We start from the raw sequence: 72089 nt of genomic DNA on the forward strand, positions 1-72089 counted from the left end.
AACCCCTACTAAATTTTCCCACTTCGGTCTTTGCTATGGATATGTGCGTCACTAAGCGCAGAACACAGCGGTCGCAAGTCTCACTACAAATTGCTTAGAATTGGCTAGTACATGCACTGCAGAAAGTACAGCCACCAGCAGATCAACCAGAAATCAAATATATAGAACGCTACTGTATGCGTAAGTAAGCTCTTTGTATTCTCCTATGGCTATTTTCTAGCCAAGTATCAAAGCACACTACTATGCCAGATGAGATGACACTGAGTTAGTGCCTAATTGAAATCCAACCCCTACTAAATTTTCCCACTTCGGTCTTTGCTATGGATATGTGCGTCACTAAGCGCAGAACACAGCGGTCGCAAGTCTCACTACAAATTGCTCAGAATTGGCTAGTACATGCACTGCAGAAAGTACAGCCACCAGCAGATCAACCAGAAATCAAATATATAGAACGCTACTGTATGCGTAAGTAAGCTCTTTGTATTCTCCTATGGCTATTTTCTAGCCAAGTATCAAAGCACACTACTATGCCAGATGAGATGACACTGAGTTAGTGCCTAATTGAAATCCAACCCCTACTAAATTTTCCCACTTCGGTCTTTGCTATGGATATGTGCGTCACTAAGCGCAGAACACAGCGGTCGCAAGTCTCACTACAAATTGCTCAGAATTGGCTAGTACATGCACTGCAGAAAGTACAGCCACCAGCAGATCAACCAGAAATCAAATATATAGAACGCTACTGTATGCGTAAGTAAGCTCTTTGTATTCTCCTATGGCTATTTTCTAGCCAAGTATCAAAGCACACTACTATGCCAGATGAGATGACACTGAGTTAGTGCCTAATTGAAATCCAACCCCTACTAAATTTTCCCACTTCGGTCTTTGCTATGGATATGTGCGTCACTAAGCGCAGAACACAGCGGTCGCAAGTCTCACTACAAATTGCTCAGAATTGGCTAGTACATGCACTGCAGAAAGTACAGCCACCAGCAGATCAACCAGAAATCAAATATATAGAACGCTACTGTATGCGTAAGTAAGCTCTTTGTATTCTCCTATGGCTATTTTCTAGCCAAGTATCAAAGCACACTACTATGCCAGATGAGATGACACTGAGTTAGTGCCTAATTGAAATCCAACCCCTACTAAATTTTCCCACTTCGGTCTTTGCTATGGATATGTGCGTCACTAAGCGCAGAACACAGCGGTCGCAAGTCTCACTACAAATTGCTCAGAATTGGCTAGTACATGCACTGCAGAAAGTACAGCCACCAGCAGATCAACCAGAAATCAAATATATAGAACGCTACTGTATGCGTAAGTAAGCTCTTTGTATTCTCCTATGGCTATTTTCTAGCCAAGTATCAAAGCACACTACTATGCCAGATGAGATGACACTGAGTTAGTGCCTAATTGAAATCCAACCCCTACTAAATTTTCCCACTTCGGTCTTTGCTATGGATATGTGCGTCACTAAGCGCAGAACACAGCGGTCGCAAGTCTCACTACAAATTGCTCAGAATTGGCTAGTACATGCACTGCAGAAAGTACAGCCACCAGCAGATCAACCAGAAATCAAATATATAGAACGCTACTGTATGCGTAAGTAAGCTCTTTGTATTCTCCTATGGCTATTTTCTAGCCAAGTATCAAAGCACACTACTATGCCAGATGAGATGACACTGAGTTAGTGCCTAATTGAAATCCAACCCCTACTAAATTTTCCCACTTCGGTCTTTGCTATGGATATGTGCGTCACTAAGCGCAGAACACAGCGGTCGCAAGTCTCACTACAAATTGCTCAGAATTGGCTAGTACATGCACTGCAGAAAGTACAGCCACCAGCAGATCAACCAGAAATCAAATATATAGAACGCTACTGTATGCGTAAGTAAGCTCTTTGTATTCTCCTATGGCTATTTTCTAGCCAAGTATCAAAGCACACTACTATGCCAGATGAGATGACACTGAGTTAGTGCCTAATTGAAATCCAACCCCTACTAAATTTTCCCACTTCGGTCTTTGCTATGGATATGTGCGTCACTAAGCGCAGAACACAGCGGTCGCAAGTCTCACTACAAATTGCTCAGAATTGGCTAGTACATGCACTGCAGAAAGTACAGCCACCAGCAGATCAACCAGAAATCAAATATATAGAACGCTACTGTATGCGTAAGTAAGCTCTTTGTATTCTCCTATGGCTATTTTCTAGCCAAGTATCAAAGCACACTACTATGCCAGATGAGATGACACTGAGTTAGTGCCTAATTGAAATCCAACCCCTACTAAATTTTCCCACTTCGGTCTTTGCTATGGATATGTGCGTCACTAAGCGCAGAACACAGCGGTCGCAAGTCTCACTACAAATTGCTCAGAATTGGCTAGTACATGCACTGCAGAAAGTACAGCCACCAGCAGATCAACCAGAAATCAAATATATAGAACGCTACTGTATGCGTAAGTAAGCTCTTTGTATTCTCCTATGGCTATTTTCTAGCCAAGTATCAAAGCACACTACTATGCCAGATGAGATGACACTGAGTTAGTGCCTAATTGAAATCCAACCCCTACTAAATTTTCCCACTTCGGTCTTTGCTATGGATATGTGTGCCACTAAGAGCTAAACACAACGGTAGCAAGTCCCCCTGCTAATTCCTCACAAAATGGTACTAGATGCAAATTAAAATAAAAAAAGTAGAACGTTATTGTAGCCCTAAGAAGGGCTGTTGGGTTCTTTGAGAATCACTCCTGCCTAACAGTAAGCTAATAGAACACCCTAACGCTTTCCCTGACCAGCAGCAGCTCTCTCCCTAGCGGCATCCAGACACAGAATGATCCGAGCAGCGCGGGCAGCGGCTAGTCTATCCCAGGGTCACCTGATCTGGCCAGCCAACCACTGCTATCGACGTGTAAGGGTACCACGTCATGCTGGGTGGAGTGCAGAGTCTCCTGGCTTGTGATTGGCTCTGTTTCTGGCCGCCAAAAAGCAAAACGGCGGGAGCTGCCATTTTCTCGAGCGGGCGAAGTATTCGTCCGAGCAACGAGCAGTTTCGAGTACCCTAATGCTCGACCGAGCATCAAGCTCGGACGAGCATGTTCGCTCATCTCTAATAATAAAGCTTATACTTACATTCAGCCTCAGCACTCCTATGCAACTCCACTGGCAGCCGCGCTGCCTGCCAATTATGTCGGCGCCTTAAAAGTGCTAATGTAGTTTATTTTTCATGTAGTACTGACTTACCAGTGTTTATGAGTCTGTACTACCAGTAATGATCCGTTGTACCCAAAAGGGTCAGCAATTTTCTCCCTGAAGCAGGAACTTCATTCCACCTCATGGCAGATGTGACCCTAACTAGATCAGAGAGACCTAGTGACAATCATTTTTTAAAGGAAACCTACCATTTCAAATGGTAGGTTTAAGCTGTAAACACCTAGCACCAGCTCAGGGTGAGCTGGTGCCGGTGCTTAGTTTCGTTAGTGTTAAAACCGCGGTATCGCGGTTTTAACACTTTTTAAACTTTATAGCAGAAGCCGCTTCGGCGCTGCGCGCGACCGTGCGCGCGCAACGCCTGCGGCATTTCCTATGTAGGCGCACGCAGCGCCGAAGCAGTTTATGCTATACCGCGGTTTTAACACTAACGAAACTAAGCACCGGCACCAGCTCACCCTGAGCTGGTGCTCGGTGTTTACAGCTTAAACCTACCATTTGAAATGGTAGGTTTCCTTTAAGACTGTTTATTCTGTCATGATAGAGAGAGGAGTGCAGGCCCTGAACTCAACCACAACCCTAGTATATCCTAGTTTTTTGCTTCCTTTTATTTGTATATAGAAATAATACAATTTTCTGACATAAACATAATAAAAATATCACAGTGCATGGATCACACCTATGTAATGCATCCTATTCTACTGAATAGGACTAAACATTGTGGGCCACACTATGGGGCACATTTACTAAGGGCTGTGCAAGAGTTTTCTGTCGGACTTTGCACATTCTTTTTAGTGCAACCTGCTTGCACAAGTATTTAAGAAGTGCCCATGCCACATTTGTGTCCCATGCATCCCTTTTGTGGAGCAGCTGCACTAGGCATCATGCAACACAAATTATGGGGCATTCCAGTGCTCAGTCGGACCATGTGCCAGATTAAAGATGCAAAGTCCGACAGAAGTATGTTGCACACTTTATGTTGAAGGTGCTTCAAAAATAAAGTTGGTGCACTCTATCGGAGCTGTGTAGAGGGTGCCAGATTCATGAAGAACATGTGCCAGAAAACCCGAATCTGGGGCACCGTGCACTACACAGGCAAACTACATTTAGTGCAGTTTGCAATGTGGTTAATAAAGATGCCCCTATATGCAGTTTGCCTCAATAATGTGAAGAGTGTGCCAGATTAAAACTGGCACACGTTCTTTATTAATCTGGTACACACTGCACTTCTCAGGAAGTGTGCACCAAATTTTTTTGATGTACCTTTAACATACAGCGTGTCAAGTTGCAGCAATAAATGTGGGGCACGTTCCGAATTGGCATCGGAATGCCCCTTTAGGTGCAGAATTTTGTGGCGCGACAGACATAATGCAGCCATGACACAATACTGGTGCAAACATGTGGAAGCAGTTTGTACGTTCTTTTCAGTGCAAAGTCAGACAGAATACTGGGGAAAACACTTTAAAAAATGTGGGCAAGTATCTGTCATTTGACATATGGGGGCTAGAGATGAGCGAACATGCTCGTCCGAGCTTGATGCTCGGTCGAGCATTAGGGTACTCGAAACTGCTCGTTGCTCGGACGAATACTTCGCCCGCTCGAGAAAATGGCAGCTCCCGCCGTTTTGCTTTTTGGCGGCCAGAAACAGAGCCAATCACAAGCCAGGAGACTCTGCACTCCACCCAGCATGACGTGGTACCCTTACACGTCGATAGCAGTGGTTGGCTGGCCAGATCAGGTGACCCTGGGATAGACTAGCCGCTGCCCGCGCTGCTCGGATCATTCTGTGTCTGGATGCCGCTAGGGAGAGAGCTGCTGCTGGTCAGGGAAAGCGTTAGGGTGTTCTATTAGCTTACTGTTAGGCAGGAGTGATTCTCAAAGAACCCAACAGCCCTTCTTAGGGCTACAATAACGTTCTACTTTTTTTATTTTAATTTGCATCTAGTACCATTTTGTGAGGAATTAGCAGGGGGACTTGCTACCGTTGTGTTTAGCTCTTAGTGGCACACATATCCATAGCAAAGACCGAAGTGGGAAAATTTAGTAGGGGTTGGATTTCAATTAGGCACTAACTCAGTGTCATCTCATCTGGCATAGTAGTGTGCTTTGATACTTGGCTAGAAAATAGCCATAGGAGAATACAAAGAGCTTACTTACGCATACAGTAGCGTTCTATATATTTGATTTCTGGTTGATCTGCTGGTGGCTGTACTTTCTGCAGTGCATGTACTAGCCAATTCTGAGCAATTTGTAGTGAGACTTGCGACCGCTGTGTTCTGCGCTTAGTGACGCACATATCCATAGCAAAGACCGAAGTGGGAAAATTTAGTAGGGGTTGGATTTCAATTAGGCACTAACTCAGTGTCATCTCATCTGACAGTAGTGTGCTTTGATACTTGGCTAGAAAATAGCCATAGGAGAATACAAAGAGCTTACTTACGCATACAGTAGCGTTCTATATATTTGATTTCTGGTTGATCTGCTGGTGGCTGTACTTTCTGCAGTGCATGTACTAGCCAATTCTGAGCAATTTGTAGTGAGACTTGCGACCGCTGTGTTCTGCGCTTAGTGACGCACATATCCATAGCAAAGACCGAAGTGGGAAAATTTAGTAGGGGTTGGATTTCAATTAGGCACTAACTCAGTGTCATCTCATCTGACAGTAGTGTGCTTTGATACTTGGCTAGAAAATAGCCATAGGAGAATACAAAGAGCTTACTTACGCATACAGTAGCGTTCTATATATTTGATTTCTGGTTGATCTGCTGGTGGCTGTACTTTCTGCAGTGCATGTACTAGCCAATTCTGAGCAATTTGTAGTGAGACTTGCGACCGCTGTGTTCTGCGCTTAGTGACGCACATATCCATAGCAAAGACCGAAGTGGGAAAATTTAGTAGGGGTTGGATTTCAATTAGGCACTAACTCAGTGTCATCTCATCTGGCATAGTAGTGTGCTTTGATACTTGGCTAGAAAATAGCCATAGCAATTGGATAGCATTGTTTGGTTTTAAAAACTCAAAAAAAAACAAAAAAAAGTAAAAAAAAAAATAAAGTTATAACTCTCATTTTAAAAATGTTTAACCCGAGGGCTAGGGGTAGAGGACGAGGGCGGGGACGTGGGCGTCCAACTACTGCAGGGGTCAGAGGCCGTGGTCCTGGGCGGGGTGAGACACCACCTGCTGATGAGGGAGCAGGGGAACGCCGCAGAGCTACACTCCCTAGGTTCATGTCTGAAGTTACTGGGACTCGTGGTAGAGCACTGTTGAGGCCAGAACAGTGCGAACAGGTGATGTCGTGGATTGCTGACAATGCTTCGAGCAATTTGTCCACCACCAGTCAGTCTTCCACGCAGTCCACCCATGTCACCGAAATCGCCACTCCTCCAGCTCCTGCACCTCAGCCTCCTCCCCCCCAGTCTGCCCCCTCCCAGGAAAATTTGGCATTTGAACCGGCATACTCTGAGGAACTGTTTTCTGGACCCTTCCCACAGTCACAAACCACTTGTCCGGTTGCTGCTGAGCAATTTTCCGATGCCCAGGTTTTCCAACAGTCACAGTCTGTGGGTGATGATGACCTTCTTGACGTAGTGGAAGTGTGTAAAGAGGTGTCCGACGATGAGGAGACACGGTTGTCAGACAGTGGGGAAGTTGTTGTCAGGGCAGGAAGTCCGAGGGGGGAGCAGACTGAGGGATCGGAGGATGATGAGGTGACAGACCCAAGCTGGGTTGAGAGGCCGGGTGAACACAGTGCTTCTGAGACGGAGGAGAGTCCTCGACCAGAACAGGTTGGAAGAGGCAGTGGTGGGGCCAGACGGAGAGGCAGGGCCAGAGCTGGTGCATCAGCGCCAAATGTGTCAACTAGTGAAGCTCCCGTGGCGAGGGCTCCTGCGGCGAGGGCTAGATCTTCAGAAGTCTGGAGGTTCTTTAAGGAAACACCGGATGACCGACGGACTGTGGTGTGCAACATTTGCCAAACCAGGCTCAGCAGGGGTTCCACCACTACTAGCTTAACTACCACCAGTATGCGCAGGCATATGAATGCTAAACACCCCACTCAGTGGCAACAAGCCCGTTCACCTCCGGCCGTGCACACCACTGCTCCTTCCCCTGTGTCAGCTGCTAGTCAGCCCCCTGCCCAGGACCCTGCCACAAAAACCCCATCGTCGCCTCCACGATCCTCCACAGCATCCACCAGCGTTCAGCTCTCCATACCCCAGACGCTGGAGCGGAAACGCAAATATAGTGCAACCCACCCGCACGCCCAAGCCCTTAATGTGCACATCTCCAGATTGCTTAGCCTGGAGATGCTGCCCTATAGGCTAGTAGAGACCGAGGCCTTTCGCAACCTCATGGCGGCGGCCGCCCCTCGGTATTCGGTCCCCAGCCGCCACTACTTTTCCCGATGTGCCGTCCCAGCCCTGCACCAGCACGTGTCAGACAACATCATCCGTGCCCTGACCAACGCCGTTTCTGACAAGGTCCACCTGACCACGGACACGTGGACGAGTGCTGCCGGGCAGGGCCACTATATATCGCTGACGGCACATTGGGTTAACTTGGTGGAGGCTGGGACCGAGCCTGACACTGGGGCTGCTCATATACTGCCGACGCCGAGGATTGCGGGGCCTACCTCGGTCCAGGTGTTTCAGGCCTACTATGCCTCCTCCTCCTCCCACCCCTCCTCCACCTCCTCCTCCGAACTACCATCCGTGGGCACGGCGCCATCAGTCGGTAGCTCTAGGCACAGCAGCAGTGCCGTCGCTAAGCGACAGCAGGCGGTGCTCAAACTGCTGAGCCTAGGCGACAAAAGGCACACAGCCCAAGAGCTATTACAGGGCATCACGGCGCAGACTGATCTGTGGCTGGCACCGCTGAACCTCAAGCCGGGAATGGTTGTGTGTGACAACGGCCGTAACCTGGTGGCGGCTCTGCAACTCGGCAGACTGACACATGTGCCATGCCTGGCCCATGTGTTAAATCTGATAGTTCAGCGTTTCCTCAAGACATACCCCAATCTGTCTGATTTGCTCACGAAGGTGCGCCGCATCTGTGCGCATTTCAGGAAGTCCAGCCCAGATGCTGCCACTCTCAGGGCAGCGCAGCGCCGCCTCCAACTGCCCGCTCACCGACTGTTGTGCGACGTGCCCACGAGGTGGAATTCAACACTGACCATGTTATCCAGAGTTTACCAGCAGCGCAGAGCGATTGTAGACTGCCAGATGTCAACTTCCACCAGAACTGGTAGTCAGGTCAGTCAGCTTCCTCAAGTCTACAATGAGGAGTGGACGTGGATGTCTGATATCTGTCAGGTGCTGAGTAACTTTGAGGAGTCAACACAGATGGTCAGTGGCGATGCCGCCATCATCAGCCTCACCATCCCGCTGCTTGGCCTGTTGAAAAACTCTCTGGTCAGCATGAAGTCGGAAGCTTTGCGCTCGTCACAAGAGACAGGGGAAGAATATTCCCTTGTTGATAGCCAAAGCACCCTCAGGTCTGTTTCTCAGCGCATATCGGAGGAGGTGGAGGTGGAGGAGGATGAGGAGGAAGAGGAGGAGAATGTTGGTGAGACACAAGAGGGGACCATTGTTGAGTCCTTTACTGTTCAGCGTGTATGGGCAGAAGAAGAGGAGTTGGAGGAGTTGGAGGAGGAGGAAATGGACAGTCAGGCCAGTGAGGGGAGTGAATTCTTACGCGTTGGTACTCTGGCGCATATGGCAGATTTCATGCTAGGCTGCCTATCCCGTGACCCTCGCGTTCAAAGAATTTATTCCAGCACCGATTACTGGGTGTTCACTCTCCTGGACCCACGGTACAAGCAAAATCTTTCCACTCTCATCCCTGCAGAGGAAAGGAGTGTGAGAATGCATGAATACCAGCAGGCCCTGGTGCACAAGCTGAAACAGTATTTCCCTTCTGACAGCGCTAGCGGCAGAGTGCGTAGTTCTGCGGGACAAGTAGCGAGGGAGAGTAGGCGAGCAGGCAGCTTGTCCAGCACTGGCAAGGGTACGCTTTACAAGGCTTTTGCCAGCTTTATGTCACCCCAGCAAGACACTGTCACCTGTCCCCAGTCTCGGCAGAGTAGGGCTGATCTTTACAGAAAGATGGTGAGGGAGTACGTAGCTGACCATACCATCGTCCTAAATGATCACACAGCTCCCTACAACTACTGGGTTTCAAAGCTGGACATGTGGCACGAACTGGCGCTGTACGCCTTGGAGGTTCTTGCCTGCCCTGCCGCTAGCGTCTTGTCCGAGCGGGTTTTCAGTGCAGCTGGTGGCATCATCACCGATAAGCGTACACGCCTGTCGACTGACAGCGCTGACAGGCTGGCGCTTATTAAAATGAATAAAGGCTGGATTTCTCAGAATTTCCAATCTCCACCAGGTGAAGGAAGCTCAACCTGAATAATTGATCCACTCCTCCTCCTCCTCATTTTCCTCCTTCTCCTCCTCTTTGTACAGTAAAGCAGAGGAAAATGGCTATTTTTTGACAGGGCCCACTGGCTCTTGCTATAGTACTTCATGCATTTAATTTTTCTGGAGGGCCACCTACCCGGTCCTCTGTTTGAAACAATTTTTGTGAGTGCCACATACAGGCACTCAATCTATTCCATTTTACTGCAGGGCCACCTACCTGCTCCTCTGGTTTGAAACATTTTTGGGACTGCCACATACAGGCACTCAATCTATTCCATTTTACTGGAGGGCCACCTACCTGCTCCTCTGGTTTGAAAAATTTTTGGGACTGCCACATACAGGCACTCAATCTATTCCATTTTACTGCAGGGCTACCTACCTGCTCCTCTGGTTTGAAACATTTTTGGGACTGCCACATACAGGCACTCAATCTATTCCATTTTACTGGAGGGCCACCTACCTGCTCCTCTGGTTTGAAAAATTTTTGGGACTGCCACATACAGGCACTCAATCTATTCCATTTTACTGCAGGGCCACCTACCTGCTCCTCTGGTTTGAAACATTTTTGGGACTGCCACATACAGGCACTCAATCTATTCCATTTTACTGCAGGGCCACCTACCTGCTCCTCTGGTTTGAAACATTTTTGGGACTGCCACATACAGGCACTCAATCTATTCCATTTTACTGGAGGGCCACCTACCTGCTCCTCTGGTTTGAAAAATTTTTGGGACTGCCACATACAGGCACTCAATCTATTCCATTTTACTGCAGGGCCACCTACCTGCTCCTCTGGTTTGAAACATTTTTGGGACTGCCACATACAGGCACTCAATCTATTCCATTTTACTGGAGGGCCACCTACCTGCTCCTCTGGTTTGAAAAATGTTTGGGACTGCCACATACAGGCACTATCCAAATTAAATTGTCTCCATAGCAGCCTCCACACGTTGTCTCCATTGCTACCTCCAAAAGTCGTCCATATAGCTGCCTCCATACATCGTCCCTTTATCAAACGAGGTGTGTCAGGCAGAAATTTGGGTTGTTTTCATGGATTACACATCAAAGTTGTTAACTTTGTCGCCACCCTGCTGTGTTATCCACAAAATATACTGGCAAACTTTTACCATTTAGGGATATTATTTCAGCGCTTCTTGCGCATCTGTTTACATTCCCCTCACCCGCCATATCCTAAACTTATAAGAACGCTACTACACTTGATCTTATACAAAAGGTTCTTAGAAGTGCTGTTTGGGGAGTAGCCTAGAGACAGGGGCTTGAATTGGCGAAAGCTCGCCTGGCAGCGGAGCGCCAGCTCCATGCGCATCATGCGCTTCTTGCGCATCTGTTTACATTCCCCTCACCCGCCATATCCCAAACTTATAAGAACGCTACTACACTTAACTTGGTGCAGGCTGGGACCGAGTCTGACCCTGGGGCTGGTCATATACTGCCGACGCAGAGAATTGCGGGGCCTACCTCGGTCCAGGTCTCAAAGGCCTACTATACCTCCTCCCACCCCTCCTCCACCTCCTCCTCCTCCGAATTACCATCCGTGGGCATGGCGCCATCAGTCGGTAGCTCTAGGCACAGCAGCAGTGCCGTCGCTAAGCGACAGCAGGCGGTGCTGAAACTGCTGAGCCTAGGCGATAAAAGGCACACCGCCCAAGAGCTATTACAGGGCATTCCACATCAAAGTTGTTAACTTTGTCGCCACCCTGCTGTGTAATCCACAAAATATACTTGCAAACTTTTACCATTTAGGGATATTATTTCAGCGCTTCTTGCGCATCTGTTTACATTCCCCTCACCCGCCATATCCTAAACTTATAAGAACGCTACTACACTTGATCTTATACAAAAGGTTCTTAGAAGTGCTGTTTGGGGAGTAGCCTAGAGACAGGGGCTTGGATTGGCAAAAGCTCGCCTGGCTGCAGAGCGCCAGCTCCATCCCAAGATCCAACTAACATAGTTGCAGCACCTTTAATCTACTACTAGTTCACTGCCTCCATAATAATAATAATAATAATAATCTTTATTTATATAGCGCCATCATATTCCGTAGCGCTTTACAAATCATAGGAAACAAATACAAATGTATTGTAACAGAGCACAACATTTGTATGGAACAACAGGAGTGAGGTCCCTGCTCGCCAGAGCTTACGGTTTATGAAGATGATGGGGTAACACGAGGTAAAAGAATATTTAACGGTCAAGCCATTCTTCTTAGGGAATAGAACAAAATATAATAAATGGAATTGCTGTCGCTTGAACCACTCAGCCGTCATCTTATATACCAGGTCCAGGGTGAATGGGACTGCAGAGAAGTCTGGTGCCTGTTGGTTGCTGGATAACAGATGGGAGGACGACACAGGACGGGTTAGTAGAAGAGTTAAAACTTCATGCAGTTAATGAGTGTTATAGGCTTGCCTAAAGAAATGGGTTTTAAGAGCACGTTTGAAACTTTGGAGGTTAGGTATTAGTCTGATAGTCCAGGGCAGAGCATTCCATAGAATTGGTGCAGCTCTAGAGAAGTCTTGGAGACGCGAGTGGGAGGTCCGCACTAGGGTAGAGGTTAATCTAAGATCACTGGCGGATCTAAGAGCACGGGTTGGGCGATAGACTGAGATAAGAGAGGAGAGGTAGGGGGGTGCAGCATTATACAGAGCTTTATGGATGAGGGTTATTATTATTTTAAACTGTATTCGAAAGGAGACTGGCAGCCAGTGCAGCGACTGGCATGAACTGTAAGCATACATGGTCCCCTTATCAAACGAGCTGTGTCAGGCAGAATTTTGGGTTGTTTTCATGGCTTCCATGTTAACTTTGTCGCCACCCTGCTGTGTAATCCACAAAATATACTGGCAAACTTTTATCATGTACCGATATTATTTGAGCGCTTCTTGCTCACCTCCTTTGGTTCCTCTCTGACACCCATTGGTTTGAAGCCTGAGTCCAATTAGGGTATGTCGCCATGCCACTCTCTAGCCTGCTGCCGCTGCCTCTGCCTCTGCATGCCGTCCCCTATAGTGTCAGGGTCAATTATTGGATGTTTTACATGCTATCTAGCTTCATTCTGTCACTCTGTCATGGCCATGCTGTTGCCCATAATTTCGGCATAATGGTGCGATTAAGCAGCCTCAGAGGCATCCATGCATGCTGCCCCTGCTGTTTCCTGTCCATTTCCGTGGTGTTTCCATCCTTTTCTGAGGTTCCCAGGTGTTTGGCCAAGCTTCCCTGTGCAGAGCCTTGGTCCCCTTGAAAAATGCTCGAGTCTCCCATTGACTTCAATGGGGTTCGTTATTCGAGACGAGCACTCGAGCATCGGGAAAAGTTCGTCTCGAATAACGAGTACCCGAGCATTTTAGTGTTCGCTCATCTCTAATGGGGGCACATTTATTAAGAATGTAGGAAACTGCACTAAAAGCGTTCTGCCTGTGTATAATGCTTGGTGCGCCAGATGCATTAAGAATGTGTGCCAGAAATCATCTGTCGCTTCCCTGCACAGGTCAAAGTCGTAAAAACTGAGCCCACAAGACACGTCCGTTTTTTTTTTTCAATTTTTCCACATTTGGAATTTTTTTCCAGCTTCGCAGTACACAGCATTTTAAAATAAATAACATTACAGGAAAGTAAAAATTGTTATGCACAAAATAAGCCCTCATAGAGGTCTGTACACGTAAAAATGAAAAAGTTATGGATTTTTGAAGGTGGAGAGCGAGAAATGAGCAAAAAAAACCCTGCGTCCTTAAGGGGTTAAATACCTGTGCAAGCAGTATACACTAGAAAGAACGTGTAAAGTCTGACAGAAAAATGGTGCAAAGCCCTTAGTAAATGTTCCCTACGGAGTAAGATTTCGCAAGTGACATTTAAAAACGTAATAGGAAAGATATATATATAATTTTTGCCTCAGTCCGTATTCACATGGCTCCTACTCATCTTCTGTATAATGGTAAAGTCAATACATAACTTATAAAGGCAGCAATGCCATAAAACAGTTTAAAGTGTAATTCAAAGAAAAACAATTAGTGATTGCATCTCATAAAAAAGGGGGTGATTCCCAAAGAGGAATAAGGAAAAGCTAACTACACCCACTGGCAAATTGTTTTATTGCTAGCAGATGCTTTTAATTTTGTATTTGGAACATTTCACAGTCCAAGTGTTTCACAGTCCAAGTGACAAGTCGAATGAACCTGCAAACACGTCAGCAAGAAACTTCTTTTATGAATTCATGAGGGGGGAGGGTGCATATTTTCCATACAAAAGTAGGGTGATACAAATGTTAGAGGGGTTTCCATATATCCAATAATAAATATAAAAAAATATTTACATTCAAAGAGATCCCCAAAAGGAGACTTGCAGGAGAGTGCTGAGCCATTTGTAGGATGCCTAACATTGGCACCTAACATTGGCTCTGAGGAATCCCCTTTCCGATTGTTGGGAACATCTGGAAAACAGCTTGTTCAGAGAAGACAAGGTGAGCGATACCACCAGTCTTGTCTCATGCCAACTGTAAAGCATCCTGAAACCATTCATGTGTGTGGTTGCTTCTCAGCCAAGGGAATTGGCTCTCTCAGTCTTGCCTAAAAACACATCCATGAATAAAGAATGCTGCCAGAATGTCCTCCAAGACCAACTTGGTGATCAACAATGCCTTTTCCAGCATGATGGAGCACCTTGCCATAAAGCAAAGGCTAAATGGCTTAGGGACAAAACAGAGATTTTGGGTTCATGGCCTGGAAACTCCCCAGATCTTAATCAAAATTTAGAACTTGTGGTCAATCATCAAGAGATGGGTGGACAAACAAAAAACAACAAATTGTGACAAAATGCAAGCATTGATTGTGCAAGAATGGACTGCTATCAGTCAGGATTTGGTCCAGAAGTTGGATCATGTGTAAATATAATATTTGCGTCATTCTTAAAACGTATGGCCATGCCTGTAGAAGTAGCTTCTGGATGAATTGTGTAGGCTCACCAGATAGATCCTTACAAGGAGAGGGCGCTATTTGCAACAACCACCTTGCCTATGCATTGGCAGGGATGTTACACATTACAAACCTAGCAACCACTGCAGGATTGCTTGTAAATCAAATATCTTGTATATATGAGCTGGTAGAGTTCTATCCTCCGAAGCTTCCATACTGCAGTTGTTGAGTGGTTTGGGCAGCAATGGGCCCGAGCAGTTGCCCATACCGCACTAATGGTGATATGCCATTGGCACCAATGACCCTTGGTCATGAAGGAATTAATACTTCTTCCCAATTAGCTTTTCATTTGGCTTCGCATTACGAGTCTGTTTTTATTTGTTATTGTTTATTTTGTGATTAGTGAAATTTTGATATTATAGCTTAGATGTCTTCCCCATTCTGCATCCAAAGCACTGTTATTCCACTGGGATGGGTGGACACCGACTGATTTATTTATATTTTTTTTAACTTTTTTTGGGGGGAGGAGTTTTTGTGTAAGTTTAGTAAATATAAAAGCTAGGTACCCACCTCCCCCTGCTCCCCAGTGCTGACTTGGTGTATCAGGAATCCAGGCACTTAATGAACGCTGTGATGCTGGAGGGTGATGTGTACAGTGCAGTGCAGTCCCTTATCCCCGCACTTTAGGCTGAATCAGGCTCCGGGTGTAATTGTGGTCTCTTCACAAGTGCAGCAGGTAGAGCATGTGGTGTATTGGGATCACATAGATTCACAGTGGAGGCAAAGGGAGTGTCCAGGTGTTTTCTGGGGTCTGCCCATCAAGGAAAAAGGTAGCGGTGCTGAATTAAATTGCAGGTGTCCTCTCCCACTACAGATAACAAGACCAGATCAATGCCATCTAAATAGTGACAGATTTTTTTTGGTTTTGAACTAGACAACCTCAATGACAGCACATTAGGGAGGCATCAGTATTGTCTTCATTATATTTGACAAAAAATCTATAGAGTTACCTAAAGTTTTTAGTTATAATGTTATGAAGTTCTTATTTTTAAGATTCATTCAAAAGCTTGTAGCAGAGTTTCCAGTGTTTCTCAAATTCTATCTGTGAGGTACAAGATGTCTAATAACCTTGTCTGTGGCAGCGTAGGTCTTATGACCTGCAAAATGCGTTAGACAGTGTTTGGATAAAAGTAGCATATACCAGTTCCTGTAGGCAAACACGCCTGACTTGTAAGTTTTCTTTGTTCCTCACAGTCATATGATTGAGGTTATACGTTCCTTGTCTGCACTCAAGAGCAAAGTATAATAAAGTCTATCCATTGTATGTCATGGCATAAGAGCAAGTATAATAAAGTCTATCTACTGTATGTCAAGACATAACTATTTTTCGTCATTGTACCCAATGAATAATGACAGTGATGTCAGATGATATATATTTAGTGACGCTGTTGGCAGTAATCATAGGAATATTTCTGAAGTAGTCAAGAAGCAGATGTGGAAAATATTTTATAAATTAATTAGAGAGAATGTGACTATAAAAACATTCAAAGCAATTTAATAATACAACTGGGGTCAAACACACATGTACAAACCAGATTGCCTGCAAAAAAGAGAGTACATTGCTACCATCTAGATTGAACATGCTAATGAGTTTCATCCAAATTTCCATCCTGCTTCTCTACTTATGCCACAAATCCACCTGTAGGAGAAATGCAGAATAACAGGAAGGAACATTCAGTAACAAAATAGATTGCATTCAGGGGCGGACTGGCCATTAGACCCACCGGGAGAAATCCCGGTGGGCCGACTCGGTTGGGGCCAGTCCGGGGCCGGTCTGACACTGGCACGGGCGGACTGGCCATTAGACCCACCGGGAGAAATCCCGGTGGGCCGACTCGGTTGGGGCCGGTCCGGGGCCGCTCTGACACTGGCAGGGGCGGACTGGCCATTTGACCCACCGGGAGAAATCCCGGTGGGCCGGCTCGTTTGGGGCCGGTCCGGGGCTGGTCTGACACTGGTGGGGCCGGTGAAGAAAAAAAGAAAAAACAAAACCCTGAACTCACCGTGGCCACGCTGAAAACCGTAGGAACTGGAGGCCCCTGCTGTGCTTCTGTTCTCTGATGCCAGTGTCATCACGCGACCAGCATCATGACTTCCCCCGTGCGGGCCGGCATCTCTCCTAGCTAGATTTGAAGGCCTGGAGCACTGCTGTGAGCTGACAACTGGCGGGTATGTTACATGGGACAGTGTGGCTGGCGGGTATGTTACATGGGACAGTGTGGCTGGCGGGTATGTTACATGGGACAGTGTGGCTGGCGGGTATGTTACATGGGACAGTGTGGCTGGCGGGTATGTTACATGGGACAGTGTGGCTGGCGGGTATGTTACATGGGACAGTGTGGCTGGCGGGTATGTTACATGGGACTGTGTGGCTGGCGGGTATGTTACATGGGACTGTGTGGCTGGCGGGTATACTACATGGGACTGTGTGGCTGGCGGGTATGTTACATGGGACTGTGTGGCTGGCGGGTATGTTACATGGGACTGCGTGGCTGGTGTGGCTGAGGTATTACTGGGGGCGAGGTGGCTGTATGTAGCTGTGTTACTAGGGATGAGGCGGCTGTATGTAGTTGTGTTACTGGGGGCGAGGCGGCTGTATGTAGCTGTGTTACTGGGGGCGAGACGGCTGTATGTAGCTGTGTTACTGGGGGCGAGGCGGCTGTATGTAGCTGTGTTGTATAGTAGTTTAGAATAGTTATATTCTTGTACATCGGGGCAGTATTATAGTAGTTATATTCTTGTACATAGGGGGCAGTATTATAGTAGTTATATTCTTGTACATAGGGGGCAGTATTATAGTAGTTATATTCTTGTACATAGGGGGCAGTATTATAGTAGTTATATTCTTGTACATAGGGGGCAGTATTATAGTAGTTATATTCTTGTACATAGGGGGCAGTATTATAGTAGTTATATTCTTATACATAGGGGGCAGTATTATAGTAGTTATATTCCTGTACATAGGGGGCAGTATTATAGTAGTTATATTCCTGTACATAGGGGGCAGTGTTATAGTAGTTATATTCTTGTACATAGGGGGCAGTATTATAGTAGTTATATTCCTGTACATAGGGGGCAGTGTTATAGTAGTTATATTCTTGTACATAGGGGGCAGTATTATAGTAGTTATATTCCTATACATAGGGAGCAGTATTATAGTAGTCATATTCGTGTACATAGTGGCAGTATTATAGTAGTTATATTCTTGTACATAGGGGACGGTAATATAGTAGTTACATTCTTGGTTATCGGAGAAGGTATTGTAGTATTAAGTTGTGTTCTTTTTAAAAAAGAAGCGTTATTCCTGTATAAGGGAGGCATATATATGAGTTTCTTTCTCTGTGCTGTACATGTTGATTTAGACCTTCTATAAACAGTTTGTATGCAGTTTAGTAACTCCACCCACATCACATGGCCACGCCTACTTGTTTTAACCCCACCCACAGAATGGGGCCACTTTAACAGTTTTTTCCAGGGCCACTTTAAATTCCCAGTCCGCCCCTGATTGCATTTATGAAGTCTAGTACCTAAATCCCAGTTTCTGACCTCATAACACTTGAAGTAAAGATGGATAGTTTCCGGCCAGGAAGGGCGAATTGCACAGTGTGTGGGGTTAGTAAAACACAAAGAACAGATCCAAGAAACTATATCTTGGTTGATATTGGCTAAACAGAGATATGGAGTTAGAGCTACTTCCTTTTTTTACCTTCAACCCCCATGGACTTGCATGACTAGATGCTGTATACACAGTACTTAGATCCCACACATATAAAAAGAAAAAAGGAATGGCACTCACCACCTGGAGTCTTCTCAGTGTTACATTTATTTGTGAATACTTACGGTACATAAACTTTATACAGGAATGACTCAAGCCTTAACAGGGAGGGAGGAGAAAACAAAGGTGTAGGGCTTTACATCAAGACAAAATGACGGCTGTTTCACACTATAAACGTTTCATGCGGTACACTTGTGTGTAGGGGAATAAAAAGCTCAAGCTCTTATAGCTCTCTATTAGCCAGCCTACTCGGTCTCATTGGTCACTTTTCTTATTGTTTATTGGTGCAGTTGCCTGTCCGTCAATCATTCAGGACACGCTTACATAATATGCTGCACCTGAGGGCACACAAAAAACACCTTACCTGAGATGCTCATATACCTCACTGGGGGGCGTGCCTATACGGAGGGAGCGTCGCTATCCGCCTCACGCGTTATGCTCGCGGGGCATGCGAACAAAGTCACTGCTTCGTGATAATGTGTGTGGGCGGAGCTCTGCAAAGGCTCACCTCCTTGGAGGCATCGCCCACAACCCGGGATCTGAGGGCTTTGCTAGGTGAGTGTTCACACGCTGTATAGCAATCAATTATTTTATCTTAAGCGTAGCATATCAATATTGACCCATATTATTAACTTAAAGGTTTTTTTATGTAAAAAGCATCAAGAGAGGTTTTTAAAAATTGGTATTTACCTAATTGGTATTTCGTACCTAAGATACACAAGAGCTTAGATAAGCCACCTGGACGCCCGGTAGTAGCATCTATAGCAGCGGTTCTCAACCTGTGGGTCGGGACCCCATTGGGGGTCGAACGACCAAAACCGGGGGTCGCCTAAAGCCATCAGAGACGCAATTTTATTGTGTTTTTACTGCCGTTTGCATGGTTTGGGGTCGCCACAACATGAGGAACTCTATTGCGGGGTCACAGCATTAGAAAGGTTGAGAACCACTGATCTATAGGATCATTTACAGAACCCTTATCACAATATATCGACTGGCTACTTAGACCTGTCCTTAATATCATACCAGCATATAAAAAAAGGCACTAGCCATTTCTTGGACATAATAAAAAATGTACGATAGCAGCCAGGTGACCGACCTATGTCAATTGAGAGTATATAAAGAGAGTCTTTATACCAGGATCCCCCATGAGAAAGGAGTCACAGTTATACGTAAATTATTGATGCACACTAAAAAAATGTGCGGAATACACAGAGTTCGTCTGTGAATCACTTCAGTACATTTTGACAGACAATGCATTTAGGGATAATAACAAATGGAACGGCCAGAGAGAGGGTACGGTCGGGGACACCTGTTTCCTGTACATATGCCAACCGTATGGCCGTATTTGAAGACAAATATATCTTTTCTAAAAAAAAAATCCCTATATGAAGAACATTCAAATGTACAAACTCTGTGGATGATATATTCATAATTTGGAAGGGATCATGTGACCGTTTTGAAGAGATGGTATATCACCTCAATACCACAAATGACATGAACATGCTGTTTACATATAACACTATATATAGCACTCTAGAATTCCTCAACTTACTTATACAGGTCAACGAAGACAAACTCAAGACTCAAGTTTTTAGGAAATCTACATCAAAAAATGCCCTGCTCCATTTTCAAAGCTACCACCCTTAATACATAAAGAAGGCCAGGGGCGGACCTTCCATAGATTTTACTTGGAGACCTCCCAGCGGGCCACTGCTCTGAAACAGCTGATGGGGCCGTTCCCTTCCTTCTCAGTACATGCAGGGCCGTGGCCCCTCCTTCTCTCCCGCACTACACATATGTCGGGCTGTCGGGCAGATCACTTCCTATGCACAGGCTGCCTGTACTTCCCTCCTAATCTTATTATATGGATGCACAGCAGGGGATGGCAGTGCAGGAGCCTGTTCACCCCTGAAGACCTCAGCCCCAGCCCTGGGATCCTCACTGGCCCTGCCCTGCACATTACTGCTACAGTTGCTATGTTGTGTGTGGGGGATGGGGGCTGGTGTATGTTGTGTGTGGGGGAGGGGAGTTGTGCATGTTGTGTGCAGGGGGAGAGCTGGTGCATGCTGTGAGCAGGGAAGGGGGACTGGTGTATATTGTGTGCAGGGGGAGAGCTGGTGCGTGTTGTAAGTGGGGGATGGGGGTTGGTGCATGCTGTGATTAGGGGAGGGGGGCTGGTGCATGTTGTGAGCGATGGAGGGGGGGCTGGTGCGTGTTGTGAGCGAGGGAGGGGGGCTGGTGCGTGTTGTGAGCGAGGGATGGAGTATTGTGTTTGTTGTGAATGGGGATGGAGGTTTGTGCGTGTCTGTAGGGGAAAGGGTCTGGTGGTGTTGTGAGCGAGGGAGGGGGCTTGTGCGTATTTTGAGCAGGGGAGGGGGCTTATGCATATTTTGAGCAGGGGAGGGGGCTTGTTTGTGTTGTGAGCGGGGAATGTCAGTGTCGGGGCTTGTGGCTCAGGGAGGGAGGGGTTACAATGCTATGCCAATACATGTACAGTCATATGCCTTGAGTTATATGTGTAGGCATATGACTAATATATGTGGCTAATTTTATGTGGCTAATTTTGTCCCATTGGCTGATCTCTTTTTTTTTTTTTTTACATGGACCTTTTCTGTTTGATGGCTGAATTGGTCCATGTTTTCCGGCTTTGGATGTGTGATAATGCCCCCACTTTTTTTTATTTTATTTTATTTTTTTCTGATTTGGCAGTGTACGTGGGGTGTGTCCACACATTCCGTTTTTCAGATGCAGTTTTTGATGCTCAAACCTGGAATGGAGTGAAAGCAGGAGGAGGAGCAGCACCTTTCAACTATTTGTCTTAATCCATTATCAACCACCCCAGCTCCAAAAACCGCATCAGAAAAACTGAACGTGTCATCGCACCCTTAGTATAAGTAGCTGTGAAAATGTTCACACAGTTGCTTACACTTCCTGCAATGAAGAAAGACTCTTCCCGGTGCACAGATTCTTCTGGTGCTGAGTTTACAAACACAATACTATCGCCCTGAGGCAGGACTTGGAGGAATCGCATGTGTTTCCATAGAAATACATGTGGTCGATAAACAGCACCCAGTGTCTAGCATTTAAACAATACAAGACATTGGGTGCTGGTTACCAATAACATGTGTTTCCATGGCACCCAGGCGCTAGCGTCATGTGTGACTAGACCTTTAGGGCGCATTCACATGTTGCATTTTGAAGCACATTACAACAGCTGAGGAGAGGTAATTTGCCTTATTACATTAAAACTTTGGCTTTAAAACGCAACCAAAATGCAATGTGTGAACGCAGCCTCAAACTGCATCATAGTCGGTATTGAGGTGGTTTAAGAAGCAGTTTTGCTTAACAGATGAAAGATATTACATGAACAGGTGAATTTGGTTTTGGTTTCAAAACTGATAATGATGCAACCCAGAGGGAGCGCCACACGTTCAATTTTTAGATGCAGTTTTTGAAGCCAAAAGCAGGTGTGGATCATAAGGGATGAGACAAATAATTGAGAGAAGCGGTTCCTCCTACCTTTACTGCACTATTGGTTTGGGCATCAAAAACTGCATCTGAAAAACTGAACGTGTCTGACGCACCCAAAGGCTGCTTTCACACGATGCGTTGCGTCCCGTACTTTGTTGCGTTTAAAAACATACTTTTATTTAAGAATTAAATTGTAAGATCCGTATTTGGGCATTAAAACAGATTGTTCAAATGCTGTAACACTTCATGCATACATAGTCTATAGACGCCAATGTTAAAAATTTACATTTTGCATACGTTTTCCAAAAGGACATGAAAAATGCAGCCGACCATGTTATGATCCTTTTTTCTCAGTGAAAAATGTGCTAGCAGTAGGCAAAAAACGAGATGTGAACCCAGCATTATTGTCGTTTATGGTGAGTTGACACGTGGCCATTGCCTACATGTGATGGCCACACCTTCAGAAAATTGGTCCTGCTTATATCATGTGGCCCACTTTTTTTCCAGTGCCACTTTAAATTCCGAGTCGTTCCCTGAAGAAGGCACTGCCGTATAGTCAATTTGAAAATGTATCAATAGTACCCATGCACAAGCAGAGGATCTAAAAAACAGGGTAAGAAAAAGAGGTTACCCAGATATACTAATTCTTGAAACATATGAGAGAACTATTGCAGGTCCCAATAGAATCACAAAACAATAGAAAAGGGAAGAACCATAATAATGACGAAAGTTTGTGTTTTCTTTTGACTTTTCCCCACAGGGAGAACAGATAAAACCAGCCATAAAGAAGAATTGGCATATCCTAGAAGGAGATAAGGACCTAAAATAGATAATAGACAAGGGACCCTTGTCACCTTTCGTAGGATTAGGATCTTTTCTGTACTTGTAGCAGATTTTACATAGTGAAAACGATAAAAAATGTGAATATTCGTTTCATCGAGCATATAAGGCCAATAAAATCAGGAGGGGGAGCACCTAAGCTTGTAGAGCATGTAAAAAACATTCAAAATTCTGATCCCAGGTGTTTATCCATAGTAGAGATAGAACATGTACCCCCATCAAAAGCAGGGGGGATTGACAGCGGCTGCTATTACAAAAAGAAGGAAAGTGGGTTTTGAAAACAGCGCCTAAGGACCAGCAGGACTAAATGATAGAATAGACATGGTTTTTATTATCAGAATACACGACATATAGATATAATGAACAATGTACCCCTTTTGTCTCCAGTCCAATGGATGCAAGCACTCGTTGCTATGTTCCTAAATAATTTTATGATTCTTATCTTTGTTAAGCATTGTACATAAATAGGAACCAATTTATATGTGCCTATGTAGTTTTGGATATTACTACATATGATTCTTTAGCTCTGTGCTCCTTTTTATCTCCTAAACAACCCCTCGGTTCTCTTTTAAAAACCTCTCTAGATGCTTTTTAAATAAAAAACCCTTTAAATTAATAATATTGGTTGATATTGCTATGCTAAGCTTAATAAAAAATAATTGATTGCTATGCATAGTGTAAACACTCACCTAGCAGAACCCTCAGATCCCGGGTTGTGGGTGCTGCCTCCGAGGAGGTGAGCCTCCCACACATATTGTCACGAAGCAGCGACTTTGTTCGCATGCCCCAAGGACATAACGCGTGAGGCGGATAGCCGACGATCCCTCCGTATAGGGAGCTGCAGCATATTATGTAAGCGTGTCCTGAATAAGTGCAACTGCACCAATAAACAATAAGAAAAGTGACCAATGAGACCGAGTAAGCTGGCTAATAGGGAGCTATAAGAGCTTGAGATTTTTATTCCCTACACACAAGATAACCGTCTGTGAAGCCCTGCACTTTTGTTTCTTCTCCCTCCCTGTTATGTGTGCCATACCTGCTTAACATTTTTGTAAGTATTCAGAAATAAGTGCAACACTAAGGAGACTCCAGATGGTGGGTGCCATTCCTTTTTTCTGCTCTCCATTTTTGCATGCAAGTTTTAAATTCTCCTGTACATTGGGAATAGCCTGCTGCTGGAATTTATTTTCCACTCTCATAGTCCGCAAATTTACTCATATATGTTTACTAGAGATGAGCGAACACTAAAATGCTCGGGTACTCGTTATTCGAGACGAACTTTTCCCGATGCTCGAGTGCTCGTCTCGAATAACGAACCCCATTGAAGTCAATGGGAGACTCGAGCATTTTTCAAGGGGACCAAGGCTCTGCACAGGGAAGCTTGGCCAAACACCTGGGAACCTCAGAAAAGGATGGAAACACCACGGAAATGGACAGGAAACAGCAGGGGCAGCATGCATGGATGCCTCTGAGGCTGCATAATCGCACCATTATGCCAAAATTATGGGCAACAGCATGGCCATGACAGAGTGACAGAATGAAGCTAGATAGCATCTAAAACATCCAATAATTGACCCTGACACTATAGGGGACGGCATGCAGAGGCAGCGGCAGCAGGCTAGAGAGTGTCATGGCGACATACCCTAAATGGACTCAGGCTTCAAACCAATGGGTGTCAGAGAGGAACCAAAGGAGGTGAGCAAGAAGCGCTCAAATAATATCGGTACATGATAAAAGTTTGCCAGTATATTTTGTGGATTACACAGCAGGGTGGCGACAAAGTTAACATGGAAGCCATGAAAACAACCCAAAATTCTGCCTGACACAGCTCGTTTGATAAGGGGACGATGTATGGAGGCAGTGAACTAGTAGTAGATTAAAGGTGCTGCAGTTAAAACTATGTTAGTTGGATCTTGGCATGGAGCTGGCGCTCCGCTGCCAGGCGAGCTTTCGCCAATCCAAGCCCCTGTCTATAGGCTACTCCCCAAACAGCACTTCTAAGAACCTTTTGTATAAGATCAAGTGTAGTAGCGTTCTTATAAGTTTAGGATATGGCGGGTGAGGGGAATGTAAACAGATGCGCAAGAAGCGCTGAAATAATATCCCTAAATGGTAAAAGTTTGCAAGTATATTTTGGGGATTACACAGCAGGGTGGCGACAAAGTTAACAACTTTGATGTGGAATGCCCTGTAATAGCTCTTGGGCGGTGTGCCTTTTATCGCCTAGGCTCAGCAGTTTCAGCACCGCCTGCTGTCGCTTAGCGACGGCACTGCTGCTGTGCCTAGAGCTACCGACTGATGGCGCCATGCCCACGGATGGTAATTCGGAGGAGGAGGAGGTGGAGGAGGGGTGGGAGGAGGTATAGTAGGCCTTTGAGACCTGGACCGAGGTAGGCCCCGCAATTCTCTGCGTCGGCAGTATATGACCAGCCCCAGGGTCAGACTCGGTCCCAGCCTGCACCAAGTTAAGTGTAGTAGCGTTCTCATAAGTTTGGGATATGGCGGGTGAGGGGAATGTAAACAGATGCGCAAGAAGCGCATGATGCGCATGGAGCTGGCGTTCCGCTGCCAGGCGAGCTTTCGCCAATCCAAGCCCCTGTCTCTAGGCTACTCCCCAAACAGCACTTCTAAGAACCTTTTGTATAAGATCAAGTGTAGTAGCGTTCTTATAAGTTTAGGATATGCCGGGTGAGGGGAATGTAAACAGATGCGCAAGAAGCGCTGAAATAATATCCCTAAATGGTAAAAGTTTGCCAGTATATTTTGTGGATAACACAGCAGGGTGGCGACAAAGTTAACAACTTTGATGTGGAATCCATGAAAACAACCCAAATTTCTGCCTGACACACCTCGTTTGATAAAGGGACGATGTATGGAGGCAGCTATATGGACGACTTTTGGAGGTAGCAATGGAGACAACGTGTGGAGGCTGCTATGGAGACAATTTAATTTGGATAGTGCCTGTATGTGGCAGTCCCAAACATTTTTCAAACCAGAGGAGCAGGTAGGTGGCCCTCCAGTAAAATGGGATAGATTGAGTGCCTGTATGTGGCAGTCCCAAAAATGTTTCAAACCAGAGGAGCAGGTAGGTGGCCCTCCAGTAAAATGGAATAGATTGAGTGCCTGTATGTGGCAGTCCCAAAAATTGTTCAAACCAGAGGAGCAGGTAGGTGGCCCTGCAGTAAAATGGAATAGATTGAGTGCCTGTATGTGGCAGTCCCAAAAATTGTTCAAACCAGAGGAGCAGGTAGGTGGCCCTGCAGTAAAATGGAATAGATTGAGTGCCTGTATGTGGCAGTCCCAAAAATGTTTCAAACCAGAGGAGCAGGTAGGTGGCCCTCCAGTAAAATGGGATAGATTGAGTGCCTGTATGTGGCAGTCCCAAAAATGTTTCAAACCAGAGGAGCAGGTAGGTGGCCCTCCAGTAAAATGGAATAGATTGAGTGCCTGTATGTGGCAGTCCCAAAAATTGTTCAAACCAGAGGAGCAGGTAGGTGGCCCTGCAGTAAAATGGAATAGATTGAGTGCCTGTATGTGGCAGTCCCAAAAATTGTTCAAACCAGAGGAGCAGGTAGGTGGCCCTGCAGTAAAATGGAATAGATTGAGTGCCTGTATGTGGCAGTCCCAAAAATGTTTCAAACCAGAGGAGCAGGTAGGTGGCCCTGCAGTAAAATGGAATAGATTGAGTGCCTGTATGTGGCAGTCCCAAAAATGTTTCAAACCAGAGGAGCAGGTAGGTGGCCCTGCAGTAAAATGGAATAGATTGAGTGCCTGTATGTGGCACTCACAAAAATTGTTTCAAACAGAGGACCGGGTAGGTGGCCCTCCAGAAAAATTAAATGCATGAAGTACTATAGCAAGAGCCAGTGGGCCCTGTCAAAAAATAGCCATTTTCCTCTGCTTTACTGTACAAAGAGGAGGAGAAGGAGGAAAATGAGGAGGAGGAGGAGTGGATCAATTATTCAGGTTGAGCTTCCTTCACCTGGTGGAGATTGGAAATTCTGAGAAATCCAGCCTTTATTCATTTTAATAAGCGTCAGCCTGTCAGCGCTGTCAGTCGACAGGCGTGTACGCTTATCGGTGATGATGCCACCAGCTGCACTGAAAACCCGCTCTGACAAGACGCTAGCGGCAGGGCAGGCAAGAACCTCCAAGGCGTAGAGCGCCAGTTCGTGCCACATGTCCAGCTTTGAAACCCAGTAGTTGTAGGGAGCTGTGTGATCATTTAGGACGATGGTATGGTCAGCTACGTACTCCCTCACCATCTTTCTGTAAAGATCAGCCCTACTCTGCCGAGACTGGGGACAGGTGACAGTGTCTTGCTGGGGTGACATAAAGCTGGCAAAAGCCTTGTAAAGCGTACCCTTGCCAGTGCTGGACAAGCTGCCTGCTCGCCTACTCTCCCTCGCTACTTGTCCCGCAGAACTACGCACTCTGCCGCTAGCGCTGTCAGAAGGGAAATACTGTTTCAGCTTGTGCACCAGGGCCTGCTGGTATTCATGCATTCTCACACTCCTTTCCTCTCCAGGGATGAGAGTGGGAAGATTTTGCTTGTACCGTGGGTCCAGGAGAGTGAACACCCAGTAATCGGTGCTGGAATAAATTCTTTGAACGCGAGGGTCACGGGATAGGCAGCCTAGCATGAAATCTGCCATATGCGCCAGAGTACCAACGCGTAAGAATTCACTCCCCTCACTGGCCTGACTGTCCATTTCCTCCTCCTCCAACTCCTCCAACTCCTCTTCTTCTGCCCATACACGCTGAACAGTGAAGGACTCAACAATGGTCCCCTCTTGTGTCTCGCCAACATTCTCCTCCTCTTCCTCCTCATCCTCCTCCACCTCCACCTCCTCCGATATGCGCTGAGAAACAGACCTCAGGGTGCTTTGGCTATCAACAAGGGAATATTCTTCCCCCGTCTCTTGTGACGAGCGCAAAGCTTCCGACTTCATGCTGACCAGAGAGTTTTTCAACAGGCCAAGCAGCGGGATGGTGAGGCTGATGATGGCGGCATCGCCACTGACCATCTGTGTTGACTCCTCAAAGTTACTCAGCACCTGACAGATATCAGACATCCACGTCCACTCCTCATTGTAGACTTGAGGAAGCTGACTGACCTGACTACCAGTTCTGGTGGAAGTTGACATCTGGCAGTCTACAATCGCTCTGCGCTGCTGGTAAACTCTGGATAACATGGTCAGTGTTGAATTCCACCTCGTGGGCACGTCGCACAACAGTCGGTGAGCGGGCAGTTGGAGGCGGCGCTGCGCTGCCCTGAGAGTGGCAGCATCTGGGCTGGACTTCCTGAAATGCGCACAGATGCGGCGCACCTTCGTGAGCAAATCAGACAGATTGGGGTATGTCTTGAGGAAACGCTGCACTATCAGATTTAACACATGGGCCAGGCATGGCACATGTGTCAGTCTGCCGAGTTGCAGAGCCGCCACCAGGTTACGGCCGTTGTCACACACAACCATTCCCGGCTTGAGGTTCAGCGGTGCCAGCCACAGATCAGTCTGCGCCGTGATGCCCTGTAATAGCTCTTGGGCGGTGTGCCTTTTGTCGCCTAGGCTCAGCAGTTTGAGCACCGCCTGCTGTCGCTTAGCGACGGCACTGCTGCTGTGCCTAGAGCTACCGACTGATGGCGCCGTGCCCACGGATGGTAGTTCGGAGGAGGAGGTGGAGGAGGGGTGGGAGGAGGAGGAGGCATAGTAGGCCTCAAACACCTGGACCGAGGTAGGCCCCGCAATCCTCGGCGTCGGCAGTATATGAGCAGCCCCAGGGTCAGACTCGGTCCCAGCCTCCACCAAGTTAACCCAATGTGCCGTCAGCGATATATAGTGGCCCTGCCCGGCAGCACTCGTCCACGTGTCCGTGGTCAGGTGGACCTTGTCAGAAACGGCGTTGGTCAGGGCACGGATGATGTTGTCTGACACGTGCTGGTGCAGGGCTGGGACGGCACATCGGGAAAAGTAGTGGCGGCTGGGGACCGAATACCGAGGGGCGGCCGCCGCCATGAGGTTGCGAAAGGCCTCGGTCTCTACTAGCCTATAGGGCAGCATCTCCAGGCTAAGCAATCTGGAGATGTGCACATTAAGGGCTTGGGCGTGCGGGTGGGTTGCACTATATTTGCGTTTCCGCTCCAGCGTCTGGGGTATGGAGAGCTGAACGCTGGTGGATGCTGTGGAGGATCGTGGAGGCGACGATGGGGTTTTTGTGCCAGGGTCCTGGGCAGGGGGCTGACTAGCAGCTGACACAGGGGAAGGAGCAGTGGTGTGCACGGCCGGAGGTGAACGGGCTTGTTGCCACTGAGTGGGGTGCTTAGCATTCATATGCCTGCGCATACTGGTGGTAGTTAAGCTAGTAGTGGTGGAACCCCTGCTGAGCCTGGTTTGGCAAATGTTGCACACCACAGTCCGTCGGTCATCCGGTGTTTCCTTAAAGAACCTCCACACTTCTGAAGATCTAGCCCTCGCCGCAAGAGCCCTCACCACGGGAGCTTCACTAGTTGACAGTGGCGCTGATGCACCAGCTCTGGCCCTGCCTCTCCGTCTGGCCCCACCACTGCCTCTTCCAACCTGTTCAGGTCGAGGACTCTCCTCCGTCTCAGAAGCACTGTGTTCACCCGGCCTCTCAACCCAGCTTGGGTCTGTCACCTCATCATCCTCCGATCCCTCAGTCTGCTCCCCCCTCGGACTTCCTGCCCTGACAACAACTTCCCCACTGTCTGACAACCGTGTCTCCTCATCGTCGGACACCTCTTTACACACTTCCACTACGTCAAGAAGGTCATCATCACCCACAGACTGTGACTGGTGGAAAACCTGGGCATCGGAAAATTGCTCAGCAGCAACCGGACAAGTGGTTTGTGACTGTGGGAAGGGTCCAGAAAACAGTTCCTCAGAGTATGCCGGTTCAAATGCCAAATTTTCCTGGGAGGGGGCAGACTGGGGGGGAGGAGGCTGAGGTGCAGGAGCTGGAGGAGTGGCGATTTCGGTGACATGGGTGGACTGCGTGGAAGACTGACTGGTGGTGGACAAATTGCTCGAAGCATTGTCAGCAATCCACGACATCACCTGTTCGCACTGTTCTGGCCTCAACAGTGCTCTACCACGAGTCCCAGTAACTTCAGACATGAACCTAGGGAGTGTAGCTCTGCGGCGTTCCCCTGCTCCCTCATCAGCAGGTGGTGTCTCACCCCGCCCAGGACCACGGCCTCTGACCCCTGCAGTAGTTGGACGCCCACGTCCCCGCCCTCGTCCTCTATCCCTAGCCCTCGGGTTAAACATTTTTAAAATGAGAGTTATAACTTTATTTTTTTTTTTTTTACTTTTTTTTGTTTTTTTTTGTGTTTTTTTTTTTTTTGTGTTTTTTGTTTTTTTTTGAGTTTTTAAAACCAAACAATGCTATCCTATTGCTATGGCTATTTTCTAGCCAAGTATCAAAGCACACTATTATGCCAGATGAGATGACACTGAGTTATTGGCTAATAGAAATCCAACCCCTACTGAATTTTGCCACTTCGGCCTTTGCTATGGATATGTGCGCCACTAAGCGCAGAACACAGCGGTCGCAAGTCTCACTACAAATTGCTCAGAATTGGCAAGTACATGCACTGCAGAAACTACAGCCACCAGCAGATCAACCAGAAATCAAATATATAGAACGCTACTGTAGGCTTCAAGAAGCTGTTTGTATTCTCCTATGGCTATTTTCTAGCCAAGTATCAAAGGAAGCACAGTACTATGCCAGATGAGATGACACTGAGTTATTGCCTAATAGAAATCCAACCCCTACTGAATTTTGCCACTTCGGCCTTTGCTATGGATATGTGCGCCACTAAGCGCAGAACACAGCGGTCGCAAGTCTCACTACAAATTGCTCAGAATTGGCAAGTACATGCACTGCAGAAACTACAGCCACCAGCAGATCAACCAGAAATCAAATATATAGAACGCTACTGTAGGCTTCAAGAAGCTGTTTGTATTCTCCTATGGCTATTTTCTAGCCAAGTATCAAAGGAAGCACAGTACTATGCCAGATGAGATGACACTGAGTTATTGCCTAATAGAAATCCAACCCCTACTGAATTTTGCCACTTCGGCCTTTGCTATGGATATGTGCGCCACTAAGCGCAGAACACAGCGGTCGCAAGTCTCACTACAAATTGCTCAGAATTGGCAAGTACATGCACTGCAGAAACTACAGCCACCAGCAGATCAACCAGAAATCAAATATATAGAACGCTACTGTAGGCTTCAAGAAGCTGTTTGTATTCTCCTATGGCTATTTTCTAGCCAAGTATCAAAGGAAGCACAGTACTATGCCAGATGAGATGACACTGAGTTATTGCCTAATAGAAATCCAACCCCTACTGAATTTTGCCACTTCGGCCTTTGCTATGGATATGTGCGCCACTAAGCGCAGAACACAGCGGTCGCAAGTCTCACTACAAATTGCTCAGAATTGGCAAGTACATGCACTGCAGAAACTACAGCCACCAGCAGATCAACCAGAAATCAAATATATAGAACGCTACTGTAGGCTTCAAGAAGCTGTTTGTATTCTCCTATGGCTATTTTCTAGCCAAGTATCAAAGGAAGCACAGTACTATGCCAGATGAGATGACACTGAGTTATTGGCTAATAGAAATCCAACCCCTACTGAATTTTGCCACTTCGGCCTTTGCTATGGATATGTGCGCCACTAAGCGCAGAACACAGCGGTCGCAAGTCTCACTACAAATTGCTCAGAATTGGCAAGTACATGCACTGCAGAAACTACAGCCACCAGCAGATCAACCAGAAATCAAATATATAGAACGCTACTGTAGGCTTCAAGAAGCTGTTTGTATTCTCCTATGGCTATTTTCTAGCCAAGTATCAAAGGAAGCACAGTACTATGCCAGATGAGATGACACTGAGTTATTGCCTAATAGAAATCCAACCCCTACTGAATTTTGCCACTTCGGCCTTTGCTATGGATATGTGCGCCACTAAGCGCAGAACACAGCGGTCGCAAATCTCACTACAAATTGCTCAGAATTGGCAAGTACATGCACTGCAGAAACTACAGCCACCAGCAGATCAACCAGAAATCAAATATATAGAACGCTACTGTAGGCTTCAAGAAGCTGTTTGTATTCTCCTATGGCTATTTTCTAGCCATGTATCAAAGGAAGCACAGTACTATGCCAGATGAGATGACACTGAGTTATTGCCTAATAGAAATCCAACCCCTACTGAATTTTGCCACTTCGGCCTTTGCTATGGATATGTGCGCCACTAAGCGCAGAACACAGCGGTCGCAAGTCTCACTACAAATTGCTCAGAATTGGCAAGTACATGCACTGCAGAAACTACAGCCACCAGCAGATCAACCAGAAATCAAATATATAGAACGCTACTGTAGGCTTCAAGAAGCTGTTTGTATTCTCCTATGGCTATTTTCTAGCCAAGTATCAAAGGAAGCACACTACTATGCCAGATGAGATGACACTGAGTTATTGCCTAATAGAAATCCAACCCCTACTGAATTTTCCCACTTCGGTCTTTGCTATGGATATGTGTGCCACTAAGAGCTAAACACAACGGTAGCAAGTCCCCCTGCTAATTCCTCACAAAATGGTAAAAGATGCAAATTAAAATAAAAAAAGTAGAACGTTATTGTAGCCCTAAGAAGGGCTGTTGGGTTCTTTGAGAATCACTCCTGCCTAACAGTAAGCTAATAGAACACCCTAACGCTTTCCCTGACCAGCAGCAGCTCTCTCCCTAGCGGCATCCAGAGACAGAATGATCCGAGCAGCGCGGCCAGCGGCTAGTCTATCCCAGGGTCACCTGATCTGGCCAGCCAACCACTGCTATCGACGTGTAAGGGTACCACGTCATGCTGGGTGGAGTGCAGAGTCTCCTGGCTTGTGATTGGCTCTGTTTCTGGCCGCCAAAAAGCAAAACGGCGGGAGCTGCCATTTTCTCGAGCGGGCGAAGTATTCGTCCGAGTAACGAGCAGTTTCGAGTACCCTAATGCTCGACCGAGCATCAAGCTCGGACGAGCATGTTCGCTCATCTCTAATGTTTACCTATGGTTCATAATAATTGGAGCAGTAGCCACACATATAATAACATTGTGAGGCCCTTCATTAAGGCATTGATACTTTCTGATTTCAAATCTCAGAATCAGAATAAATCTTTTCCCCTTGCCAGAGCTCTCATACCAGTTACAGGTAGCACACCTGTAATGTACACCTGAAATAAACACTCCAGACATCCAGGTGTTTCTTTCATTTTCTAAGTCAATTTACCATAATTCCTCTTCCTGTCAAAAAGTTCCCTAATCTGTTCTTACAGTAAAGAATGTTCTTTTCTTCATATAAGCACAAAGAAATGCTCACTCCGATCACGGGTGTTACACTAGGGTGCCGGCTATTAGTTACAGAGCGCTCACTGCACTCCGTGGCGGGTATATAAGGGGTTAACGACCAGGCTCTTTGTTTTTGCATTTCCATTTTTACATACGTTGGTGTACAGAGCTGTGTGTGGTGCCATTTTTTGCAACATGAGATGACATTTTCAATGCTACAATTTTGAGGACTTTACGAACTTTTGATCAACTTTTATTTTGCAAAATGGCAAAAAAGTGGCACTCACGACTTTATGTAACAGGGATTAACACCGAGAATGATCGTTATTATATTTTGATAGACTGGATATTTTGGGACATGATTTTTACTGTTTATTAAAATTTATATCAGTTCTAGGGAAATGGGGGTGATTCCAATTTTTAGGTTTTTAAAATTTTTTTTAACTCTTTTATTTATTTTTCAGACTCCCAAAGTACTTTAACCCTAAGTTGTCGGATCCTACCATATATACTACTACAGTATGGCAGTATATGGGGATTTTCCTCATCATTCATTACAATGTGCAAATCGCAATAAAAGACTTTGTTTGACCTGAGGCTGTCCATGTCGCACCAATGCGCTGCCATCTTTCTGAAGCCACCAGCAGTTTTGCTGGTGGCAATCACAATATTAAAACCCGGGATCTGTACTAGCAATATTGTGAGCCCTCTCAAAACATTGCCAGGCGACGTGTGATGTAGTAGTCTGTCACTTTTCGTTAAGGGGTTAAATATACTCAGGATAACTAAGTAACACATTCTCTTATTCACTGTTGCTAACAAAAAATACAGCATTTCACAGATATAATTCCAACCTGTATCTATCAGTCCTGGTGAAGATAATTTTGGTTGCCCAGGATGGATTCTCCAGTCTGTGAGCTTCTCTCTGCAGTCCAACTCCTCCCACCTGTATTTCAAGACAAGCTCACAGACACTCACTTCCTGTGAGCAAGCAGCATGCAAAGATTTATTCAATGGGCTACAGGCAAGATCATATATTTATAGCAAGGGAATGGGTTGAGTAGGGATACTGGCAGATCCCCATGTCCAAAGAAGCTCAGGAGAATCCATTCACCCCTTAGTGACCAAGCTCATTTGTGCTTTGATAACCATGGCCTATTTTTCAAAACCAGCATGTGTCACTTTATCCGGTTATAACTTTAGGTGTTAACTTACTCAAGTGTTTTTGAGTTTGTTTTTCCATAACATTTTGCATTATAAAATATTGGGAAATTTTGATTAATAAATTTAACATTTATTTATGAAAATAAGGGGAATTTGGTAAACATTTTGAAAATAGCTAATTTTTTCAAACTTTAAAATGTTCTGTTTTTCAAACTGATAATCTTATACCCAAATTAGTTAATTACTAAAATTTACCATATCGTAGCTTTGTGTTGGTGTCATTTTATAAGTTTCCTTTTGTGTTTATTATAAAGCTAGAAAGATTACAAATTGAACAGCATTCTCCCAAATTTTCAAGAAAATTTTAGAATAAATTATTTTAGGGATCATTTCATTTCATTTCTATAGGGGTTTTGGATGTTCTGTTAATAGAAACCCCCCACATATCAGCGTTCTATTACCTTCACCCCTCAAACTATTCAAAACAGCAGGTTGGAAGCTTGTTAACACTTTATGTATTTTACAGAAATTAAAAAAAAATTAAGCTTTGATTTTGAATTCACTAATGTTTATAATTTAAAACATTCATTACTCACATGTCACGTCTGCGCCTGCTGTCTCCTCTAACCGCGCTGGTAGGATTAGGAGACACTGAATTTATCATCTTTCTGCAGTGTGAACTAGGTCCTATGCTGTTTGACATGATGTCTGCCACTCCCCTCACTGAGTCTGTCTTGCAAGAGTTAACACTGTGATCTGTAATTGTTGCTCCTTCCACCTGTGGCAGGGCTGAGTTCCCTATAAGTGTCCAGTGTTGCTTTGACTCCTTGCTGGTCAAACTGCTATCTTGCTGTGTGTCTAGCTCTCTTGTATTTCTGCTTTCTGAATTCTTGCCTGTTTATTGACTAGTCTATTTGGATTGTGATTTGGTTGTTGTTATTCCCCGCTGTTGCCGACCCGGATTGTTTACCTCGCCTTATTGTGTTTGTCTGTTTTGTTAAGTGTTCACACCTTACCCAGGGAGGGAACGCCGCCCAGTTATTGGCTTCCGTTTAGGGGGGACCCAATAAGTAGGTAGGGACAGATTGGGGGTCTCAGTGTCAGGGCTCACTGTCCTTGTTTGTGTCCTGCCATTACATCACATAAACTGAATAAAAGTTGAAAATGCATTTAAGAATAGATTGTGCAGTTTATTCCGAGGAAGAGGACATGTGGATGTAACCTACTGTCAGGGCGCATGGCGGGGTGCGGAAGGGAAGGAGCGTCATTCAGCTTTTGTAGGGCAGAATAGTTTTCAGGTTTTCATGACTTGTTTGTAGAGCCCCTGGTGCCACGTTTACAAGTGGCCTTCAGGTTGCGTTTTGACAAAACAAAATCCAAAGGCTCCACCTGCAATCGCACTTTGAGGTAAGATTGCATTTACTTCGAGTTTAGTAAATGTGTTTGAAACGCAATTGGGGAGATTTATCATAAGTGTCTGAGGTAAAACTGTTAGTTGCCCATGGCAACCAATCAGAGCTCAGCTCTAATTTTATAAACCGCTGTGGGAAAATGAAAACTGAGCTCTGATTGGTTGCCATAGGCAACTATAATAGTTCTGTTCTAAGACTTCTGATAAATCTGCCCCCATGTTAACAAAGTATGTTATCACAAGTGGAGCCTTTGGATTGTGTTCCCAAACTTAACCAAAATCCCACGTGTGAACGTGGCCTTAGGTACTGCAAGCCTTTATCCCAGAGAATTTGTAAACTTTTTATCATGTGGTATAGGGGGCATATTAACCCCTTGCAACTGATGTGTTTTTTCCATTTTACTTCCTGTTTATCGCTCGTGACTTTCAAAAATCAATAACCATTTTATTTTTCCATGTACAGAGCTGTGTGAGGGCTTATTTTCTGCGTAACATATTGTACTTCCTAGTGAAGGTATTTTATATTCCATCCCATGTACTGGGTAGTAGACATACAATTCAAAATGCGGTAAAATTGACAAGAAACCGCACTTGTGCCATTTTCTTGTGGGCTCTGTTTTTACGTCTTTTTTACTGTACATTCCAAATGGCATCTCTAATATATTCTTTGGTTTGGTACAATTGGTTTGATTGATTTGGTACAGGGATATCAAATTTTTATTAGGTGTGAATAGATTTTACCAAAAATTACAAACTTATGTACCCAAAAAAACTATTACCTTTGCCATATTCTGACTCCAATAACTTTTTCATACTTCGGAGTACGGAGTTGGCTAAGGTGTCATTTTTTCCGGGATGATCTGACGTTTTTATTGTTACTATTTTGGGGACTGTGCGAGGTTTAGATCACTTATTATGTTTTTTATGTGTTGCGAACGGCAAAAAAGTGTTGATTCGGACATTTGAGTGCTCACCGCCAGGAATAAACATTTTTATATCTTTATAGATTGGTAATTTTGGGATGCGGTGAAAACTAAAATATTGTATTTTTAGAACTTTTTTTCATATTGTTTTATGTGTTAGGGCCTTTTGGGACATTATTATGAATTTTATTTTTTTTTTTTTCCTTTTCATATTACTATCATATGAACTAGTGATCATATAGGTCGGTGGTCTTACATGCAATACATCCAATCTCTTAAAGACATCCCCAGTGTCTCTTATGTATGATGGGAGTGAGCTCACAAATGGAGCCAGAATTTTATCTATGTAGACAGGTAGCCATTTATACTACCTTAGGGACTGACTTATGACCTGCTTTGTGAGATGTCTCTGCACAGGGGACGTGCCATAGTTGAACTTGTTTCCCTTGACAACTACAAAGCTTGTGGATAACAGAAACCTCCTGCTCAGCAGCTGTGAGTCTGGTCATGTGGCTGACTTGTTAGGGTCAGGTCACATGACCAGACCACAAGCCACACCCCTCCTCTCACCTGCTGAATCAGACACCTGTGCTGAGACACAGAAGTCAGTGTGGATACTGGCAGACAGGAACGGTCGGCGCCATGATGGTAAACAGCAGCAAATGCATAAGAGATTAAAACGGGGCCCCACCACCCCAACATAGCCCACTGGCTGAAACACTGTGCAAACCAGCATAGTATGTATCATCAATAGGCATCTGTGACTACATTTCAGTGCCCTAATATCCAACCTTTCTGGTACCAGCTACAGTAAAGAGCCAAGCTATATGAAACTTGTCATATTAGGTCATGTGTCATATGAAGCCTTTTAGACAACGTTACAGTGATGGCACAATAGGGCCTCTTAAAAAGGGCAAGTTTCCGGTCAAGGGGCAGTCCTCCAGGGCTAGGACTAAAGGGGTTAATAGCCATTGAAATACAGGGTGTCATACGGATGGATGGTGGTCCTATTGTAGCTACTAGACAAGCACGCCGCAACATAGGCACACCTCTTCCGCTGCCTCCTTGTGAACCTTGAAGCCTATTGATGCTGACCCCAGTTGTGGGCATAACACAGGGAATGGATTTGTATCAAGCAGACCGCATTGGTTCAACACCTTGTAGCTAGTGTAATGTGTTTGTCCATCATTTTTTTTTTTTTGTGTTGTGTCTCCATAGATTGGTCTGCAGCTATTACGGTGGTCCAGCAGGTTGTCTAACGTTTATACATTTGATAATTTATTGTGAAACAGGTAAGTAACAGTTAGGTTTTATACACAAATAAAGTCTTTTCCACACTTTTGGAGCTTTATTGTTACTATATCCTATATCAAAGGTAACAGTATGGCTCTTCAGCAACAGGGAGCAATTAAATAATTTCAAAATTATTCCACCCTAGGGGTGGAAGTTTCCTTATAGAAAATGGTCATTCTTTGGTGTGGGTGGATGGATTTATCAGTTACTTCTGCTTCCCCAACTACCAGTCTTATAATTTAACGTAATGTACCAAGTTCTGTTTTTAACCCTTCTACTTTATTAAACTATTATTTTTGCATTGTATGTATATGCATGTTTATATTATCTTTCCATTTTGTATGATAAACTTTCTTTTGTGCTGTCCTTTTTTATGTTAAAACATCACTTTAATAAGAGCCTTTTTGTGTTCTACCTATTCCATGAACTCAGAAGAGGCGTTACCTAAATTCATTGCTTAACTAGTGAATGTTATATTGTTTTTGGGCATAGTCTAAGGCAAGGTGTCTTGTCAGCCTTATGACTAGTGGTGGTCACTCAGAACCTTCTCTGTAGCCACCCCGGGCCATTAAACTCAGCCCAGAGTTTTCTTTCCATAGCCGGTAAGTCTTTGCTGCATGCTAGCACCGATCGGGGTGTTAACCTGCTAATCTCCGCTGGCAAACATGCACCCGGTCGGCTTAAAAAAAAAGCTCTCATCGGGGAGTGGCGATCCGTTGCCATGACAGCCTCGGGTCTTCCAAAGACCCGAGGCTGCCTTGCTTTAAAGCTCTGATTACAATGTGCGATCAGCACATTGTAATGAATGAGAAGGAAAATCACCATATACTGCCATACTGTAGTATGGCAGTATATGATAGGATCGATCAGACAACCTAGGGTTAAAGTACCCTAGGGAGACTGAAAAATAGTAAAAATAAAAAAGTTTTAAAAAAAAAAAAACTATAATAAAAATTCAAATCACCGCCTTTCCCTAGAACTGATATAAATACAGGCAGTCCCCGGGTTACGTACAAGATAGGTTCTGTAGGTTTGTTCTTAAATTGAATTTGTATGCAAGTCGGAACTGTATATTTTATCATTATCAGACAAAATTTTTTTGGTCTGTGTGACAATTGGATTTTAAAAAAGTTGGATTGTTATAAGAACCAGGATTAATAATAAATGTTAATTACAGACACCTGTGATAACTATTACAGCCGTTTATTGTAGCCTAAGGATAAAGTACAGTAATTTAACAATATTCAGATGTCTGTTTGTAACTAGGGGTCATCTGTAAGTCGGCTGTTCTTAAGTAGGGGACCGCCTGTACATTCATTTAGCCCAAGGGCCGATTCTAGCATTCCTTTTTTTGCTGCGTTTAACCCCGTAATGTAAAAAATAGTGCCCAAAGTGGAAAATGGAATGTTTTCGCAATTTTTTAAAAATATCAAAAATGCTATAAAAAAAGTGATTAAAAGGTTGTACAGTCCTAAAAATAATAGCATTAAAAACATCATCAAAAGTTGCAAAAAATGACACCACCAACAACTCCGTACACCAAAGTCTAAAAAAGTTATTAGCGCCAGAAGATGGCAAAATAAAAAAAAAAATTGTACAGGAGGTTTTAATTTTTTTAAATGTATAAAAACATTTTTTTTAGGTACTATTGCAATTGCAGAATACCAAAGATTTAAGAGTAGTGGAAAACCCAGAAAAAGGGGTATAAGTGAGTATTTTGACCCAATAAGTACCTTCCAAAAAGCAATGTGCAATGACTGGTGCTGGGAGAAAAATTGCAATTTTCCTACAAATATCCCATTTTAATGGTCAATATGAAAAATCAGCTCTCTACTTATTGCTCTATACTTATGGCCCTGACCGTAGTTACAGCTCCACACGTCTGCACTGCTGTGCACCTTGGAAGAAACCGATAAGCTCAAGGACTGGCACACCTTCTGTTCTTCATATTTGTGAAGGGCTTTACTGCGTTTTTGGAAAATAAATTTCGCCTTGGAACTCTCCACCTTGGTTCAGCACAAGCCATTAGTTCTCTGAAGACCACGACTTGGAAAGGTAGGGACTGCAGTACCAACAAATTGTCACTTTGTTTCAGACCGAAACGCAAAACTTATCACTTAAATTTTACAACTAACATGAAGTACAATGTGTCACGAGAAAACAATCTCGAAATCACCTGGATATGTTAAAGTGTTCCAAAGTTATAACCAATTATCGTGACACATGTCAGATTTGAAAAATCAAGTCTGGTCAGTGAGCTGAAAACTAGTCATTATTGTAGTCTCATCAAGCATTCCACGTGTGCATGCACATGGTCAATACGTTTCTGGCACAGTAGCCCTTATTCATGACTAACAACTGGGGAGAGAGGTCACTATCTAAATGGTTTCTTCCTAAAATTTACTAAAACCAGCATGGTGGGAAATTTTGGTGGATATATTTGCCATTTATTTATGAAAAAAATGGTGAATTTGGTAAACATTTTTTTAAAAAATTAGCTATTTTCAAAATGCTCTATTTTTCAAGCTGATAGTAACTAATTTGGGTAGTAAGACTAACATTTACCAGATCTCAGCTTTGCGTTGGTGTCATTTTAGAAGTGTCCTTATGTTTTATTATGACACTAGAAAGATCACAAATCAAACGGCATTCTCCCAAATTTTCAAGAAAATTTTAGAATCAATTATTTTAGGGACCATTTCATATTTATAGGGGTTTTGGAAGTTCTGTTAATAGAAAGCCCCAACATATCACCCCGTTCTACAGAAATTCAAACCGAATGAAGGTTTGATGTGGAATTCACTAATATTTATCATTAATAGAGGCAGTCCCCGAGTTATGTACAAGATAGGTTCTGTAGGTTTGTTCTTAAGTTGAGTTTGTATGTAAGTCGGAACTGTATATTTTATAATTGTTACTCCAGCCAAATTTATTTTGGCCTCTTTGACAATTGGATTTTAAAAATGTTGGAATGTTATAAGAATTAGGATTAACAATAAAGCTTAATTACAGACACTTTTAATAACTTCTATTGCTGTTTATTGTAGCCTGGGACTAAAGTACTGTAAACTACCAATATTCAGAGGTCCGTTTGTAAATAGGGGGCGTCTGTAAGTCAGGTGTTCTTAAGTAGGGGACCGTCTGTACATTCATTTAGCCCCAGGGCCGATTCTAGCATATTTGCTGCCTGAGGAGGCGAATATTAAAATGCTGCCCCCCCCCCCACACTCCTGGTCCATTGCCCGCTCCATGTTTAGTAAATGCTGAACAATTAACATCCCCACAGACAGGCTCACTGACACTGTGTGACTGGCTACAGGTTCTGAGTAGAGATGGGCAAATTGATTCTAATGATGCTAACTTCGGTTAGAATTTCAGGAAAAATTCGATTCGCCACGAAACCGAAGTTTATGCTGATTCACGGGAACGAAGTTGTTTTTTTTCCCCTCATGTTTCTGCTAAATGGGCGTGAGAACAACATGTTACATGGGGCAGAGAACTCTGGGAAGGAGAAAGGAACACCCCCGATGACATCTGCAGACCTGTAAGCCAATCAGCGACTGGCAGGCTTATGTGATGTCACACAGCCCTATAAAACCCAGCCATTTTCTATCTCAGCATTTCACACTTCATGTTGTAGCGTCCAGCTGCTGCTATTGTGCTGTGCGATTCTTGCTGCAATCCCTCGCTGTTCTCTAAAGGGGATCTGTATACCCCAAATAGCAGTTCTATTTAGTGACAAAATCGGATAGGAAGAAATCTGTTTGACTTTCATGCATCTGCAGTAGCGATTGGTGGACTAATCCCTGGTTGTTCTTTAAGGGGGGTCTGTATACCCCAAATAGCAGTTCTATTTAGTGACAAAATCGAATAGGAAGAAATCTGTTTGACATTCGTGCATCTGCAGTAGTGAGCTGTCAGTTGTTGGGTATCTATATAACGCACATTGTAATACCTTTTGGGGGCTCTAGTTTACAGCCAGATTTACGTGTCAAATCCACATAGTTTATACAGTGATTTTCGCTGAAATTACACTGTCAGTTGTGGGGTATCTGTATAACGCACAGTTGGGGGCTCTAGTTTACAGCCAGATTTACGTGTCAAATCCACATAGTATATAAACCACTATGTCAGACAGGTCGCAGGTGGAGCAGGCAGAGGTGGCAGCATAGTAAGGGGATGTCGCATCAGGGGTGACTCTGTGAGGCCAGAACTGCCGTTGTCATCTAGTGGCAGTGTGTTGATCAACAACCCAAAAGTTGTTGAATGGTTGACTAGGTCATCCAATTCCTCAAATATAACATCTGACAACCCCAGCCAAGAGTCCCTAAGTTCCTCTGATACAACAATTAGTTGGCATGGCCCAGGAGCATGTCAGCGGCCCTCACCTGTCCTCAACCAGGCTCTGTCCTGTTCCTTTCCCGCAGCCAGAGAGCTACTAGGTGGTCTGGGCTCCGCACCACTATTCAGCGAGGACGAAGTGTTTGAGGACAGTCAGCAGCTGCTTTGCAGTGAAGAGGTGGGGCAGACTTCCGCGGCTTCCTGCAGTAGGCAGGCTGTGCATACTGACATCGGTGAGGAGAGTAGCAGTGACCGGGAAAACGCAAATTGACAATGATGTAGCCGATCGCACTTGGGAGCTGGGTGTAGCAGGGGATTCATCATCATCGGGCGAAGAGGGTGTCAGCTTGAGGAGCAGGCAGCAAGTCGCTACTGTGGCTGTGTCCCGATTCGCAGGCCCAAATAAGCAGTGGCACAGGGGCTCAGCGAGGCAGCGGCGGTAGTAGTTGCTCAGTGCAGAGTGTTGGCGGTAAAATTACCACCTCAGCGGTGTGGCAGTTTTTTATAAAGACACCAGAGGAGCCGAGCGTGGGTATATGTCGTATCTGCGGGCAGAAAGTGAAGCATGGCCAGGGAGCTAACCTTGGCACCACGGCCCTGCACCAACACATGCAGCATCACCATCCAATGCCTGGGAGAAATGGGTGTCAGATGCGGTCCATCCTGCAGGCGCAGCAACAGCTAGTGGCACACATGCTGTTTCAGCAAGTCAAGGCTCCAGCATCGCTGCCGAAGGGAGCTGTTTGACTTTGACATCATCTCCCGGTCCAGATGCTCCTGCTCATCGCTACACATGGCGCCAGCAGTCGTTGAGCGAGGCGATTACAAAAAGTCAACTCTATGCATCCAGCCATCCTAAGGTGCAGAAGCTGACCGTGCTTTCCAAGTTGTGGACTCTGCACCCTTCAGAGAACTAATGGCTTGTGCCGAACCGAGGTGGAGAGTTCCCAGCCGCAATTTTTTTTCCAAAAAGGCTGTGCCAGCCCTTCACCAATATGTACAACAGAAGGTGGGCCAGTACGTGAGCTTATCAGTTTCTTCCAAGGTGCACGGCAGCGCGGACGTGTGGAGCTGTAATTATGGTCAGGGCCAGTATATGTCCTTTACGGCCCACTGGGTGAATGTGCTTCCCGCCCAGCCACACCATCAACTTCAACAAGAGACGGCGCTTTCTCCCCCTCGTTGTCAAACTGCTACTCCTGCGCCAGTGTCCGTCTCCTCCTTCTCCACCACCACCTCAGCCTCCACAAGTGCTGCTCCATCATACCACATGTGCAGGGCACAGCGGTGTCACGCAGTTCTACACCTGGTTTGCCTGGGCCAACGAAGTCACACAGGGGAGGAACTGCTCCGCGTCATGCAAGAAGAAATCAATGTGTGGCTTTCTTCGCGACAACTAAAAATCGGAACCATGGTGACAGACAATGGTGTCCGCGCTGCAACAAGTTCCTGAAGTCTTACACCCATCTGCAAATCTAAAAATGGCCAGGACACTGTGCACACACTTCAGCCATTCTTACAAAGCCAAGCACACCCTCCTTGAGTTGCAGCGCCAGAACGGCCTACCCCAACATAGTCTGATATGCGATGTTTCCACCCGTTGGAATTCCAGCCTCCATATGTTAGACCGCCTGTATGAACAGAGAAAAGCCATTAATGATTTTTTGATGATGCAAGCGGACCGTAGTACTCTGCTGTGTAACTTTGATGTCAGCCACTGGCAGCTCATGCGTGACACCTGCCGTTTGCTCAGGCCTTTTGAAGAGGCCACGTTATTTGTCAGTCGCCAAGACTGCGGGATGAATAACGTCATTCCACTGCTTCATGTCCTGGAACTCATGCTGCAAAATCTGTCTGGTTAGGGCACTGGAGAAGTGGAGACTACATCTCATGGCCACATGAGTCCACTGGGGGCTGAACTGGAGGAGGAGGAGGAGGACATTGGAGCACAAGCAGAGTCTGGTGAAATTTGTGGCTTTTCTACTCAGGTGACAGGAGAGAAGGAGCAGGAGCATCCGGAGGAGGTAGAAGATGAGGCAGATGACCCAGAAGCACCGTGGCAGTATACTGTGGATATGGAGACCGGGAGTCCCTCAGAGTCACTTGCGCAGTTGGCCCACAGCATGCTGCTTTGCCTAACAAGTGACAGCCGAATAGTCAACATCCGGCATAGGGATGACTTTTGGCTCTCCACCCTCTTGGACCCTCGCTACCGGTCCAAAATGGGTGACTTTGTTTCCTGCTGCTGAGAGGAAGGAACAACTGGCATACTATAGAGAAATACTAGGCACACAGTTGGTCGATGCCTATGTGTGCCATTGTCCATCCTCTGTCAGGTCTGACCGGGGGGTTCCTGGCAGTCATTGCTCGCGTACTACTACCACAGCTGCTGTGGGGAGCTGGGGGGGTAGGAGCAGTAGCAGTTCCATCAACAGTCGCTTAAGTCTGGATTCCTTAATGAGCAATTTCCTTCACCCGCCTAGTGAGGAGGGTAGCCGCCACCGGCAGCAGGACATGAAGCAGACCCTGCACCAGCAGGTGGTGGCCTACTTGGACAGCACTTTACCACCTGAGGTAGAGGATCCCATGGACTACTGGGCAGCCAAACTTGATGCATGGCCACAACTTGCAGTGTTTGCAGTAGAGAAGCTGTCCTGCCCGGCCAGTAGTGTGGCATCAGAGCGGGTGTTCAGTGCAGCGGGGGCCATCCCCCAGGAGAACTCCTGCTGCTGCTACTGATGCCACCAACGCATTATATCATTGTGCCACTCTGCAGGCTCCTACTGCTTCTGATGCCACCTTCACACTATATCATTGTGCCACTCTGCGGGCTCCTGCTGCTGCTACTGATGCCACCAATGCATTATATCATTGTGCCACTCTGCAGGCTCCTACTGCTTCTGATGCCACCTTCACACTATATCATTGTGCCACTCTGCGGGCTCCTGCTGCTACTGATGCCACCTTCACACTATATCATTGTGCCACTCTGCGGGCTCCTGCTGCTGCTGCTTCTGATGCCACCAACACACTATATCATTGTGCCACTCTGTGGGCTTCTCCTGCTGCTACTGATGCCACCTTCACACTATATCATTGTGCCACTCTGCGGGCTCCTGCTGCTGCTACTGATGCCACCAATGCACTATATCATTGTGCCACTCTGCAGGCTCCTATTACTTCTGATGCCACCTTCACACTATATCATTGTGCCACTCTGCGAGCTCCTGCTGCTACTGATGCCACCTTCAAACTATATCATTGTGCCACTCAGTGTAAAAAGAGTGCACTCATTGATGTTATAGTGGGATCTTGGCCCTCAGCTCAGTCCTTTCGAGCTGGCACAGACGTTACCTTGTCAGGCTGCGTTCCCGCTTCTCTTATTTGGGGAAGTTGGCCTATGTAAGTGCACATGGAAGTGAAGAGTGAAGCGATTCTAAGAGCCGTGGCTGTCATGTGCGTGTCATACTAAAACACAGCATTGTTTGAAGACCAAACCACGCTCCCTATGCATATTTAAGCATGGCACAACGTTCTACAAAGCCCTACAGGCTCTCTGCAGCCAGGAAATGCCTGTTTTTTAACATGATTCGTTTTGATTCGATTTGGTTTGAATCAAATTTTTTCGAAAAATTTGGCGAATCGTGACGAAACTAATTTTAACAAATTTGGCCATCTCTAGTTCTGAGTCATTAAGTGTCATCTAGTACCTTTTATCTCTTCCATCAGTAGGACTTTATTCCGGGTTCTCTGACGTATCACGGCTGAATTCACGGCTAGATATCTTCAGCTCCGTGCAGCTCATCTCCACCCGGTGTCCTTAAAAATACCACAGTAACTTACAGTATAAGTCGCCAGGATAACAACACTGCGCTCCTAAATAATATATACCTCTCACCACACAACTGACCTCACTCTCTACACATAAAAAATATCCCTTCCTTATCATATATATTGTACTGGAATTATAGCAGGTACAGCACTTCAATATACAACACCCCTAATTTATTAATACAGACCCCCCCCCCAACATTTGTTTTATGTGATGCAAAGAAATCTATTGTATCCTATAACTAATATATCCCACCCTGTTATTATGTTACATATGATTTTACATACAGTGCTCCCCTGCCGACCAATTTAAATATATAGCACCCAATAATGAATATATACTGTGTATATATAATAATGTCTTTATTTTTATAAAGCCCTGCTCTCATATATAAAGTCCTCGTTATTCACCCACATATACAGCACCCTCCCAGCTTAGTAATATACTGTATCCCATATACAGCCCCACAGTTTAGTAATATACTGTATCCCATAGGCAGCCCCACAGCTTAGTAATATACTGTATCCCATAGGCAGCCCCACAGCTTAGTAATATACTGTATCCCATAGACAGCCCCCCCCCCAGCTTAGTAATATACTGTATCCCATAGACAGCCCCCCCAGCTTAGTAATATACTGTATCCCATAGACATCCCCCCCCAGCTTAATATACTGTATCCCATAGACAGCCCCCCCCAGCTTAGTAATATACTGTATCCCATAGACAGCCCCCCCCCAGCTTAGTAATATACTGTATCCCATAGACAGCCCCCCAGCTTAGTAATATACTGTATCCCATAGACAGCCCCCCCCAGCTTAGTAATATACTGTATCCCATAGACAGCCCCCCCCCAGCTTAGTAATATACTGTATCCCATAGACAGCCCCCCCAGCTTAGTAATATACTGTATCCCATAGACAGCCCCCCAGCTTAGTAATATACTGTATCCCATATACAGCCCCCCCCAGCTTAGTAATATACTGTATCCCATATACAGCCCCCCCAGCTTAGTAATATACTGTATACCACCCAGCTTAAATCTGGCCCCATAAAAATATATACAACCCCCCCAGCTCAGTAATATACTGTATCCCATATACAGCCCCCCCAGCTTAGTAATATACTGTATCCCATAGACAGCCCCCCAGCTTAGTAATATACTGTATCCCATAGACAGCCCCCCCAGCTTAGTAATATACTGTATCCCATAGACAGCCCCCCCAGCTTAGTAATATACTGTATCCCATAGACAGCCCCCCCAGCTTAGTAATATACTGTATCCCATAGACAGCCCCCCCCAGCTTAGTAATATACTGTATCCCATAGACAGCCCCCCCCCCCAGCTTAGTAATATACTGTATCCCATAGACAGCCCCCCCAGCTTAGTAATATACTGTATCCCATAGACAGCCCCCCCCCAGCTTAGTAATATACTGTATACCCCCTATCTGAAATCTGGCCCCATTTAATATATACAGCTCCCCCCTCAAGTATAAAATGATTCTGGCCACTTACAGAATACACAGCACCCCCCACCCACACGCACAGTATAAAAGGATTCTGCACCCTTATAAAATGCACACCACCTCCCCCCCCCCAGTATAAAAGTATTCTGGTCCCTTATAGAATACACCCCCCTCCAGTATAAAAGAATTCTGGCCCCTTATGGAATACACAGCACCCCCCCCCCCCCCAAGTATAAAACTATTCTTGCCCTCATAACATACACAGCAAACCCCCCCCCCCAGTATATAGCGATTCCGGCCAAATATAAATAATATAAATATATACAGGAGCATCCCCACCACATTATAGTAGTATTTGCCTCTTATTAGCCACATTTAATTAAGGAGCGTACATGAAAAATAATAAAAATGATACTTACCTGCAGGCATGGTGCTCTCACGGCACGCGGCTCCTGTCTCCTCACAGTGACATAGGCAGCGTGAAGTCATCATCCGCCACCTGTGTACCTGCATAGAACGGAGCAACGCCAGCAGCCAGATAGGCGTTGCATTGCTTCGCATATAAATCGCGTCTGTGTCTTAAAGAGACAGGCGCGATTTATTTAGCTGGTGGGCGATTAGGGCGTCAAAGGGCAGCAAATTTCGCTGCTCCTTAAGGGGCTCCGCATTCTGCCGCCTGAGGAGAGATTTTCATCTCCCCTCATGGCAGAAGCGGCCCTGTTTTGCCCTAATATTCACTCACATAAACTGAATAAAAGCCTACATCTGCAGTTTCTTCAGAGTAAGAGGACACCCCATATGTGTATGTAACCCGTTGTCAGGACACATGGCAGGGCATGGAAGGGAAGGAGCCATTGAGCTTTTGTGGGACAGAATAATTTTCAGGTTCCAGGACGTGTTTGCAGAGCTCAAGGCCACATTCACAAGAGGCATTTTGTTGCATTTTGAAACGCAATCCAAAGGTTCCACCTGTGATTGCACGTTGAGGTAACATTGCTTTTCCTTCATGTTTAGTTAATTTGTTGGGAACACAATATTACCAAACCATGTGATCACTAGTGGAGCCTTTAGTGAACGTGGCCTCAGGTACCACAAACCCTTATCCCAGAGAATTTGTAAAAATGTTATCATGTGGCAAAGCGGGAATTTTAACCCATTGCCACTGATGGGCTTTTTTCATTTTACTTGCTGTTTATCGCTCCCCACTTTCAAAAATCAATAACTTTTTTATTTTTCCCGTGTACAGAACTGTATTAGGGCTGGTTTTCTGTGTAACAAATTTTGCTTCGTAATTTATATTCCATGCCGTGTACTTGGAAATGGAAATAAAATTCTAAATGCACTAAAATTGACAAGAAATCGCATTTGCTCCATTTTCTTGTGGGCTCTGTTTTTATGTCTTTCACTGCGCGCTCCAAATGGCATCTCTAATATATTCTTTGGTTTGGTGCGATCACAGGGATACCAAATTTATATAGGTTTTATTAGGTGTTATTAGATTTAAAAACAATTAAAACTTTTTTTTACAAAAAAACTATCTTAAATACCATATTCTGACTCCAGACTTCATAATTTTTTCATACTTAGGAGCTTGGAGTTGGCTAAGGTGTCATTTTTTTCTGGGGCAAGCTGACATTTTCATTGCTACAATTTTTGGGACAGTGCGACCTTTAGATCACTTTTTATATGTAGCGTAACAGCAAAAAAGTGGTGATTTGGACATTTGAGCGCATTTTTCCATTATGGGGTTCACCGCCGAGCACAACCGTTTTTGGAATATTATAGATTGAGAATTTTTTTTTATACGTTGTGTTTTTTCACTTTATTCCACTTTTTTACATTATTTATTATTTTATATGTGTTAGTGGCTCTTGGGACCTTTTAATACATTTTATTTATTTTTTGTGTTTAATTTTTTCCTGGACCGGGCAGGCTCTGCCTCAGACAGACCCAGGGACCTTAATTGGGTCCCTGGCTGCCCGACAGTGAAGACTGTACACCGCGATCGCATTTTCATTATTGGAAAATTTTATAACTTTTAATTACACATACAATAGCAATTATTTGCTGGAATGTGTATAAAGTGGAAACCCCTTTAAGCATCCCATGTTGATCCTTCCCCAGTTTATTTTAATAATTTTAAAAAAATGTGGATCGTCAAGTCTGCATAGACATCTTTAATTTCAGATATGCTTTAAAGGAATTCTTATGCAGGAATGTGTGCAGTTTTTTTCCCAAAAAAGTTAGTCAAAATACATGGATGATGGCAAAATCCCTGAAGCAACAAGCTACAACAAGCAGCAAGTTTGGGATAAAGAAAATATTTTACATTGAAAAAGTATTTGTATATTGAAAAGTCATAATTACTGTATATGCTCAAATGTAAGCCGACCCAAGTATAAGCCAAGGTACCTAATTTTAACGCAAAAAATGGGAAAACCTGTTGATTCAAGTTTAAGCCTAGGGTGGGAAATGCATTGGTCACAGTCTCCACCCAGTATACAGCTAGCCAGCCCACCCATGCCTTTGGTATATAGCCACCCAGCACTTGCCCTCTAGTATATAGATAGCCAGCCCCCTAAACCCTCAGTATTTAGCCAGCACATACCCCCCCCCCAGTATATAGCCAGCCCATGATCCCCAGGATATAGCCAGCTAGCCCATACCTCCCAGCATATAGCCAGCCAGCCCATTTTTCCCCCCAGTACTTAGCCAGCCCACTGCCCTCCAGTATATAGCCAGCCAGTTAATGTGACTATTGGATTATGTGTAGTGGCACTAGGAACCGTTTGCACTGTGAACGGATAAACTACTGTGGGCTTTTTGATTAGAATAGCCACTGTGAAGTATTACTGTATGATTAATGAAAAATGTTTATTTTTATATTCTAGCTGAATGTGCTGAAACTAAGATGATGCCAGACTGTGGATGAAAGCTGATCACAGTGCCCTCCTCTGTACTGAAGAATGCAAGACTCCTTGGGCTGAGGTTTTACATACGCCACCAGTGATTTACGGATACTACCCATTACAGGGAAAGCTTCTGCGATACCCATGTGATAATTTACCAACCAATGAACTACGGACATTACTGCTTCATTCATAAAAATCCAAGCCCAGGTCCTACCACATTATAAGTTTCTGTATGAACACAAATAAAGCATCTCACATCTGCCTTATACCATACTACTTTCTTGGTGTGATTTCTTTGAGCTCACTCAGTGGATTATGTTAACCATTAGAGAACCTGAGGTTGTGTAAAGAGGGGCAAAACCTGACAATATTACTATATTGATTACTGTGTGGGGGCACTTTTACTATATTGGCTACTATGTGGGGGCACCATTACTATCAGGTGGTTACTGTGGGGACATAATAGTGATCTCCAGGCGAACAACAGAACTGTATTAAGTTTGTGAAAGATAGAGGAGATTGCTAAAACTGCAGAGAAGAGTTGTGGCTGGAAAAAGCTGAAATGGTAGCCAGGTAGAAGAAGAAGATTAAGTGCTGGTATTACAAATGAGCTCACATTTCTTTACTCAATACTCAATGGGGGTCATTTACTAAGGGGCCGATTTGCGTTTTCCCAACGTGTTACCCGAATATTTCTGGTTTGCGCCGATTTCCCCTGCATTGCCCCGGGATTTTGGCGCACGCGATCGGATTGTGGCACATCGGCGCTGGCATGCACGCGACTGAAATCGGGGGCGTGGCCGAACGAAAACCCGACGGATTCGGAAAAACCGCTGCATTTAAAAAAAAAAATGTGTTGCGGAGCTTGCACTTACCTTCACTCAGCCCGGCTCAATGTATTCCAGTGCATTCTGGGGAACTACAGCGCAGCAGCGCCACCTGGTGGACATCAGAGGAACTGCCTTAATGAATCCCGGCCGGACCCGAATCCACAGCAGAGAACGCGCCGCTGGATCGCGAATGGACCGGGTGAGTAAATCTGCCCCAATATTTTTTACACTGAACTTGGTTCTATTTTTTTAGCTGGGTTCTGTTAGTGTTTTGATTATTTAATTGATTTGGAGGAAGAAAAAATGTTAAGCTTGTACGATCTATATAAGCCCGTGGAAAAGAGTGGGCTGGGTGTCCCATATTTTTTGGTTAGTTTTTAGCAGCAAATTTTTGTAAGGTGATGGGGTGAAAGGACAGTGCTATGATATCTAATTGGAGGAGACGCTTTCATCTTCTACTTCTTCCTGGTTGCCATTTCAGATTCTACAGATTATTTAAAGAGCATCTGTCACGCCAATTTGGGACCCTTAACCAAATATAGGTCCTGTGGTTTAGGGTGCCAAATCAACCTGTTCTCCACGTGGCCCCCATGTGAAAAAAAAAACATTTATACTGAGATAGATGCAAGTCCGATGAGGCACATCAGATTCGCATCTGTGGCTGTGTCTGGCTCATTCCTCTTCTCGTGATGCTTTATGAAGCCAGGGTGTACTGCTCCAGCTTCACTTGCAGCAGAGTGCCAACGCATGGAGCTCAGGAGGGAAGGTAAGTATTTTTTAATTGCGCCCACGTAGTAACCTAATAGAGGACAATTCAGGGCACTAAACCACCGGTCCATAAAAGACTCAGGGGTATTGGTAATTTTCTTAACCAGAGAAAGGCAGCTGCTGCTAAAGCAAATAAAATTATGGGTTGTATCAAGAGAGGAATAGATTCTCACAAGAAGGACATGGTTTTGCCCCTATATCACTGGTCAACCCACACATGTACTATTGTTTACAGTTTTGGGCACCAGTGTATAAAAAGGACATAGTAGAACTGGAACAGGTGCAGAGGAGAGCAACCAAGATCATCAGGAGGATTCTGGGACTAGAATACAATGAAACATTACCAAATTTAAGATTATTTAGTTTGTTGAATCCCCGGACCTGACCTCTGACCTGCGCATCTCTGCCACCTGCCCTGACTTTTTGCCTGTGCCTGACCACGAGCCGGGATTCCGATTCTGTATCTTTACCTCGGCTGCCATCGCGGGCTGGTCGCACCTGTGGAACGACCTGGTGACACCCTGCTGCAACAAGACCATCTCGCTTTGCGGCAGGCTCTGGTGAAAACCAGGTGCCATTTAGACTCCGATCCCAGGTGTCGACTAGTACCATCTCTCGCGGTGGTCCAGGGGGTCCACTGACCCCAAACCTTGACACTATGAAACTCTCTGCCACAGGAGGTTGTTATAGCGGACTCTATGTACATGTTCAAGAGAGAGCAAAAATATCACGGGTTATGGGAAAAAAAACCATTTGTTTGATTCTTAAAGGCTGAACTTGATGGACTTCCGTCTTTTTCCAGCCTTATATACTATAATACTATGATAAGGTCCTGTGGGTGTTTGAGTGCACTGAATTGCCCTGACAGGTTCTCTTTAAGATATTTTCACCGCGTTCACCCTGTAATGGAATCTAGCGCCGCAAAAGCCGAAAATGGCACTTTTTTTTTGCCATTTTGAAAAATAGAAAAAATTCTATAAAAAGTGATCAAAAGGTCATACAGTCTTTAAAATGATAGCAACGAAAACATCATCAAAAGTCGCAAAAAATGACACCACCCACAGCTCCTTACACCAAAGTATTAAAAAGTTACTAGAGCCAGAAGATGGCAAAATAAAAATGTTTTTGTTTTGTACAGGAGATTTAAATTTTTGTAAATGTATGAAAACATTATAAAACCTATAAAAATTTGGTATTCCTACCACCATACAGTGAGTAACATTACCGCCATACAGTGAGGAACACTACAGCCACACAGTGAGGAACACTACCGCCACACAGTGAGGAACACTACCCTCAGCAATTTTATTACATGGAAGTCCCTGCTGTCGTGTGCAGCCAGGCTTCTTCACTGCTGTCACGGTGAACAGTTGTCAACCCACACAGGATTATCTATCTCTGTAAGAATCTTTTTCAAAATAGCGAATGTTGTTTTCAGATGTCAGAAGAGTTCAGAAGTCAAAATGATGTGTCACCTCATATCTGTAAAATAGTCACCTTTCTGATCTTCACATGATAAGTGAAAAAATTATTTGACAATAAAAAGTTTGCAGTCTTGTAGATAAAATAATACCTGATGGAAAATAAGACATGTTTACTACTTTGTTCACTGTGGCAAAGTTAAAATCATAGAGAAATGAAGTTAGGATCAGTAACACTAACAATTGAATTACTTTTACTAATAAAATAAAGGTAATTGTACCAGAAATAACAATTGATTAATATATATAAATTTGATGTAACAATTTCCCAAACCAGAAACAATTTTCCCAAACCAGGTGATTAATTGTATCGTATTGTATATTGAAACAGATACACTGCTTTGAGATGAGGTTGTTTATTAAAACTATCTATGTCAAAAATTCCAAAATGCTTAGGCTACATTCACGTTCCATAGCACGGCGGACGACAGCAGCTCAGCGAGAGGAGGAGGAGATGAGCACAGCTCACTCCCGCCCCTCTCCATAGGGATGTATGGCGCACGGCGCCGTACTGCGGAGAAAGATAGGACATGTCCTATCTTTTTCCGGGGTACGGAGCGGTACGGTGCCGCACGTGTGCTGCACCGCACCACTCCCGTAGGGCGCCGTGCGCCCATTGCCGTCTATGGGGGACGTATTTACGTCCCCCATACGGCAGTGTGAATGTAGCCTTAGGCAATGGCAACATCACACTTTCTTGTCATGTCATGTAGCCATTTTTAGCTATAAACAATATTAATCCAGAGGCAGAAATCGAATCTTCATGAAACTGCCAAAGATAAATGTAAGTTCAGTAAAGTTGAAATGTTGAGAAGTCGAGAGACACTAGTCTAGCAACAAGGTTAATGTTTACACGCCCACTGCTTAGATTGTAGGATCTATTTGCCATATAGCACCTCGGTCTACCTAGTGCACAGACTATGGGGCACATTTACTACGCGGCATGCATCAGTTTTGTGTCAAACTTTGCACATTCTTTCTAGTGCAAATTGTTTGCACAGGTATTTAAGAAATGCTCGTGCCACATCCGAGTCGACCCTTTTGTGGAGCGACTGCACTAGTCATTATGCAACACAAATTAGTGGCCGTACCTGTCAGAACTTTCACCAGATTTAACATGCAAAGTCTGACAGAATAGTGTTAAATGTGCACCAAAACAAAAAGTAATGCACTATGTCGGAGCTGTGCATATGGTGCCAGATTCATGAAGAATGGGCACTAGAAATCATGAATCTGGCAGCCCTCTGCACATTACATGGGTAAACTGCATATTGTGCAGTTTGCACTATTGTTAGTAAATGTGCCCCAAACGGATCACTCCTGTGCATAAGTTGAGGATGTCATCGAGTGGGCCCTCCTTATCTTCAGAGATGTGAGCACTTTTTTGGTTTGCTTGGGGCAGAGACACAATGGGTCCTGGGTTGTATGAAACCTATGGGCCTACCTATCTCATTTGTTTACATGCTCTTACTTACTGCATAGATAGTATCATCGTTTCATAGTACATAAAGAAGCAAGTAGATGCAAGTCCATCAAGTCCAACCTTTAAAGGGAAACCTACCCACCGCGTGCACAAAAATATCATAGTTTGAAAATTTCCTATAGAGCCTCTTATTTGTTTTAATTCATGTGAACTGCTTAAAGGGTTAACAAGCTTACTAAAGGCACTTTGAATAGGGGTGCAGATTTAAAAAGGGCAAGTGGAGTTAATAAATAGAACTTGTAAAACCCCTATAAATATGAATGGGCCTATAAAATAACTGAAACTGAAATTTTCTTCTAAATTTGGAAAAATTGCTGTCAAATTTTTCTCAAAATTTACCATTTTTTTTATAAATAAGTGCAAACATAGATAAAAAAAACTGTTGCAGGCACAATAATATATCTGGGCAATAGATCTTATGCTACAGATAAATGTGCACTGTTATTTTGTAGCTAATTTCTCTTTACACTTTCTCTTCACAATGTCAATGACCAGACATCAAAGGTAAAAATCCTAGTTGTAATTACATGACATGACATTTTGTCCCTATTTTACTGGTCTAGTTACTTAAGCAAGTTTATTTTCAGTGCCTCACGTCCTGCATGCTTAACTTGCCAGAGATGTTAGAGGACTTTGGAAAACTGCATAGCTATAAAAAGGACAACTATTGCTTTGTAACATTAATTCTACTAATGTACCTTACAGAAAATGTTGTTTCATGCTTCATTGGAGATTTTCTTATAAATTTGTTTTTTGATCTTTAATTTGCTATACATGTTTACATCGGAAACATATCTTTATAATAGCTTTGTGGTCTTCCAAGTAAACATAAAATAAAATTTTCATATAAGAAAGATTAAGATGCAAATATGATTTAAACAAAGCACACTGCACACACTTTGGGGCACCAGTATATGAGTAGGACATAGCTGAACAACAGGTAATTAGGGGAATAGGTGGATTAGAATACAAAGACAGGTTGGGGTTTAAGAATCCTTGGGGCTTGATTTTTTTCCCCTTTTCGCTGGTTTTATACAGGGGGGACAGGCGGACTATATACTACAAGGGGGACAGACGGGCTACATAATACGGGGGGGGGCTGGCTCTGGCTATATACTACAGGGAGGGCTGGCTGGCTATATACTACAGGGGGGGCAGGCTGTAGTATATCCAGGCCTCCATTGGTTAATAAATTTGATTTCCATTCATGTTTTTTTGTGATTTTTTTTTGTACAACGTATTCCATGGGAATATTTCATTCATTTAGATCTAGGATGTGTTATTTTAGTGCTCCCTTTATGTTTTTGAGCAGTGTATATGTATGTTGGTATGCATTACTGGGGGCTGTATATATGTTTTACTGGTGAATGTATGCATCAAAAGCAATAAGGTTCATTCCAGTGTCTTAAAAAATAAGGAGCACAAGCCCAAAAATGTGTTATCCCAACTCAACCCCATGATGGGGTGTATTATGGAAACACTAAATCAATAATCATCTTATGATTTATGATTTTGTATGTATACCAGCTGTTCACAGAAAGAAAGGATTAAGCTTCATTTACATCCTGACATGTATTATTTGAATGTATTGAGAATGAAGCAAAAGGATTTGCAGCTTCATATTTCTCTAAATCCTCAGTATACCATAAAGTATAGTATGACCATAAACTGATCAAATGCTACATGTGAAATTGAACGGTTAACAATATCCTGAAGAGGCAGCTTCTGTCATAAGTCTCAGGGCACAAAGTAATGTTTAAATGTTTACAATAATTAAATGTTGAAATGTATACAATACTTAAAACGTGTTAGACTAGATAGTCTAATAATGCAATAGATGTATCATCCATCACCAGCCGTGATAAATCTAATGCATTTTTATACTGCCTTATCCAATCCTAGTAAATATACATGCTAGTTATTCAGTGGCATTATCTCATCCCTTTTTGAGACTGTGCACTCATGTGGCCTCTACACCGAAGGCTTCAAGGTCTGTAAGTATACAGAAATGTGTAAATGGTGGGCACTATTCAACAGTAAGACCTCCTGTATGGTATAAAAACAAATAATTATATTTCTCAGTAGTCTATTAGTACGTATGTTGCTTTTATGTGGTATCTGTAAAATTCATAAAAACAAGATACACAAAATGTAAGGGAATTCACAATGTGCAATATTTGTACCTTATTAAAACATTTAAAAGGGTGCTCTTAAAACATAAGGGTGCTCTTTGCAATAGAGCAATACAGTGACTCGACTGAATTGTGTTGCATGCTGTAATATAAAATATTGCACACTTTCCGAGCAGTGCAGGGTGCGCCAGATAATTGAAGACCAGGCGCCATTATACAATAATCTGGCGCACTCTGCACATTCAAAAGGCAAACTGCACTTAGTGTGCACTACTTTTAATAAAGCTGGTACATTGTTCTTTGTTGGCAGCTGCTCAAAATGATTTTCTTTCAATAAGAAATAAAATAGCTGGTAGATAACTCCTTTCACCAGTGAGTAGATTGACACTGTTACTTTACAATTTAACCCCAGCTAAGTGTGTACTCACGGCCACACTGGTCATTGTGGCCATGATTTATATATTTTAGTCTTAGTAAATATGCCCTATACTAGCATTGTTCACGGATAATTAATGCACTGCCGAATTATTCTGAGGGGACTGAAATATGAGGTGGTGGGACAGTAATATGATTAAAAACATGTTAGGATACTGATTGTGTTATCGTTATGATCCCTCTATTGCATTATTGCAATCATAAACCTTGTCCTCTGGCTGCCAATGAGACAAGTCCAACAACTGAACAAGGCCAAGACTATAATATATCCAGCAGAAAAACAAATTCACTTATAAATTCTGCATAGTGAATTGATGTCATTTTGACCTTTGCCATACAAGAGTACATTCAGGTTCACAATTGCATACAGTTTATGTTTAGAAAGTGAATGGGCTAATGACTTTTTTTTTTTTACAAAACTATAATAGTACTGACAAAGAAATGCATTCAGAATGTAAAATCATGATAACTACCCCTGCTACTGGGTTTAATTAAAGGTGTTGTCCACTTTCAGCTAATAATTGATATTGTTTGTGTAAGGAAAAGTTATACAACTTTCCAATATACTTTCTGTATCAATTCTGTATCAATTCCTAGATCTCTGCTTGCTGATCTGCAATAGGAAGCTTTTATGTTTTCTTCCACTGGATAGAAATCTGTCCATGGTCACACTGGTGCATGGCTCATAACATCACACAGCTCTGTTTACTCTCTCTGATTGCAGACAGACCAAATATTCAAATTATTAAGTGCTGGTGAGCTATGATGAACTTATGAACTTATCTTAAAAATCAAAGTTGGGTTATAGTACCCCCAACTAAGATCACTCGCCTCAAAATGTACACTATATAAATGGTCTGTTAAGCTTGCAGAGACAGTGATGGATTCTCCTCACCAGAATAAAATTCACAGAACCCAAAAAATTGTCAATATTTTATAGGAGGGGCCAAAATAGAAAGCCTTGACTAATTAAACCCCCACCAATAAGTTAGATAGGACCAACACATTCTCTATGAGTAAATGGTTTACACCCCAGGTAAAAAGAAGTCAGTGGACTTACTGCTAGAAGGGAATGCCGGGATTTAAACTATTAAGCCGTGTGGCGCGCCCCCGCCTGATCCAGGATCCACCTCCTGGCATTGCCTTTGCTAACAGCCCTGTTACCGTAGCTGACAGACTGATTAATAATGTATATAACGTTCTACTACCTAAACATTTCAGAATGACAACCTTTTATGAGTTATTTGGAAAGTAGAGGCAACCAGTATAGACACGCCTCAGACGCCTCCCAAAGAAGCTAAATGCGCGTCGGGGCATCGGCAGCATAGTGCACATTATTAATGTGTTATTATTAATGGGGGCACATTTATTAATGTGTATAATGCTGGGTGCGACAGATTTATTAAAAATGTGCGCCAGAAATTATGAATCTGTCACTTCCCTCTACTGGCCTGACAGAGTTCACCAACTTTTTTTGTGGTGCACCTTTGGGGCAGACTTTGCATGTTTAAGCGTACCTAATAAATAATTTATTTTTAACCTTACCAATTTAGTTGTCAGGAATCGGGATGTGTGGGTCCACTGGACCACCGCAGGAGGTGGTACTAGCCGACACCTGGGACTGGAGTCTAAGTGGCACCTGGTCTTCACCAGAGCCCGCCGCAAAACGGGATGGACTTGCTGCGGCAGGGTACCACCAGGTCGTTCCACAGGTGCGACTAGCCTGCGGTGGCAGCCGAGGTTGAGGTAACTAAACGGAAGACAGTCTCGTGGTCGGGTCCAGACAAAGGAATATAATAAGTGAATGGAATCAGTCTGTGCCATTAGTCACAAGATGGGATGACTGGTCGGCACAGCTCCGGAGTCCGTAATCATTTCTTGAGATCTGAGATAGTAAACTCCGAAGTCACGCGAGGTGCGTGATCTCCAACCGTGACATCACCAGTCACGTGATCGGGTCACGTGACCTTCGCAGCTTCGGAGCACGTAAGTTCACTGGCATTCATGGCTTTGTCCAACATTAGCCCACAATATACAGGTGTCTCCTAGACTCCTATTGGCTCCTATTTAAATATTGCCCATCGTTTGTGTCCCATTACCCCTTGACAAAGGCAGCGTGGCGAAATGCGTGTCAGGGTGTCCATCCATCTTGGAGGCTGTGTACTCTTGGTGCCTAGGTAATTGTTAGACTGAACTTGTTACAGTTTTTTTTGTCATATATAACTCCACTATATACTACTGTTCTTACCCTACTATTTCCTTTGTTGGCTTAGACTGATTCCATTCACTTATTTACAAAATACCTCCCCATTTTTCATGCATCCTTGATGTTTTTAGACCTTTTCCCCAGCATCAGCTGATTCCCTTTCAGAGTCAAAATGTTTGTTCTATGTATTTTATTCTCATTGTATGATTTTACTAAAAATACCTAAATAAAGTTTTTTGTCTTATGCTTTACAGTAAATTTTTCTGTGCAAATCAGTTTTTTTTCTTCGAGTAGGTTTTGTATATATATTACCTGTTACAGTTATTCTTTAAATTTAATTTATTTCATATAGAGGATTACGGGATACCACTCCACCTCTGTTTCAATTGTTTTTTGGAGATTGTCCTCTCTTGAACATGTACAGAGTCCGCCATAACAACCTCCTGCGGCAGAGAGTTCCACAGTCTCACTGCTCTTACAGTAAAGAACCTTTGTCTATGTTGATGGTAGAACCGCCTCTCCTCTAGGCGTAGAGGATGTCACCTTGTCCTGGTCTCAGGCCTAGGTATAAAAAGATCTTTGGAGAGTTACTTGTACCCGTCCGTGCAGGTATTTGTACATTGTAATAATGTCTCCCCTCAGTCATCTTTTTTGTAAACTGAATAATCCCAAATTTTGTATCCCAATAATCCCAATAATCCCCATTTCCTTAATAATCTTGGTTGCTCTCCTCTACACCTGTTCCAGTTCTACTATGTCCTTTTTATTCACTAGTGCCCAAAACTGTACACAATATTCCATGTGTGGTCTGACCAGGGATTTGTATAAGGGCAAAACAATGTCCTTATCTCTCTTGATACATCCCATAATTTTATTTGCTTAAGCAGCAGCCACCTGGCTCTGGTGATTAAAATTAAGTTTACCATCCACCAATATCCCCAAGTCTTTTTAAGCTCCAGTTTTACCAAGTAATTGACTGTTTAGAACATAATTAAACTTTTTTTTTTGCATGGCCCAAGTACATAACTTTACATTTATCTACATTAAACCTCATCAACCATTTCCCTGCCCGCTCCTCTAGCTTCCACAAATCCCTCTGTAATGCTAAACTATCAACCTCGGTATTAATTATTCAAAACAGCTTATTATCATCTGCAAATATTGAAACTTGACTGTGTTAACTCACTACAAGGTCATTGATAAAAATATTAAAAAGAAGTGGCCCTAATACTGACCCCTGTGGCACTCCACTGGTAACGTCAACCCAATCTGAGAATGTACCATTAATAACGACCCTCTGTTTTCTATCACTAAGCCAATTACTTACCCAAATACACAGTTTTCCCCCTAGTCCAGGCAGTCTTATTTTAAGTACCAACCTTTTATGCAGCACTGTGTCAAATACCTTTGAAAAGTCCAGATATATGACATGCACAGACATCCCCCAGATCCAGTATGGAACTTACTTCCTCATAGAAGCCAATCAGATTAGTCTGACAGGACCGATCTCTCATAGACCCATACTGATGCTGGGTTATGAGGCTATTTACAGTGAGATACTCCAGGATAGCATCTCTAACAAACCCCTCAAATATTTTCCCCACAACAGAAGTTAGACTCACATGTCTGTAGTTTCCAGGTTCACTTTTTCTATCCTTTTTTGTATATTTGTACCACATTTTCTATGTGCCAGTCCTGTGGAACATAACCAGTCCTCAGGGAAACTTCAAATATTAAAAATAACGGTCTGTCTATAGCAGTACATAATTCATGCTGAACCCAGGTGTGTATCCCATCTGGGACCAGTGATCTTAGTGATTGTGATGTGGCACCGTACCTCTTCATGGGTTAAACTGTTGACATTCCAAAAAGAATTTATATCATTCCTCAAAGTGTCTTCCACCAAGGTATTTTCCTGGGTGCAAGTCCCAAAAAAAAAGTTTGATTGGCACTCACCAGCTCCGTTAAAAATAATTCAGCTTTATTCATCCAAGATGAGACAATACAAAGTGCAAGGATAAAGTGCAAAAACGAATATATCAATCTTACGCGTTTCAGACACGAAGGTCCTTAATCATAGATATCCCTGAATGTTTGAGAGCAATCTAATATGCTGGGCAGACCGGAAGAGGAAATTTCTACACAGGTGCTGGGCAATTAGTGCATCTCAATACTATCGAATTCAGGGTTCCACAAGAGATACAATAGACATACAGAAAAACAAAAACATTTGAAAATATGTGAGTATGTACAAACGGGTTCATATAAAAACGTATCAATAGTTTAAAATCACCTTTAGGGTAAATGCTGTCTCTCATTAAGATCCAGTAATCACAGTTATGTAATTTATCCAATGATGGCCAGTGAGTACCCTATCCCCCAATAACTCATGCAGAGAATTTCAATACCACTAACTCGAGTTTCTATCCAATAAACGCTAAGCCTTAGGTTCTGGATAAATTTCAAGAAATCATACAGACAGAGCTAATTGAATTGCACACTCGTACAGATCGCAATGTTATCCAAAACCTGATGCATAGTGAAAAAATGGCCATTACATCACTTAGAGCCAAATCAGACTTGGTAATCCGCAAGTCGGATAAGCATGGGGCTATAGTGCTTTTGGATTGTGGCCTTTATGATAAAATTACGAGAATTCTTTTGTCTGACACATCAAACTATATACCATTGAGCTCCAATCCAACGGCACTATATAAAACCCAATTGTCCGCCGTGCTACAAGATGGGCTATCCTTGGGTATTCTATCACAAAAAGAAGCAGAGTTTCTCTGTGTCTGATCCGGTGATTCCGATTTTCCATACAGTACCTAAATTGCACAAAAACAGATTTCCCCCTCCGATGCGCCCCATTGTGGCAGGCATCGGGTCTTTGTTTGAACATCTCGGAGCCTGGCTTGACTCACTGCTTCAACCCCTGGTCACGAGATGTTTTGGCTTTGAAGAATGTGTGACCTTCGCAGCTTCGGAGCACGTAAGTTCACTGGCATTCATGGCTTTGTCCAACATTAGCCCACAATATACAGGTGTCTCCTAGACTCCTATTGGCTCCTATTTAAATATTGCCCATCGTTTGTGTCCCATTACCCCTTGACAAAGGCAGCGTGGCGAAATGCGTGTCAGGGTGTCCATCCATCTTGGAGGCTGTGTACTCTTGGTGCCTAGGTAATTGTTAGACTGAACTTGTTACAGTTTTTTTTGTCATATATAACTCCACTATATACTACTGTTCTTACCCTACTATTTCCTTTGTTGGCTTAGACTGATTCCATTCACTTATTTACAAAATACCTCCCCATTTTTCATGCATCCTTGATGTTTTTAGACCTTTTCCCCAGCATCAGCTGATTCCCTTTCAGAGTCAAAATGTTTGTTCTATGTATTTTATTCTCATTGTATGATTTTACTAAAAATACCTAAATAAAGTTTTTTGTCTTATGCTTTACAGTAAATTTTTCTGTGCAAATCAGTTTTTTTTCTTCGAGTAGGTTTTGTATATATATTACCTGTTACAGTTATTCTTTAAATTTAATTTATTTCATATAGAGGATTACGGGATACCACTCCACCTCTGTTTCAATTGTTTTTTGGAGATTGTCCTCTCTTGAACATGTACAGAGTCCGCCATAACAACCTCCTGCGGCAGAGAGTTCCACAGTCTCACTGCTCTTACAGTAAAGAACCTTTGTCTATGTTGATGGTAGAACCGCCTCTCCTCTAGGCGTAGAGGATGTCACCTTGTCCTGGTCTCAGGCCTAGGTATAAAAAGATCTTTGGAGAGTTACTTGTACCCGTCCGTGCAGGTATTTGTACATTGTAATAATGTCTCCCCTCAGTCATCTTTTTTGTAAACTGAATAATCCCAAATTTTGTATCCCAATAATCCCAATAATCCCCATTTCCTTAATAATCTTGGTTGCTCTCCTCTACACCTGTTCCAGTTCTACTATGTCCTTTTTATTCACTAGTGCCCAAAACTGTACACAATATTCCATGTGTGGTCTGACCAGGGATTTGTATAAGGGCAAAACAATGTCCTTATCTCTCTTGATACATCCCATAATTTTATTTGCTTAAGCAGCAGCCACCTGGCTCTGGTGATTAAAATTAAGTTTACCATCCACCAATATCCCCAAGTCTTTTTAAGCTCCAGTTTTACCAAGTAATTGACTGTTTAGAACATAATTAAACTTTTTTTTTTGCATGGCCCAAGTACATAACTTTACATTTATCTACATTAAACCTCATCAACCATTTCCCTGCCCGCTCCTCTAGCTTCCACAAATCCCTCTGTAATGCTAAACTATCAACCTCGGTATTAATTATTCAAAACAGCTTATTATCATCTGCAAATATTGAAACTTGACTGTGTTAACTCACTACAAGGTCATTGATAAAAATATTAAAAAGAAGTGGCCCTAATACTGACCCCTGTGGCACTCCACTGGTAACGTCAACCCAATCTGAGAATGTACCATTAATAACGACCCTCTGTTTTCTATCACTAAGCCAATTACTTACCCAAATACACAGTTTTCCCCCTAGTCCAGGCAGTCTTATTTTAAGTACCAACCTTTTATGCAGCACTGTGTCAAATACCTTTGAAAAGTCCAGATATATGACATGCACAGACATCCCCCAGATCCAGTATGGAACTTACTTCCTCATAGAAGCCAATCAGATTAGTCTGACAGGACCGATCTCTCATAGACCCATACTGATGCTGGGTTATGAGGCTATTTACAGTGAGATACTCCAGGATAGCATCTCTAACAAACCCCTCAAATATTTTCCCCACAACAGAAGTTAGACTCACATGTCTGTAGTTTCCAGGTTCACTTTTTCTATCCTTTTTTGTATATTTGTACCACATTTTCTATGTGCCAGTCCTGTGGAACATAACCAGTCCTCAGGGAAACTTCAAATATTAAAAATAACGGTCTGTCTATAGCAGTACATAATTCATGCTGAACCCAGGTGTGTATCCCATCTGGGACCAGTGATCTTAGTGATTGTGATGTGGCACCGTACCTCTTCATGGGTTAAACTGTTGACATTCCAAAAAGAATTTATATCATTCCTCAAAGTGTCTTCCACCAAGGTATTTTCCTGGGTGCAAGTCCCAAAAAAAAAGTTTGATTGGCACTCACCAGCTCCGTTAAAAATAATTCAGCTTTATTCATCCAAGATGAGACAATACAAAGTGCAAGGATAAAGTGCAAAAACGAATATATCAATCTTACGCGTTTCAGACACGAAGGTCCTTAATCATAGATATCCCTGAATGTTTGAGAGCAATCTAATATGCTGGGCAGACCGGAAGAGGAAATTTCTACACAGGTGCTGGGCAATTAGTGCATCTCAATACTATCGAATTCAGGGTTCCACAAGAGATACAATAGACATACAGAAAAACAAAAACATTTGAAAATATGTGAGTATGTACAAACGGGTTCATATAAAAACGTATCAATAGTTTAAAATCACCTTTAGGGTAAATGCTGTCTCTCATTAAGATCCAGTAATCACAGTTATGTAATTTATCCAATGATGGCCAGTGAGTACCCTATCCCCCAATAACTCATGCAGAGAATTTCAATACCACTAACTCGAGTTTCTATCCAATAAACGCTAAGCCTCAGGTTCTGGATAAATTTCAAGAAATCATACAGACAGAGCTAATTGAATTGCACACTCGTACAGATCGCAATGTTATCCAAAACCTGATGCATAGTGAAAAAATGGCCATTACATCACTTAGAGCCAAATCAGACTTGGTAATCCGCAAGTCGGATAAGCATGGGGCTATAGTGCTTTTGGATTGTGGCCTTTATGATAAAATTACGAGAATTCTTTTGTCTGACACATCAAACTATATACCATTGAGCTCCAATCCAACGGCACTATATAAAACCCAATTGTCCGCCGTGCTACAAGATGGGCTATCCTTGGGTATTCTATCACAAAAAGAAGCAGAGTTTCTCTGTGTCTGATCCGGTGATTCCGATTTTCCATACAGTACCTAAATTGCACAAAAACAGATTTCCCCCTCCGATGCGCCCCATTGTGGCAGGCATCGGGTCTTTGTTTGAACATCTCGGAGCCTGGCTTGACTCACTGCTTCAACCCCTGGTCACGAGATGTTTTGGCTATTTGAGAGATAGCAAACATGTACTGTCTATACTTGAACATACTGTATGGCACCCTAATTTTTTATGGCTTACTTGCGACATAGAGGCTTTGTACACAAGTATCCCTCGCTCCCTGGTACCTACAGCCTTAACTTACCATCTAGACAAATATTCAGAATACTCTCCTGACCTAAAAAATTACATCCAACAAGTAACACATTTTTTACTTACGTCTAATTATTTTCAGTATGAAGGAGACTTCTTCCTACAGAAGTCAGGCGCGGCGATGGGGGCTAAATTTTCCCTAGCCAATCTTTTTGTCGCCTGGTGGGAGGAAGTCTACCTTTTTACTGATTCCAACCCATTCATGGCTCAGGTGGCCAGATATGGGCGTTTCATTGATGATGTCATCATAATATGGGATTCTGATGAGTCATCTATTTCAGAGTTTATTTCTTACCTCAACAGTAATCCTTTCAATTTATTCTTTACACATTATTGGCATCCTACCACTGTAACGTCCACTATTGAGGCCGGATGACGCCGGCCGATACACACACTGATCCTGTGCATTGGCAATATCCTATAGGTTCAATCTATATGCCTCTGATGACACACTACCCCTGCTGGGGAGTGTAGAAACGCGTCATGCGGAGGAGAAATATAGGATTAGCTGGAGCGCATATTAGAAGAATGTGAATAGCACTCTATTAGTGTGTGTTCTTCCTACAGAAGTAAGGCGCGACGATGGGGGCTAAATTTTCCCTAGCCAATCTTTTTGTCGCCTGGTGGGAGGAAGTCTACCTTTTTACTGATTCCAACCCATTCATGGCTCAGGTGGCCAGATATGGGCGTTTCATTGATGATGTCATCATAATATGGGATTCTGATGAGTCATCTATTTCAGAGTTTATTTCTTACCTCAACAGTAATCCTTTCAATTTATTCTTTACACATTATTGGCATCCTACCACTGTAACGTCCACTATTGAGGCCGGATGACGCCGGCCGATACACACACTGATCCTGTGCATTGGCAATATCCTATAGGTTCAATCTATATGCCTCTGATGACACACTACCCCTGCTGGGGAGTGTAGAAACGCGTCAGGCGGAGGAGAAATATAGGATTAGCTGGAGCGCATATTAGAAGAATGTGAATAGCACTCTATTAGTGTGTGTTCTTCCTACAGAAGTCAGGCGCGGCGATGGGGGCTAAATTTTCCCTAGCCAATCTTTTTGTCGCCTGGTGGGAGGAAGTCTACCTTTTTACTGATTCCAACCCATTCATGGCTCAGGTGGCCAGATATGGGCGTTTCATTGATGATGTCATCATAATATGGGATTCTGATGAGTCATCTATTTCAGAGTTTATTTCTTACCTCAACAGTAATCCTTTCAATTTATTCTTTACACATTATTGGCATCCTACCACTGTAACGTCCACTATTGAGGCCGGATGACGCCGGCCGATACACACACTGATCCTGTGCATTGGCAATATCCTATAGGTTCAATCTATATGCCTCTGATGACACACTACCCCTGCTGGGGAGTGTAGAAACGCGTCAGGCGGAGGAGAAATATAGGATTAGCTGGAGCGCATATTAGAAGAATGTGAATAGCACTCTATTAGTGTGTGTTCTTCCTACAGAAGTCAGGCGCGGCGATGGGGGCTAAATTTTCCCTAGCCAATCTTTTTGTCGCCTGGTGGGAGGAAGTCTACCTTTTTACTGATTCCAACCCATTCATGGCTCAGGTGGCCAGATGTGGGCGTTTCATTGATGATGTCATCATAATATGGGATTCTGATGAGTCATCTATTTCAGAGTTTATTTCTTACCTCAACAGTAATCCTTTCAATTTATTCTTTACACATTATTGGCATCCTACCACTGTAACGTCCACTATTGAGGCCGGATGACGCCGGCCGATACACACACTGATCCTGTGCATTGGCAATATCCTATAGGTTCAATCTATATGCCTCTGATGACACACTACCCCTGCTGGGGAGTGTAGAAACGCGTCAGGCGGAGGAGAAATATAGGATTAGCTGGAGTGCATATTAGAAGAATGTGAATAGCACTCTATTAGTGTGTGCTGTGTTGGCAGTTTGCAGTGACCTAAACAGGCTAAATAAGACTGCATGTGTGTGACACAAATAAAATTGAAATAAAATTAAAATTTTAAGTGTTCTATCTCTCAGGCAGTGAATATCTGGGTAATTGAAGTCCCCCATAATAAGTACTTCACAATGCTTTGAAGCCGCATCTATTTGACTTGTCAGCATTTCCTCTGCTGCTTCCACATATATTTGGAGCCTTATAACAAACCCCCAGTAATATTTTGTTATTCTTTTCCCCTCCCTTATCTCCACCCATAGGGTCTCCACATTTTTATTTGCGTCACCGATGTCATCTCGCAGGACAGGCTTGAGGCAAGAATTCAGATATAAAAAAAACCCTCCCCTTTTTTTTTATTTATACAATCATTTCTAAAAAGACTATAACCATCTATAGTAACATCCCAGTCATGGCTATTTTCCAGCCATGTCTAGCTGATACCCACTATATCATATTTCCGTTCCAACATTAAGAGTTCCATTTTCTCCTTTTTGTTTGTGAGGCTTCTGGCATTTGTGTACATGTACTTTATATGGCTTTCCCTATACCTTTTCCTTTCGTTCTTACTCCCCAATCTTATTTCAGCCCCCCTTCCTCCCCCATTGACTATGACTCTACCTAGTTCCCTATCTACACTGTTTCTTTTTTGCCCTGCACAAGTGTAGTTGCCCTCCCCCAAGTCTCTAGTTTGAACACTCCTCCAACCTTCTAGCCATTTTTTCCTCCAAAACAGCTGCACCCTACCCATCGAGGTGCAGTCCATCCCTACTATAGAGGCTCCATCTATAAAGGTCAACCGAGTTCTCCATGAACCCAAAGCCCTAATTCCTACTCCAACTTTTGAGCCACTTATTTACCTCCCTGATCTCCCGCTGCCTTTCTGGTGTGGCACGTGGTACAGGTAGTATTTCGGAGAAAACTACCTTTGAGGTCCTTACCCTGAGCTTATGGCCTAAATCCCTGAAATCATTTTTAAGAACCTTCCACCTACTTCTTACTTTGTCATTGGTGCCATTGTGGACCATGACAGCTGGTTCCTCACCAGCCCCTTCCAGTAATCTGTCAACCCGATCTGCAACATGCCGAACCCCAGCACCCAGCACACAGAACACTGTTCGGTATGCATGGTCTTAGTGACAGATCTTTTCCCCCAATAATGTAATCTCCAACTACCACAATCTGTCTGACCTTGCCTGTGCTCCCATTACCCTTCATACTGGAGCAGACAGGCCCCCGGTTGCTAGAGGCCATGTCTTGCTACAGCATTGCTACCCCTGAACTGATATCCCGCGCAGCTGCCAGCCTGGCAAATTTATTGGGGTGCACCAGATCAAGACTAGACTTCTTGCAACTCTACCCTGCCTTCTACCTGTTACCCAACTAGCTTTCCCCTCACTCTGTACCTCCATACTTCCATCCCACACCCATCTTTCGCAAAGAGAGTTGCTTTGCTCCATATAGTTAATTGCCTGCAGCCTTGAAACTTGCTCATTTAGATCCAGAATCTGGGCTTCCACATGGGCATAGCATTATTCCCCCATTAACGATTGTTCAAGGAAAGCATACATGGTAGAGGATGTACACTGTGTAGCATTGCCTCTTATGAAGTCCATTGTACTAATGGGGAATATAATAGAAATACGGAAGAAAAGAAGAATTCACAGTAAGGGCACATTCACATGGCCGTCTGCGGGGACGTACATGCGGCCGCAAATTTGCGGCCGCATGTACGTCCCCATAGACGGCAATAGCGGCGCGGATCCGGCCCGCACACCGCAAAAAGATAGAGCATGCTCTATCTTTTGGCGTGTGTGCGCCGCTATTCTCTATGGAGGGAGGAGGGGTTGCCTCCTCCTCCTCTCCAGCACACGGCGGTATGCCCGCACGGCGGGCATACCGCTGTGTGAATGTACCCTAAAAGTAACACAAAAATACATCAATTACCTGCTAAAGTGGCTGAAGCCTAAGTCCCTTAATCCTAAATCCCACTTTGGACACTGAACACTCGCTTTTCTGATTGCTCTTAAATAGGCAATCTGGCTGCAAAGATGCGATCTGGCTGCAAACCACCAGAGACACTGACCACATAAGTATATAAAGGTTAATTAATATAATTAATATAAAGGCTAATTAATTATATAAAGGCTAATTACATAGCCACACCCCACTATTAATTAGGCAGCACCTTTGCTATCCTGTCTAGATAAGCAAGGTGAATGCCTCAGAGACTTAACCAACACTATACCCCCACACACTATACAGATTATACCCTTAGATCTATTTGGTTACAATGAAACCCACACAAAAGAATATCTGAAAAAAAATATAAATGAACTTATCTATTCGTTGGTGGATCCTAAAAAAGTACTCCTTCCCTTAATTCTAAATCTCACTTTGACCTGCACTTTTCTTTTAGTGTTGTCAAGATTTGGGATGCGTGGATCCACTGGACCATCGCGGGAGGTGGTACTAGCCAACACCTTAGAAGGGAGTCTAAGTGGCACCTGGTCTTCAAAGCGGGATGGACTTGCTGCGGCAGGGTACCGCCAGGTTGTTTCACAGGTGCGACTAGCCCGCGGTGGCAGCTGAGGTCGAGGTACCTTAGCAGGAGTCTCGGGGTCAGGTCCTGGCACAGGGTCAGGGCAGGCAGCAGAGATGCAACATCAAGTCCAATCCAGGGTCAGCAACGGAGTCCAATCCAGGGTCAGCAACGGGAGGTCCAGGCAGATGGAAATGAGAACACAGGCACACGGGAACGCAGGTCATGGGAACTCATGAGCAGGAACACACAGTGGCAGGAATGCAGGATACATGGGAACACACAGGAACGAGGAATATCGCTAGGGAGCTTTTTCTAAGGCTGTGAGGCACAAAGAACCAGCAGGGAGTGCAGGAAGAGGCAGGCTTAAATAATTTTGCTGAAAATGGCCAGCGGCAATTAATGGCATGCTGGAGACAGAGTGGGATCGTGGCTAGGTGAGTAACTCGCAGGGTGGGCGGGGGCAGCAGCGGATAGGGGCAAGAGTGCATCTGCGACCCGGGAGATAGGTCGCAGGAGCACCCGTGACAAGTGTTTGCTGTTTAGCCTAATAAACATGTTACCTTCAAGTTTTGCAGAATAAAACCTGATGTGAGGAAAAATCTATAGTTTTGCATCGCCGTCTTCCAAGAGGTAACACTTTTTATTCAGGGCTTATTTTTGTGCTGTTCTTTACATTAGTACCATTCTGGAGTAGATATGTTTTATTGATAACTTTTAATTGCATTTTTTGTGGAACAAATCTAATTTGTTTTAAATCTAATTTAATTTTTCTTTGTTGTGCAGGTTCAATAAAGATTTTTTTGTGCTGGTCATTACGGATGCAGAATTACTACATACACTCACCGGCCACTTTATTAGGTACACCTGTCTAACTGCTCGTTAACACTTAATTTCTAATCAGCCAATCACATGGCGGCAACTCAGTGCATTTAGGCATGTAGACATGGTCAAGACAATCTCCTGCAGTTCAAACCGAGCATCAGTATGGTGAAGAAAGGTGATTTGAGGCCTTTGAACGTGGCATGGTTGTTGGTGCCAGAAGGGCTGGTCTGAGTATTTCAGAAACTGCTGATCTACTGGGATTTTCACGCACAACCATCTCTAGGGTTTACAGAGAATGGTCCGAAAAAGAAAAAACATCCAGTGAGCGGCAGTTCTGTGGGCGGAAATGCCTTGTTGATGCCAGAGGTCAGAGGAGAATGGGCAGACTGGTTCGAGCTGATAGATAGGCAACAGTGACTCAAATCGCCACCCGTTACAACCAAGGTAGGCAGAAGAGCATCTCTGAACGCACAGTACGTCGAACTTTGAGGCAGATGGGCTACAGCAGCAGAAGACCGCACCGGGTGCCACTCCTTTCAGCTGAGAACAGGAAATTGAGGCTACAATTTGCACAAGCTCTTCGAAATTGGACAGTAGAAGATTGGAAAAAACGTTGCCTGGTCTGATGAGTCTCGATTTCTGCTGCGACATTCGGATGGTAGGGTCAGAATTTGGCATCAACAACATGAAAGCATGGATCCATCCTGCCTTGT

General features: G+C 44.0%; 1 long non-coding RNA gene across 1 annotated transcript; it reads left to right on the forward strand.

Annotated features, from left to right (window-relative positions):
* Positions 1-37151: 37151 nt before the first annotated feature.
* On the forward strand, positions 37152-50675 carry LOC140096053 (uncharacterized). The gene is made up of 3 exons (XR_011850073.1): positions 37152-37206; positions 37777-37850; positions 50382-50675. It is a non-coding gene; the product is annotated as an uncharacterized lncRNA (long non-coding RNA).
* Positions 50676-72089: the final 21414 nt, after the last annotated feature.

Source organism: Engystomops pustulosus, chromosome 1 (genome assembly GCF_040894005.1).
Source record: "Engystomops pustulosus chromosome 1, aEngPut4.maternal, whole genome shotgun sequence".
Taxonomy (NCBI): Eukaryota; Metazoa; Chordata; class Amphibia; order Anura; family Leptodactylidae; genus Engystomops; species Engystomops pustulosus.